General features: G+C 47.4%; 3 protein-coding genes across 5 annotated transcripts in view; 2 read left to right on the forward strand and 1 right to left on the reverse strand.

Moving 5' to 3' along the window:
- Positions 1-13,396: 13,396 nt before the first annotated feature.
- LOC146209004 (cathepsin L-like) lies at positions 13,397-30,487 on the reverse strand. Its single transcript, XM_084587355.1, has 7 exons — positions 30,370-30,487; positions 26,590-26,732; positions 21,313-21,510; positions 18,062-18,256; positions 16,697-16,862; positions 16,329-16,437; positions 13,397-13,496 (listed from the first exon to the last, which is right to left on the reverse strand). Exons 1-7 carry the CDS (start codon positions 30,485-30,487, stop codon positions 13,397-13,399), a joined length of 1,029 nt encoding a protein of 342 aa, XP_084443481.1.
- Positions 30,488-57,975: 27,488 nt separating this feature from the next.
- On the forward strand, positions 57,976-67,658 carry LOC146209005 (uncharacterized). 3 transcript variants are annotated; one of them, XM_084596768.1, is made up of 3 exons: positions 58,087-58,933; positions 59,249-60,073; positions 60,242-67,658. In XM_084596768.1, the coding sequence occupies exons 2-3, from the start codon at positions 59,285-59,287 to the stop codon at positions 60,884-60,886; spliced, it is 1,434 nt and encodes a 477-aa protein (XP_084452894.1). In that variant the 5' UTR covers positions 58,087-58,933; positions 59,249-59,284; the 3' UTR covers positions 60,887-67,658. The 3 variants fall into 3 exon arrangements, with proteins under 3 accessions (XP_084452887.1, XP_084452883.1, XP_084452894.1); XM_084596761.1 differs by lacking the exon at positions 58,087-58,933 and adding an exon at positions 57,976-58,077 and having other exon boundaries at positions 59,249-67,658; XM_084596757.1 differs by having other exon boundaries at positions 58,086-58,933; positions 59,249-67,658.
- A 2,589-nt stretch (positions 67,659-70,247) lies between these two features.
- The window catches only part of mRpL42 (mitochondrial ribosomal protein L42), an 11,828-nt gene continuing 10,320 nt past the window's right edge, over positions 70,248-71,755 (forward strand). Inside the window, exons 1-4 of the mRNA XM_084596772.1 lie at positions 70,248-70,513; positions 70,645-70,687; positions 71,171-71,255; positions 71,353-71,385. Coding sequence (XP_084452898.1) covers positions 70,459-70,513; positions 70,645-70,687; positions 71,171-71,255; positions 71,353-71,385 — 216 coding nt within the window. The 5' untranslated portion in view covers positions 70,248-70,458. The remainder of the gene's footprint in view (positions 70,514-70,644; positions 70,688-71,170; positions 71,256-71,352; positions 71,386-71,755) is intronic.

A 71,755-nucleotide genomic window follows, 5' to 3' on the forward strand; every position in this document is an offset into this window, starting at 1 on the left:
ACTTCAACAGATGATAACGTCACAGCCGGTAATCAATGCCGACATCAGTACCACTATCATCATCAGCTGTCACTGTTATAATCAGGAACTGTCACTGTCATCATCTTTCTCACTACCATAATCACTATCATCATCTTTAACTGCCACTATCACTAACTACCCCTATCATCATTATCGACCACTATTCCTAACTGGATTTCTTCAATGGCAGCGTTATACGTAAATAGACCCCACGGAATCTAGCGAAATGCGATATTTCTCGCGGACGCCCGCACGCAAGGACGGACGCTCATGAGCCTATGAAGGCTTTCACCTTAAAATGACAAATAAATTATTATAAATATGTTAAATTTCACGAACAACAAGAGCGAACGATAATATAATTTAAACAAAAAAGAGAAACACTCCACAATTTGACTACAAGTTTGCTAACAAAAAATATATTGATGCTATTATTAAAAAGCATGGACAACTGAACTGATAGTGAGTTCCATACTGTTATGGCTGAAAACAGCAGGGCTTACTTACTCGCCATAATTAGTGTTAACTTTGGGAAGCAGCAAATTGACGTTGTGAGAAAAAGATTACTGTTTATGACGGAATATGAAGGAAGCGCAGTAATTACAAGGTCACCATTACGAGAACTGTATATGAGTGTAGCTAATCTTAGCTGGTGCAGATTGACTAGAGGAAGGATATTGAGATTTCGGTACAGGAGGCAGCTGAGGAGTGGACAGGCGCATTTCATTTGCTCTCATCCCTAGTTCATAGGTGTCAACCATGTTGCTGAATGATTACGGTGCGGGAAGTTCATGTTCCTATAGTTTGACATAAAACCAAGTATTTTTTCCCACCTTGTCTCTTTCATTGTCTATTCCTGCATCTGATAAGCTGACCGCGCCGTCCTTCTTATAGTGAGGGAGCGGTGAATGTCAGAGACAATTAAGATAATGCATTCGCACTTAAATTGGCCTTAGGATATTTTATTCGAGCATGTCTTCGATGAGGTTCTGCTTGTTTTCTGGATAGAGTACGATGAAATATATCGAGGCCCATGAGGATTTTTAACGAGACATGCCTCGCTCCCTGTGACGCCAGGCGTTGGAGTTGTGAGTGAAAAATCATGGACATGGTTATGCGAGGTTGTAGTTGGGAAATGACACGGCAATGCACTGATTGGGCGTCGTCAAAGTTCCAATACTTGATTCGAAACTTCCCATAGGATCCACGTATAAAAAAATGGAGGTTTTTAATTACCGAATTTGGGTGTTTATAATCAGCTAAAGAGATGCAGTAGCAAAATTATTAATCGTAACAGTGATAGACACAATTATAGGGAAACAAATTCCGAGAGCACTGTGGAATCTACAGTGTAGAAACGCGAAAGACAGAGCGTTGCAGGTGCACACGGTGCATCATGTTTGCTCTCATTATCATTATCAACTAAATGCACCCTCATAATCATTGCTAATGTCATCATTGTCACTAACTGCAGCGTCATTGTCATCGCTAGTACCATTCTCAAGTTAGACAAGGAGGATTATGACGCGCGTTCTCGATCTGTACGCGAATATTTTGTGGAGAGCGTAACAAAAATCATTGAAGTCCTGATCGACAGACTGCAGCAAGTAAATTGCGGTTCTGTTTGAATAACTCAAGAAAATAAAATAGTTAAATTACACAATGCCTGTTAGAAGGGTTATAGGTGTGTGTGAAAACATAGCATGTATTTATTATGATACATGTATTATGATCATATTGCATTGTACTTTATTGCGTTATATTGTATTATATATTGCATTGTATAGTAATAAATTGTAGTGTTTTGTTATATTGTACTCTGAAGCCTTGAAGACAATGAAGTTAAAAAAAAATCCCGGGCATGGTAAAGCGCTCGGCTGGGTATCCAAGGGATGCAGGTTTGCCATAAGACGTTTAATTGGCCAGTCTTTGGGATATTCTTTGCTAAGATATGGCATGTGCTGTTTCTTTAACTTTTGCAACATGGAAAAATAAGATAAACCGTATTCTCAAGAATATGGCTAAGAGTGTCGTCTATTCAATACCCCATAAACTGAAAATTGTATTCTTTCCTTCAGGTTTGCCATCATTTGACACTGTGTTCAAACAAACCACTGTACTTAGATATTTCTGGAACTCTCAATTTAGGTTGTAAAATCCTATACCTATTCCACTATGGAAAACTCCTCGATATTTTGTCTCTACAGTGCGAACTCATTTTGGTATGTCTGTGAGGTCATATTATATGTACATTCAATGAGCTGCCTGATGACATTTTCAACTTGAACACTCAAAAGTAGTTATGGAGTGCTATTGCCGAGCTTGAGCAGCTCTAGTTCATGCTGTTTTCGCCTACAAAAAAAAAACTAATAATACTATGATCTGGTACCAGAGGTTGTTGCAGCTGCCAGACGACGCCATACAAGCCCAATTGTGGCTTTGGCGCGTCCGCGTCCTGTATTGTTTCATTGAAGAGAATAAAGTATTACTATTATTATTATTATTCCCGGTGGAGACGAAATACTTATTTATTTTTAACTAGCTTCCTCACGGTATACTGGCCGATGTGACGTCACAATCTCTTGGCATCCCGCGGCATGTCGCGAAGAAGTGTGACACCTCTCGTGGCCGGACGGACAGGGTCATGGCCGCGAGTATGAACCATTAAAGGCTCGCCTTAATAAAAAAAAGCGCTTTTCAGAAATCAATGCAGGCAATTGCATAGAGCTTTTATTGGCCACATCTAGATGGCGAAATAATTCATGTCCAAAAAATGCGTACTAGAGAGTGACTTTTTGAAGCGAAGTTTCGCAGCTTGTCTGATCAAAAAGCTGCGGTCGTCGGTTGGTGTGATGTCAAGATGCCGAGTGACGTGGCTGATTTGGTAGACGTTGCCAACTTGGGCTTCACCTTTGAGATGAGAGGGTGAAACTGGAATCCAGCCTTGCGGGGCTCTTGCATCCCGACTTACTGCTTCAAGGCCACGCAGGCACGTTTGTAGCGGGGATTTTTATCTATACGTCGGGTGATCTTTGACACAATGGGATATGTTAGGACTGTAAGATAAATGAGTATGTGTGGGATAACAGAGGCACAAATAAAAGATCGCTGATTATGCTAGTAACAAAGGGTATGATCGCGAACGTGAATAAGCAAGGAGAGCAGCAAATGGCGCCATTAACGCTTTAACGTCACACCCTTAAAGGCGGAGCTCAAAAGCCCTCCTAATTTCCCTCGATTCATTCCTTTCCTTTCTGGCCGTTCATGTTTACGACTTATGACGTCATAATTTTCATCTGAATAAGCAATATCATAAGAAGGCGGCGGCAATAATAGAAGGAAAGCAAAGTTAAAATAGCGTTATAAATAAAAGAGTCAAAAGCTTCCCCGTCGTTGGTCTTTTAGGCCGGTGCCGTCATATCCTGACGGTTCCAGTCAAAATGCTTCTGTTTAAATCTCTTTTCATGCCCCACCGCTATTAAGGTGAAAGTCTTTATTGCCTCATCGTTGTCGTCAGCAAAAGTGTCACGCTTTTGCGGAGGCTCTGATTGGTCGAGACGGGATGACGTCATGGAGGTCTCGGCCAATCACAGAGCACCACCACAGTACGCGCGAATGCATGCCTTATATGGCCATATGGTAATCAACCATCAATTGGTAATAATGACTCAATAATAAGTACTAATTATTGTTAATTAATAAGTGGTTAATTACCAATTACTAATGATTAAGTAATGACAAATTGGTCAATACTTACTAATTAGTAACATTTGCGTAATAAACTAATTAATTACTAATTAATGGTGCGCACCCGGCAAAATCAACCATACACCAGTAAATGTAGACCAACAGCGAAGATACAAGGAGCGCAATCTCTGTTGAAACTTGCGTTTTTCTCTCCTTTTTTTGCTCCCTTTGTGTAAAGTGTTCGCCTGACACTAAACAGGCGCCTTTCAGCAATTTATGGCCGGCGACAGCTCCTCCCCGGACCACCCTCTGCGGGATACCATGGGAGAGTGGCCAACGCCGGGACAAGCGGACCGCGGACCCCTCCGACCGGAGGGAGAAAAGAATGCGGGCAGACAGAACGAACGGGGAGCCCCATCGATAAGCATGTGCATTTCCGAGCTCTTGCTCCCCTCTTAAAGGCCCACTGTCCACCCTCGGGTCGAAAATATTTTTTTCCCCGGTGACTGTGAGACTTCGGTCCTAGAACGCAAGGCCGCAAAATGTTTTTGAAAAGAGTAACTAACAGCGCAGTTACAGCCACCGCAATCACCCGATTCTGTCATGCCTCTCTCCTTCCGTTCCCTCGCAAAGGTTTTTCACTCTCCTGCCCGAGGTCGTCTAGCCTCCGCAATAAAAATTCCCCTTCCTCCTCCGCGTTTGGCGGGAGGTGGGGCGTGGCTCTCCGCGAGCGCGAAAAAAAAAAACGGTCGATGGAGCGCGCGCCGCTGGATTCAGTCTGGCCGTGGCGAGGGAAAAGCGCGCTGCGAGCGGTAGACACCCATCCTTCTCCCGTCAGTCAGCGAGACGGACCAATGGACATCGTTCGCGGTACGTACGTCATTTCTGTGGCCCGTCGGGCCAGCGCAGGGAACGGGGAAGCTGGCTTCCCGGAGGAGAGCATGAGAGAGCTTTGAATTGTATTTTCGATGCTTTGCGGCGCGCGTGTCACTGTAGCATTTTGCACAGACTATCTCCGGTACCTGATCGAAACACTGGGCTCCTTTGCTTAAAAGGGCCTTCCCTGGACAGTGACCCTTTAAAGATGTTGTATTTGGTTCTCAATTGTTGTTGTAAATAAACGAAGTTATCTTAAAACTACAACAGCCGTAACGATTTGAATCAGTTACAACAGTAAAAAAATTGGTGCCGAAACCCGGGAACGGAAATCAGGACTATCGACCGGTGCCAGCGACTAAACGACCAACGACAGCAGCGACATAGATGTTCTGAGGAAAAAGAGAAAGACCATCAGAAGCCAAGCGACGCGGCTGACTAAAGAAACGGACGACATCTTGGGCGCTGAACCACTACCCACCATCGAAAAGGTGAGCGTTCTCATCGAACGTTTACAATTGGTAAAGCAACAGCTTATCGATGTGGATGCGGCAATAGAACCTACCGTTAAAGAAGATGAAGCAGAAGCTGAATTTGAACAAGTCATCGAATATAGCAACAAAGTGACTAACTGCATCTGCCGTCTAAAATTGAGAAAAGATGAAGCTGAACACGCAATCGGGACTCAAGATATCCGGAATCAAGCTTCAATTGGTACCAGTCCCGCGGCTCAGAAAATTAGACTTCCGAAGCTGGAGCTGGCAAAATTCGACGGCAAACGGAAAAACTGGCAGCCATTCTGGGAACAGTTCGAGGTGGCAGTTCACAAGAACACGGATCTTTCCAACATAGATCGCCTAAATTACCTAAAGACCCTGCTGACAGGGGAGGCCAAGACAGCTATCGCCGGACTGCAAGCATCAGGTGATTGCTACAACGACGCGGTCGACATTTTGCAGCAGCGCTTTGGGAATCAGGAAGCGTTGATTCAGGATCACATGCAAGGCCTGATTGATGTGAAACCTGTGTTATCTGCGAAGAACGTGGCGGCCTTGCGGCGGCTGTATGATGATGTAAAAGTTCACATGCGGGGACTCAAGGCGCTTGGCATCGACGAAGGTGGTTACCAGGCGATGCTGTATCCCGTCCTTCTCCGTGCTATGCCGAAGGAGTTGATCCTGGACTTTCATTGCACATATGATGAGGCCCACAAGGCAACAGCGTCAACGATGAGCGATGATTCTGGGTCAACGAGCTCGCCATCAGACCCCGCACAGGTGACGCCTCTGCAATCTCTGCTGAGGTTCTTCCGCTTCGAGCTGCAGAGTCGCGAGAGGACGATGGAGGACAGGCCCGACGACACGCATGGTAAGCCTTCTCCTCATTTTGATGGGCACAAGACCCGGAATCAACGAGGGAACTTTCACCCTTCTTCCGCCTCAGCCCTGCATGGTGCAGCATCCTGCATGGAATGCGTATTTTGCAAATCGAAAGGTCATGACAGCCAAGAGTGCCAATCGAAGATGTCAGTCAAAGAAAGAAAAGCGATATTAACAGCGAAAGGCGGATGCTTTCAGTGCACGAAGTATGGAAATCGTTCAAGGCAATGCAGAGTCAATATCAGCTGCAAAAAGTGCAAGCGCAGACATGCGACAGCGTTATGCGACCCTGCAATCAACGAAGCCGAGAACGCACGGTCGGCCAACGAAGGGGTGCAAACAGTAAACCTGCATGCTTCAGGATCAGAAAACCCCAGTCACCGCACCGTCCTAATGCCTACCGTGACAGCCCTGAACAAGGGAAGTAAAGCAAGAAAGGTTTCTCGAGTTCTCTTTGACAGCGGCAGTCAGAGAACATTCATAACAGAAGATTGCTCTAAAAAACTTGGTTGCAAATTGCTCGGAACAGAGATACTGTCGATTGGAATTTTCGGAGGACAGCAAAAGCAGCGCACATTCCGGCGCGTTGAGGTGTGTCTATTGGCAAAGGATGATCCGAAAACTCAGTTCAAATTTGAAGCCTTAGAAACGCCTATAATATGCGAACAGGCCATTCCTTGTCCAGATAAGCGAATTATAGAGACTCTCCACTAGCTTTCTTTGCCACCGGGTGACGAATGCTGTTATCCCAACACAGCAGGGATCGGCGTACTGGTGGACTCAGATCACTTTTGGGAGTTTCTAACTGGCAAGGTTAAAAAACTGGACGACAGGCTAACAGCACTCGAAACAGTGTTTGGCTGGGCAGTGCAGGGGCAAATGTCTTTCCCCTGCAAAGATGTAACTTGCGCCCATGCAGTCGTGCTAAGAACTACGATTGCAGACCAACAAGTTGAGCCTGTTTTGAGGTGTTTCTGGGAGATGGAAAGCATTGGAGTCTCTGACACACAGGAAGATACCTCCGACAAGTATCTCTGGGAAGGTTTTACCAAGACCGTAAAGGTTGTTGATCAGCGGTATGAGGTGAAGCTTCCTTGGAAGGAGCAAGTCGATCTTCAAGACTATCGAGCAGTAGCAGAAAAACGATTCCGCCAGCTGGGGAAAAGACTGACGCCTGCTCTAATGAGTGAGTACGATGCCGAAGTGCGACGATTGGTGACCGAAGGCATAGCGGAGATCGTGCCCGATGAGGCTTGTAGCGACGGTCAACATATTTACTATATGCCCCACCAGCCTGTACTTCGCGAGAGCAGCAGCACGACAAAGTTGAGAATTGTCTTCGACGCATCGGCTCATGGATTGGGCGCAAAATCTCTTAATGAGAATTTAGAATGCGGACCAAATTTAAATCCAGAACTACTTCGGCTGCTGCTGAATTTCCTACTCCATCGAATCGCGCTGGTGGCCGATGTGGAGAAGGCACTTCTACAAGTTAGGGTGGCTCCTGAAGACAGGGATTCATTGCGGTTTTTCTGGTATGAAAGCAGCCCCAAGACGGACAAGCCGCTCCCCAAAACCGCAGTGTTAAGAATGGCACGTGTGCCATTTGGAGTTACGTCTAGTCCCTTCCTGCTGGCGGCGACGCTGCGACACCACTTTGACAGTGTCAAAGACCAATACCCCGATACTGCTGAGCTTCTCAAGGGAAGCATTTACGTCGACGACTTGCTGTGTGGCGCTGCCAACGATGAAGAAGCCGCAGAAATTTACGAGCAGGCGAACGGCATTTTTGAAGCAGCCTCAATGCGTTTGCATAAATGGGGATCGAACAGCGAGAGGATGAAGTCAATTTTCCAGGAAAGTTGCCCGAACGAAAGGCCGCTAGGTCAGCCAGCGGACTTGTTAACCTGGCAGGCAAACGAAGACATTCTCACCTTTTCCCTGGACCCGATCATATAATTCTCCAAGGAAAGGATAAACACCAAGCGCTTTGTACTGCAAACAACAGCACGATTGTACGACCTTCTTGGATTTTTATTCCCATACTCGATGAGGGCGAAGGCGCTATTTCAAGAGATTTGGAAAGAGAACCTCTCGTGGGACCAACCGCTGCCAGATCACATATTGGAGAAGTGGACCAAGTGGTGTGAGGACCTTTCGTCACTTAACGATCTCAAGATCCCCCGTACCTACGATGCAAACAACGCAGGAGACCCGGTGCGCAGGACGCTGCATATATTTGCAGACGCGAGCACAAAGGCTTACGGCGCCGTAGCCTACCTTTGCACCGAAAACAGAACTGGGCAGTGCACATCCACCTTGGTAATGTCTAAATGCCGTGTGGCTCCAGTAAAACCTGTCACACTCGCAAGGCTGGAGCTGATGGCTGCATTGCTGGCGTCACGACTTTGCCAATTTTTGAAAGCCAATCTCGAAGTCGAGATCGACAACGTGTATCTGTGGACGGACTCCATGATCACTCTGAGCTGGATCCGTGGAGATGCGGCAAGGTGGAAAGAGTTTGTCAGAAACCGCGTAACTGAGATTCAGCAGAACACGGAAGGCACGACATGGAAGCACTGCCCAGGGAAAACGAATCCTGCTGACCTCATGACCAGGGGATTGACAAGCGCACAACTGGAATCCAGCGAGCTCTGGTGGAGCGGGCCACCGTGGATTACAAGCGCAGCTGAAAGGTGGCCAGCCGAACCAAAACCGGCCGACTTCACGACTGAAGAGCTTGAGCAGAAAAGGGAGGTCGGTGTCTTAAATTCCACCTGCGATCAAGGAGACGACTTGCTGGATCTGAAGAAATTCAGCTCAGCGTCGAGGGTAAACAGAGTAACAGGCTGGATTTTCAGATTTGTGCGAAATTTGCAGACTGCTGTCAAAACATCAGGCCCTTTAACCGCGGAAGAAACTGAACATGCAAAAACATTTTGGCTGAAAAGGGCTCAGAGGTATGCACTCTCTGAGAACTCGAGCGCTCAAAGAAAGGCAACCGCCTCCCGACCGACTCTCCCTTGAAAGATTTCAAGCTCTGGACAGATCGAAACGGGCTACTGAGAATTCAAGGGCGGATCTGCTCAGCGAACACAACGCACGATGAGCGGCACCCGATTGTGCTTCCCAGGCAGCATCGATACTCATCTCTGTTGGTGCACCAAGCCCATCGACAGCTGCTCCACGCAGGCGCCAGGGACACACTCGTACAGCTTCGAGAGAAGTACTGGATTGTGCGCGGCCGTCAGCTGGTGAAAAGTGTGGTGAGGTCGTGTGTGGTGTGTAGGCGGTATAGTGCTTCTCATTTCGATGCACCGACTGGGCTCCTTCCACCTGATCGAACGTCCCAAGCAGACCCATTCCAGGTCGTGGGCCTGGATTTCGCCGGACCCCTCATGGTGAGGGGGAACAGTCGGACGCTGAAGTCATATATTGTGCTATTTACATGTGCTGTGACTCGAGCCGTGCATCTTGAACTTGTTGTGGACATGAGTACGGAGCGTCTAATCCAGGCGTTCCGACGATTTGTGTCGCGAAGAGGCTTGTGCTGAATCATTTACTCCGACAATGCTCTTTCGCTTAAACGAGCCTCGAAAGATATGGGCATTTTGTGGAAGCTCCTGCGACACCCTGACACACAGGACTATTTCGCCAATTCAGGCATAGAATGGAAATTTATCGCTGAGCGGGCGCCGTGGTGGGGCGGGTTCTACGAGAGGCTAGTCCGCAGCGTGAAAACCGCGCTGAGGAAAACGATCGGACTTCACTGCCTGGACGCTATTGAGCTGTCAACCGTTTTGGCTGAAGTAGAGGCAGTAATAAATTCCAGACCCCTCACGTACACTTACGAGGACCCTAAGGACGGCGCCCCGCTGACACCGGCTAGCTTCTTAACCGGAAGACGCTTAACTGCTCTGCCTGAGACGTCCGCGGCTTCGCTGCGTGCGCTCTGGAAGAAAAGAGGCCAGATCTTGAACTTGTTTTAGCAGGCATGGCAGAGAGAATACTTGGGGCATCTGCGCTCTGCGTACGCCTCTAAGCGGACCAATTCCGCGAGTCCTCGAGTTGGAGAGGTTGTTTTGGTCCGAGAGAACCGGCCGCGACTGCTCTGGAAGAGTGGGATCATCGCTGCAATAAATCCTGGGCGCGACGGCAAAGTTCGCTCGTGTGAAGTCAGGATGTCGCAGGGGAACACGATACGACGCCCCGTTCAGCTACTGTACCCGTTAGAGCTTTTCGAAAACGGAGAATGAGCAAGCTTATTCGGCGGGGCAGTGTTGAAACTTGCGTTTTTCTTTCCTTTTTTTGCTCCCTTTGTGTAAAGTGTTCGCCTGACACTAAACAGGCGCCTTTCAGCAATTTATGGCCGGCGACAGCTCCTCCCCGGACCACCCTCTGCGGGATACCATGGGAGAGTGGCCAACGCCGGGACAAGCGGACCGCGGACTCCTCCGACCGGAGGGAGAAAAGAATGCGGGCAGACAGAACGAACGGGGAGCCCCATCGATAAGCATGTATATTTCCGAGCTCTTGCTCCCCTCTTAAAGATGTTGTATCTGGTTCTCAATTGTTGTTGTAAATAAACGAAGTTATCTTAAAACTACAACAGCCGTAACGAATTGAATCAGTTACAACAATCTCGTCGCTGCCAAGCAGAATTCACTGAATAAATGCACTCGCAGAATGTGAGAGTATAGTCACTCACTTTACTCGTAGCAGTATGCATCGCTACATACGCAACAGTCACGTAGCAGAATGCAGCACTCAGGCTTTCGCCTTTCATTCCTTTAGTTGCCAAAGTGTCCTCGAATTGTTTTCTTCGTATATGGCCACATCCACATCAACTAACCATCAAATACTGCAGAGTCTGCAAAAGAAAAAAAAAAGAAGAACGCTTCAAGTGGCTTTTCCTTAACCTTATCCCACAAAATAACTATTCGATGCTGCTGATGAAAAAAAAAGCATTTTTAATCTGCATGTCTTAATTCCGCCTCTCTCAGCGCTACAAAGACTAAATCAAGAATAATAGTCTTTATAATTAAACTTGCGCAACTGGTAGCAGTCGTACCGACGTACTCTCTGCGTCGCACTACATTATTTTTGATACCACTCCACGAACAAGCTAATTGTCTCCGTTGTATAGTTCGTGGACCCCGCTGTTTGCCGGATGAATTCCACCCGCAAACCCGGACGTTCAGGGCAGGCAGTACCGTCGATGCCGCTGCCTCGAGGCGACGGCGAGGCGCCAGCGGCCAGCACTTGTGGCTGCAGCCAAAACACCGTTCTTCGTTGCTGCGTTCTCCAACAGCGCATCCACAACGCCATCCGAGACGGGTACACAAAGGTTGGGACGACACGTACCGTCGTGGCGAAAGCTGGAGAGCGCACAATGCTTGAGGCACATGACGGCTTCGCGTGTGTTCGTGTGAAAACAACAAATTGTAAAGAAGAGCCCCCAGCAACGGGCTTGGACCCATCAGCCTCTTCGACTGTTTGCAGCAAGGGCGTGAACTGAAGGACTGAACTCTATGTAAGAGCGCTCGATACCATTGTTCTTCTGTCGTTTCCGTATGGCGTCTACTTCTATGTTACTCTTTGCGCTAATAATGAGAATAGAGTTCTCTTAATACTCTCAGTTCTAGGTCTCATGTCCCTTTTTCCCTACTGCGGGTCAGTCCCCCAGAGGACCTAGCCACAGCCAATACAGGACCCTCGACACGCAACACCGTCCATTACTTTTAAATAGACTATAGATGACAGCAACCTTGAAAAAAGGATTCATTTATAAAGCAAATTTAGGTAACTTTTTCAGAGTCTAAAATTCCTTTTTAACTTGTTACACATTTACAGAGACTTACATACTTGACTTGTTTGTTTTGTACAATGTACGACTGACGTGTGTGATATAGTTCTGTTTTCAGTTATTAATGCATTAGCCACACTGCTTGCTATCTTGGCTCTTCATCTCAGCTCTTTTTGTTTTGTATTTCTCAGCTGTTGTGACGGCGCAACATTGTGACATTTTTGTTATTACAACTAGTTGGTTGTTCTTAATTTTGCCGTTCTTTTTACTTCTCTACCTGTAAATAAGTTTACTTTTGTCCTCAGTATCATTTGAGCCGCGGCTATTGTTATTGTATATATAAGGCCCAGAAGCTGGTGAGCCTCGTCGATGTTTTTTTCTCGTGGCATACTCTTTCTTCCTTTCCGACGAAATAAAGATTGATTGATTGATTGATTGATTGATTGATTGATTGATTGATTGATTGATTGATTGAAGGAATGAGTATAAAAGTACAAAATGCTGCAAGGACTTGCAACTTATTGTTTCAATTTGCCTCATTCATATATCATGGCTTGAGCTGGATTTGAAATCTAGTTAGAATAGTTTAATGGTGCATTTTGAAAGCATACACAATTTTGTTACGATGCGATCTAGAACGCGTACTAGCGATACGAGGAGGAAGACGAAGCAGTGAATAGAAATGCTGCGAAAGTGCCTTTGAAATCCTTTTCGGTACAACATATGAAATGAGTTGGCAATAAACAAAAAAAAAAAAAAAAACACTTTTAACCTCGTCCGCTCGTCTTGGACTCACATTGTAAAAGGCACTTTTTATCACTGGCAATGTTAGTCATCTGTTGCAGCTTAATGCGGCAGGTATAGAGCAAAAGAAAAAGAAAAAAGCGCGAACACGGAACATCAGTAATATAATAAATGTAATAGATGACTAGGTGTAATACTTGTCTTTCCCGCATGCCAGATATAGACATGTCCCCAATTACGTAGTCTGTATGCTGTTTAAAGCTTTTTGTTTTTTTTTTCATACTAACATGACCTCAATTGCACATACCACAAAAATTTCTCTCCAAATTTTCCAAAAGCGGATGATTTCATATATATGATTCGAGAAGCCATGCTGTAGAACCTTTGAATTCATATTTTATTCGTTATAAAACAAAATTCACAATATCCGCATCTGGCATATTATCGGGACAGACCACGAGCAGCCAGCAATGATTCGGCACAACACTGTAGGGCTGTTTTGTATCCTTGGCCCGAACAGCCATCGGTAGTTGTCAGTCTTCTCCTCGGGACGACGCAGGTCATGAATGCACGCTCAGGGGTGGCAGAACTTCACACATTTTGCGATCCAGCACCAGAGTCGCAAAGTCCCGCGGCCGTCAGGGCTATCCTTACACCACTTGCACATATCTGTAATTCAGAATCCAGTTGGCACGAACGGAGGCTGACCCGTGTAGAGTTGGAGGGAACAAGAGTTTGTATTGAACACATTCAGGTAGCGCAGGTGATATATCAATTGTGGAAGCTGTTCAAGCTTCCTTATGATCTTGATTGCACGTTCCGAGTTTGCGGTGTGCGTTTGGGCTGTCCATGCAAGCACGAGATATGGAACAGGAGAGGATGATCAGACGAGTGGGAAGCTGACCAGGTCGGCGATCCTGCACTGGTTGCCGGCGTCCTTGGCTAGCAGCATGTAGCCGCTCTCGCCCCAGCTCTTGCCCCAGCTGCACGAGAAAAATAGTGGAAGGTGAGTCTGATTGGCGTCAGGAAGGCAAGGCACTCAGAACAAATGCTGACGACACTCTCTGATGAAACAGGGCTAACTCATTGTGAAAAGAAAAGAGAGGTTTACATCTGAAGAAACACAACATGGCGGATATGTTACTATAGCGGAATAAAACAAGCCTATGTTGTTTATTCTTCGGGGTGAGTCAATGATTTCGGCGGTCGATCGGCTGGCAAGCATGGAGCCGATGATTAATTCCCAGCATACGCGGCCGGCCTTTTTTTGAGGCAGCGTGCAAGAAAAAAAAGAAAAGGTACGCCCGGTGCACAGAATTTTGTTACGCGTCGAAAAGCCACACTGCAGTTTTAACTCAGAAGCGTCTAAGATATACAAGGCATGCCACGTAGATTTAATCATCGACCATTATAAATTGGGACGTAGACTGGTACCCCCGCCAGATGTTAGCCTAAATAATAGGGAACCTGTCGCGTGTAGGTGGCTACAAAGTATAATACGTTCATGAATCCGGTCTGGGCGTTTCACGCGCTACCAGACCTTAGCCTTAGAGACAATGATCTATGCAAACACTGTGGGGCGAGAGGGACCCTCGATCACATAATTTGGGAGTGCTCACAATCTCCAGGGATAGGACAAAATATTACAAGTAGAGAAGCCTGGGATACCCTGTTGCGAAGCGCGGACCCTGCGATCCAGCACCGCACCGCCCATCTAGCGGAAGAGGCCGCAACAAGCCAAGGGCTACCTGCCGGCCTCTAATCCGTGGGCGCACGACTCCCCGTCTTCGCTGGGGGCGGGGAAGAGGACGCCTATATCCGATGGAACTAAAAGTTGTGCAACCAACCAACCAACCAACCAACCAACCAACCAACCAACCAACCAACCAACCAACCAACCAACCAACCAACCAACCAACCAACCAACCAACCAACCAACCAACCAACCAACCAACCAACCAACCAACCAACCAACCAACAACCAACCAACCAACCAACCAACCAACCAACCAACCAACCAACCAACCAACCAACCAACCAACCAACCAACCAACCAACCAACCAACCAACCAACCAACCAACCAACCAACCAACCAACCAACCAACCAACCAACCAACCAACCAACCAACCAACCAACCAACCAACCAACCAACCAACCAACCAACCAACCAACCAACCAACCAACCAACCAACCAACCAACCAACCAACCAACCAACCAACCAACCAACCAACCAACCAACCAACCAACCAACCAACCAACCAACCAACCAACCAACCAACCAACCAACCAACCAACCAACCAACCAACCAACCAACCAACCAACCAACCAACCAACCAACCAACCAACCAACCAACCAACCAACCAACCAACCAACCAACCAACCAACCAACCAACCAACCAACCAACCAACCAACCAACCAACCAACCAACCAACCAACCAACCAACCAACCAACCAACCAACCAACCAACCAACCAACCAACCAACCAACCAACCAACCAACCAACCAACCAACCAACCAACCAACCAACCAACCAACCAACCAACCAACCAACCAACCAACCAACCAACCAACCAACCAACCAACCAACCAACCAACCAACCAACCAACCAACCAACCAACCAACCAACCAACCAACCAACCAACCAACCAACCAACCAACCAACCAACCAACCAACCAACCAACCAACCAACCAACCAACCAACCAACCAACCAACCAACCAACCAACCAACCAACCAACCAACCAACCAACCAACCAACCAACCAACCAACCAACCAACCAACCAACCAACCAACCAACCAACCAACCAACCAACCAACCAACCAACCAACCAACCAACCAACCAACCAACCAACCAACCAACCAACCAACCAACCAACCAACCAACCAACCAACCAACCAACCAACCAACCAACCAACCAACCAACCAACCAACCAACCAACCAACCAACCAACCAACCAACCAACCAACCAACCAACCAACCAACCAACCAACCAACCAACCAACCAACCAACCAACCAACCAACCAACCAACCAACCAACCAACCAACCAACCAACCAACCAACCAACCAACCAACCAACCAACCAACCAACCAACCAACCAACCAACCAACCAACCAACCAACCAACCAACCAACCAACCAACCAACCAACCAACCAACCAACCAACCAACCAACCAACCAACCAACCAACCAAACCAAACCAAACCAAACCAAACCAAACCAAACCAAACCAAACCAAACCAAACCACAACCTGCAAACTTCCCGTTCGGTGCTCGACCGACTGAACCAAAGCTGAGAGCTGATGTTTACGATTTAAACACTTCTCTAAAACTTTCAACAGAGGCGCGAGAGAAAAAAAAAAGTGAATAAAACGTCCTGCCAGCTAGCATGACTCATTCGCGTCTCATATCACTGTCTTCTGCTACAGGTTCAAGGCATGGCTGCAACGTGGTTAGTTCTCGTAACCTGCGAGACGCGTAGCTGCAGGACTTGTTCAGTTGACCCAGGTTAAAAAACGACAACCTAGGGCACGGTGACAGGTTTTCCTTACCTTAGTGCGATACGCAGCAGAGCATCAACATCTTAACTTTTTTTTTTTTGCTTTTACGTAAACCTTGTACCCCTTCAATTTTCAAGCCCTTCTTTTTCACCTGTTTCAATAAATGTACGGCCACCATCACTTCCCACTTAAGCACTGTTGCTCAGAGAATATTTTTAGCTGACTTGGCAACGCCCGAGACCTCGTGGATGTCACCAGTAGTTATGGGCAGGGAGTGGAAAGGTGGAGGCTCGTGTGACCCACCTGTTCTTGATGATCCAGTACTTGAGCCCCTTGTCGGTCACTCCGTATCCGACTATCAGCACCGCATGAGTCAAGTCGTGTTGGGCACAGCTGTCGTCTCTGTACACACCTGCGTCGAAATCACGCGTCGAACGAAAATCCATGGTAAGAAGTTCTTTCACTCGTTGTAGGCCTGCCACTGGAGAGTTAACCTCCGAGTTCGAGCTCACAGGTTCGATTCCCTGCCACGAAGGCGTTCTGCGACAACTCGGACGGAAACGGGAAAGCAGAACCAAGACGCTCTCGTCTACCTTCTCGCGTGGCATTCACGTCTAGGTAAACAGGCACAAAAACAGACGGAAGAATGGACGCATGGATGGATGTCATACCTCCTCCGTAGAATCGGAAGCTGCGTAGCTTGGCGTAGACGGCACCCGACACGGGCCCCACGGTGGCAACGGCCACCTCAACCAGTCGCTCGTTCCCTTCTTCCACCGTTACCGTGCCCGTGACAGTGGCTCCTACGCTGTCATTCCTGAAGTGGCACGCACCTTCCTGCAGTATACAGATCGCGGAAGAAAACTGAGAGAACAGGTCCATGTTGGTAAGAACGCGCGACTAGTGTTTCATCGGGGATCGCCTTCGTTTTGGTAGAACGTTGCCACTTCCAAGATAGATGGTTGCCACCTCTTCTTCCATTTTTCTTCTTACAGGCGGCAGCATCTAACCGGGGGCGCTGACAACGCTGAGGCAGCACTACGCTCATCGCGTACTTCTTTTGCTCGCACTAGTGAGTCATTTCGCCAAAGCTTTTGACAGGTAGCTTGTATACGGTTGACAGAGGGTTCTAAGAAACCTAATATAATGCGATGGGGGGCTAGTTGGTAATGCATTATTAAAAAACTTAACTACGCCAAAAGGACGGGACAAGAAAAGAAGAACACAGGACGAAGAGTGCGGTGAAAGCTTAAGACACACCGAAAGACGCGTTTAAAAGAGAAGGGGGGATGTACAAGGCTGCTAAAATGAAAAAAAAAAAAAAAAAAAGAAATGTCTCAACAGACCATTCTACAAGACACCCCACCTCCCACCAAACGCGTATAGAGGATGGTGAATTTGGCTTGTGGGCGCTAGACGGCCAGGAAGGAGAGTGAAAAACCTCTGATAGGGAACGGAAGGAGAGAGACACGTGGGATAATCGGTTGATTGATGTGGCTGAACTACGCTATTAATTATTCTTTAAAAAAATTGTTTCGGGCTTGCGTTCCGGGAGACGAAGGCTCACACTTGTCTGAGAGAATTATAGAAAAGTCGTACTCTGCCATTACTCATGGGATACCGGTCTACAAAAAAGCTTAAAATATATATTAGATTGTGGACTCTGTAACGAGTTGCGGGGATGGAGGTGAAGGGTCAAGCAATAATGGCAGCAGTGTGTGTTAAGAACAGACTAACTAACGCTATCTTAACGCGAACGAAAAACACTACATGACCCTGACTATCACTCGATGGTGGGTGTTGATAGGGAAAGGGGACGATGAAGGAGGGCAAAGAGTCAGCGCCAGAGAAGAAATAGGATTTTTTTTATATATATATGCCTAGCTGGGTCAGGAGTGGTCTTGCAAAGAACGTATCATAGTTGATGTTACTGATAACGACAGTGTGTTGTGCAAAATTCGCTAGAGGCTTAACGGATAGTCTTCTACCGTAAGTAGACCCCAATGACACCACGAGAACGACAGCAGAGGGCGCACCTTTCCATTGTAGGGGTAGCTGTCAGCGGTGTCGATGGCTCCGCGGTCCCGGACGCACTGGAAAGCGTTGTCCATGAGGCCACCCTCGCAGCCGCTGTTACCGTATTCCTCACCGCAGCAGTCCACCAGGTCTTGGGGACTCAGCTCCATCAATTGGCCAGTCTTGCGCGCATGTTGGCCCTCGATGGCGGCCGCCTGCCCACACGAATGTTGAGGTCAAACAGCGGACGAGGAACTTTGTAATATTGGAAAACTCAAACCCGGAGACTATTGCCCTCACCAACATATTGTCCTGCTTTGGGATCGAGACATGCCTATGCTAGAGCCATGTGCGCTCATAGCAACGCTGCATAACAACGCTGTAAACGTTATCCAAGCAGTCAACACACTGTGCCTATGCATGATAGCCACGATCAGGGTCAGTCACGACTTGACCTTTGACTTGGACCACGCCTTTTGTCCTTGAATCTGACATAGAGAAATCGCCTCCGATATTGCTGTCAACGCCGAGGCAACGGCAAGTCCTGAAGAATAGTGTTGCAGTTGCGCAGCAATCAATAACAGCAGATATTTGATAAGTGACAAGCGTGTGCCTTTTTTGGCCGACTAAACAAAAATAGGCTACAGAATTGCAAAACTTGTGCAACACCGGTTTCATACGATATTATAATTTCAGCCAAAATTATATTTTTGTGGATGTTATCGGTAATGGCTTTTCGTTGACAAGGCTTCAGTGTGATCGACGCAATATAGCGTATAGTAAAGGGCTCTGAAATCATATAAATCACCGACACCGAGAAAAAATTGCATTTCCTAGCGTCGAGGCTCCTCCGGTCGCTAAGTCACGGCCTCTCAATGAAGGCGCTGCTTTACATTTTTTTTTTCAAGCGAAAGTTTCACTGCGCCATGCATCTGCCAAGGTCAACCTGGCAGGCCGCTTGACATTCAAAGAGCCAGATGTCACAGTGTGGCTATATAGCTTAACATATGGGACCACCTATGGTGTGCCACCACTTGACCTTTGGCATTTGAAGGCAGATACAGCATCACGTGTTTTTCATGTAGCTGACAGCGCGCTCGCCTCCATAGTCTCGGCAATTTAACCGCCGCAAATCATGTCTGCATAGGCGTAAAACTAAGCCTAACCAAATCAATACCAAGCAATACGACGATTTCGCTTCGCCTAACTAGGCTTATAGCAGGGTTAGACCGTCAGATATTATTTTTTATCGTTTGTTTCCTCTGAACGGCCGTGGCCGAGCGCTCGGTCGCTCGCGCTCGCCGGGCCGGTCGGATCGACGTCTCGCCGGCGCTCGCTTTCGGAGCTGGCAGCCACTCGGTACGCTGCTGGTGGCCACCAATCTCGACGAGTAATGTGAGACGATATGGGGCCTCGCAAGTGAACCTCAACCAGAGGAAAGGAATTCCGCGAAAGAAAGTATCTCCGCCGGCATTAGATGATGGAAGGCGGCCGCCAATGCGGAACAGCAACGCCTGTTGCGTCGTATTGTGACAAGTGCGCTAGCCCGTCACAGACAACCGGCATTGTGGTTGTTGTTCATTGTAAACTTGTAAACTTCGACTTCATTCTTAATGTAGTTTAACCGTTGCACAACACTCACTGTTCAAAAAACATACTGCACAATGCTTGACACTGGTCTAAGGCACGTTCTTGCGATGCATGTCCGCTTTTGCGATCCAAGCGAGCGAAAATATTTTACTAAAACCATGGCGCTTGATATCAACTATCATTCGCCTGTTCCCACGAGTGCACTAATATTTTGTGCAAAAGCTAGTAAGAGTGGCTTGCACATGGTTTCTATACTTAATGTGAATAAATATAGGAAGCATATTTTGTAGTGCAAGGGGAGGGCAGCTAAATACCGTAACTGCTTTAAAATCTGCATGTATACTGCCGTATTCACAGACTTCAATAACTATAACTGTTTTTCAAGCTTCGCCAAAGTGTGCTCCGTTTTCATTTCGCCATAATGGAAATAGCGTCAAGGTCGAACCTATGACGCCATCTCAAGAGTTGCGATCTGCCGCACAAGCAAGACGACCCCCGATGCCGAAAGAGGGCTCTGGGCCTTGAGGGTATCAATCCGCCTTTTTCACAAAATGTGGCGCCATCTGGGAGTGGTTGAATATTAGTCTGCTACTGTTTGAAAACTGCCTTGGCGCCAGCGGAATGAAGGTGTGTGTTCTTGACAGCTAACGTCATCTATCGCATACGCCTGTCACGAATATTAACTACAGATGGCCTTCGAGATCAGCTACAGACGTCAAGAGCTGCGCATGCGTAGCTGGGGTTGGTGGTTTGTTTTCAATCATGGGAGAGCCGCGCATGCGCAGACCGGCCTTGTGAAAAAGGCGGATTAATTGCAGAACGGCTAACCATTGAGCTCGGAAAATGGACTGGGAATAACCAGGCGGGCTTCCAGAAGTGAGCGAAATAAACGCTGTTGATGATTTGTACGCGAAACAAAGCATTCTGCGGCGAAGTTACGGTGCCATGCTTTAAAAGCAGCGCCGAGGATAAGCCACTTGTGGAAACAACATAACGAGCTTAACCGACCGGCCGATACCCGATCGCTTACCGGTGCCACGAACTGCCAGTGTTGACTGGGGCATTTGAAAACTTGGAGGTGATGTGTTTTACACATACACACATTACATAAAAAAGAGAGAAAGCTTGACCAAGACGCGCAGGTCTGGTTCTCTGGACGTTATTTAGAAACTGTTATCTGCCCTTTTTTGTCGCCTGTTATGTATTGGTACATTGAAGTGTCCATGCAAGAAGGACATCGCCAATGGAACGGAGACAGCTCAAAAAAGGACAACCACAAAAGAGGACACTACACAAAGAACGCTACTTCAACAGATCCTTTCACGGCAGCTAAGAGTTCAGTATGAGGAATTGAATAAAATAAATACTCAACATTAACAGAGAAAGAATGTTTGAGGAATTGGATAAAATAATAAATAAAATAAATAAAAAATAATTGATGTTGAGGATTTATTTTATTCAATCCCTCAAACTGAACTCTTAGCTGCATATGCCATGAAAGAATCTGATGAAGTACCACTCTTTGCGCCCAGTGGTTGTCTCTTTTTTAAGCTCTCTTCGTTCCAAGTATGGATCACCAACTATAGCCCAGCACTGTGGTTTATTGAAGTACATTATTTTTTGTCCGCTTCAACACTCCTGGGCCAGCACCAAAAGGTCGATGCGTGACTTGTTTACCCACCGCGCTGAATGCCCAGCAGGCCCCGCACGTTCCTTGGTCTTTGACGGGAGAGACGAGCTTGCTCCTCCAGTCCACGGACGGGGGCATGGTGGGCCCAGTGTTGTAGGGAGGCAGGAACGTGGACGTGTTCTGTGCACCCAGGTACGTTGGCCGGAGCCTGATGCCACCCCCCATCTGCTCCTCAAACTCTTGCTGCAACTAGACCAAACAAAGGGGGGGAGGGCAGTGAATATGTGGGCAAATAAATAGGAAATCTCACTCAGGTGCACTGAGTGACAAGCGCGGCTTGGAATACCCACGTGATACTAGAGCACGGGTGTTAAATGGTAAAACGACAGGATTTCTTGAGAAAGCGCGAGTTTAAGCTTTTGTGTGGTCGAAAACTTACAGCTATAGAGAGCTGGACGACTAATAGCAAGTTTCCCAAGGGGCAGGCGAGCTGATCGAAAAACGCAAAAACGTCAAAGCATGTCACCCCATAAGCAGAAAAGAGCCATAACTGTCGAATCTAATCAATAAACAGAAGATAAACGACAGTGGGAACTATAATAGGGAATAAGCGAACGTGGCCTAAAAAATTACAGGACTAAGCTGCAGCCTGCTTAGGATCGGAAATGGCGAAAGCCACTTTACAGGACTATTTTCACTAAGTACATTGCCATTTTCATCCTTACTATCATCATCATTATAATCAGAATCGCTACTATAATCATTGGCAACTACATGCACCGTCACTGTCATCGCTATCAGCATAATTATCACTAACTGCAGTGTCATTGTCATCGCTACTGTCATCCTCACACTAGAGACAAGGAGAATAACGATCGGTTTTTCACGTGTCCGGCGTGGAGTAGTGGTTAGCGCGCTCTGCTGGGGATTAATGGAGGGATCATTTCTCGGGGATGACAGTTTTTTCTTTAGATCCAGTTCTTTCGAATATTTCATGCGGATATTTACACAGCACATGAGCCATGAAAGGCATCCGCGTCAAAATATAGAAAGCCTAAAAAGAGTGGAGAGGAAGTTGGGCATCTGCGAACACAAGGTATGCGCTCAAAGTGACAACAAGTTGTCAGCATGATTAAATAATAAAAGTCCAAAATTCCACACAGAACAACGCAAATGACGGAGACAGGGGTGTGCACGAATCCAAAGCACCAGCGGCGAAGAAAAAGAGTGTATGAGACCAATTCACAATCAACAAAAGTGGTAGCTGAAAACATATCTCTTGAAAATCGTAGAGATTAGGGTCATCGTGCGGGGAAACCTTCCCATCTTAAATTCTCAGCGCTCTACATCCTCGAGCGTACTGAAATGCTGGAAGAACATTGATATTAAATTAATCTGCAAAATAAGAAGAGGTATGAAATACTTGAAAAATTACAGAACAGTGTAAGCCTGCTGTTTGTTCCTTAAAAGGTAATTGTCAAAGTAATCGCTTACAAAGCAACATTAGAAGGTATTATGACTTATCCGTGCGCCCTTTTTTTGACGGTGAAATAATATGAACCGCACAACTAGGAGACGGTGACTATAAAAATAGAATTATCGACGAAAAGACGAAGAATCCATCTGAAGGGACAACAGTTAATGAACACGAACACACAGCGCAGCCTAAATAGCCGCAAACGTACAGAATTAAACTCGTTAGCAATGTGTGCCGCGGTAGCTTGTTGCAGTCTTACCTTCAATAATCCGCTAATGTAAATCCCGGTCTTTTTATTTACGCCATAGCTTATTGGCATTCTTGAGCCGAAAGCTCACTACCGTATAACAGTCGCCAAAAGTGTCGGAAAAATTCCTTTTGGTCGACAGGTTAATGACTTCACACCCACATGATCTTGCTTGAGAATTTCAAACAGCACACATTCAAATAAAGTTGTAGCGAATCGGGGGAGGATCCGAATGAGTCAACATTGGCGAATAGTTTGCTTAGCGGTATTCCAGAAAATAGATGCAAGTGCACACAAATTTGCCGTCATTGGGGTACAAATGCAGGCCTTCTGCACGCCAGGCAAGCAAAGAATGCGAAGGCCGTGAAAGGCCGTTACTAAGTTATAGCCCGCCCACCCCTTTCCCCTTGGCAGTGCACCCCCTCTCTCCTTCCCCCTGCCCGATACATAGAATTTTGCCCTCTCCCGAAGAAAAATATCATACTGCGTGCCTGTGATCAGCCTGACTACGCTCACAAAAAGCCAATTTCATCTTCCCATCTTTCTAATCATCTTTGTGCTGAGCCAGCTATGGCCATCTCATCCTGCAAACTTCCTTATCTAGTCCGCCTCTGCCAGGCTTGCCTTCCCATACAATCCAGCCCGATACCCTTAACGATCATCGGTTATCTTGCCCTCCTCTGGAACACATCCATATCATCTTCAGCAAAGATAGCATCAACCCGCGTCTGTCTTCCGTCCCACCCCGCTCTGTTCATATCAAAGTGCGCACTATAAAAGAAATCGTACCCTTTCTGCGTCTATAACTCATACCCTCCAGTAACTCAATTGCACCCTATATTTTAGCATACTGGAATGGGTTATATACATGAAATGAATTTGACAAGAACGTGGCGCCATCTGTCGCCATAAGGGTGACCTGTGGCATTGACAACCGCCTGACCTGAGTCAAAAGGGATCAGGACTTCTCACTTACTTACTTACTTACTTACTTACTTACTTACTATCTGCACATGCGTACTGACGCTCGCACGGTGGCGGTAGACGGTAGTGGTAAGCGGTAGCGCTAGACTAAAAGCCTCTAATAATCGGAACGCAGCGGCGAAAGGCCGGTGACGCTGCTCTGTCCTCTGCCAGGCAGTTCCGAAAACAGGACCCTCACCCCCGCTTCTTTTGAGTTTCCTTTTCTGAACGCTGTCATCAAGTTAAAAGGGTCAAGTGGTAGCTCTTGGCCTGGATGGAATGTGATATACACGCACTGAGTATCATCCTCATAAGTACCGTCTTCGTCGTCATCATCATCAGCCAGACTATACCCACTGCAGGGCGCAGGCCTCTCCCATATTCCTCCAATTAACCCGGTCCGCACTGACTATACCCCGTGCGTATACAAATATGTTCTTTTTCCTACGGCTCACGCAGCTCTTCCCTGCGGAAAAAAAAAAAAAAAAAAAAAAAAAAGCATTGAAAACTTCTATCGCTCAAAGAAGAGCGCGAACGCCTTGGCAGTGTAATAAAATTCCTGAAATAAAGTTTATTGCTTTTCTCGAGAGCAAAAACAAAATAAAAAAATTCCGAGAGAACCGCTGAATCTGCACTGGAGAAATGCATAATCCTGAGCGTTGCTGATGCACACGGTATATCCACGCCCCTTGTAGAGATTTCATATTGCGAAAATATGGTAGCAGCTGCATCGTTGCCACTATGTAGCAAGCTCATTTACACGACACTTTATTTTCTGATCAATTTTACTCATTTTGTTTGTGCTTTTTTCTTTTTCAAACGCCCAACTTATGGTCGCGTGACACACATACAGACACGTCACACTTCTGGTAACATGACCCTTATCGCACGTCCCGTGATTGGAGGTGTGACGTCACATCCGGACGTCACCATTACTGTGCCTAGCTATTTCAACGTCTGGTTGACTTTATTGCGTATAGTTAATTACCGAATTACTCAATTTTACCCATACGATTTTCCAGACGTGATTTTTTTTCCCCTCTATCTAGTAGAATCATTCGTTTCTGGTAACTCGCTCTGTTACGACAAAATTGTGCGCACAACTTTTGTGGCGCCAAACCTCAGACGTAGACACGTAATGTTTACGCATTAAAACAAGGTTTCAAAGAGAGTTTCTTTGCTCACATCTTCGAAAAAAAAAAAAAGTTTCAAAGAGGGTTTCTTTGCTCACATCTTCGAAAAAAAAAAGTTTCAAAGAGGGTTTCTTTGCTCACATCTTCGAAAAAAAAAAAAAAAGAACGCAGATTAAAGGCGTCATATGTGTGAAGCATGACAGCAAGACTATCTGATCGTATTATTTCGCTTATCACTTCACACATTCATCTTTCACAGGGAACAATGCGGTGCCATGTTGCTTTTTATTAAGCTTTTCTTAGTGGCGCATAAAACAAGGCGACACCGGACAAGAACGCTAGTTGGGTTAGTCTCGGAAAGCTATACACCGAACTGTCCGTTGTACGCATGCACGTGTTCTCGCTGATTTCGCAGCTGTGCTCCGCCACACGACACTTATTGACTCGGCGGTCGATGCTAGCGCGTTTAAGTTACAAAATTGGGAGGTTTTACCTATGATTTGCCAATTAATATCTCGCAGCTTTGCCCTCAATTTAAATTTATCTTTATTTCTATCTTACCCATTTCCCTATCTACGAGACATAGCGGTCATATATTCTTCTTCTGAGATATGTAGGCAAACTGATATTCACCGCCCGAAAAATTAGAGCCTGCCAGATGGATTCGCCCTCATTCCAATCCTCGTATAGCATTTCAGTGTCGTGATCTTGATATTCGATCACTCTGCCTATACGAAGTATATAGATGATCTCTTACCAAGTCAATTGCTTCGCTACTTATCGTAGACTATACAGGTTCCTGTTGAGACTGCTGCAGATTGCTTAGGCTCCCTTCATATTAATTTTAGACCCACTTTTTTTTTTCTTTTACTCTCCAGGTCCTCAGTATTTGAATTCGTGCTATGAGTTGGTTAGCGAAGCAATGCCATCAGCAAATCGGATATTGCTAAGATATTCTACCCCAACTCTTCTCAATGCAGTTTAATACCTATTTTAAACCAACAGTAAGTATAAGCGTAGACATCCTGCCTCCTTGCTGGACACATTTCCTGTTTGAAATTTTAATCCGGCAGATATTAAGTGGCCGTTCTAAGACTGAACGTCGCTGCTGTCGTAGCGGTAACCGCAGTGCAGATTGACCTGGTATAACCCCGCCTTTCCCATTGCATTGTGTGACAAATATTTCGTGTCATTCAATTCGATTCGAGTATAATCCCCAGTACTGCGCTCGAAATCACCTGCGAGCTTTATTCAGCTTTGCAGTTTCATTCCCGAAAAGTAATTTCACAGCACGCGTTCCAGAACAGGACTCACAACATCGACGGTACCTCCGAAGTGCCCTACTACACCAGCGCAACAAAAGAAGTGAGCGGAAATAGCCGCTTCATCTGAGCATGAAAGCCCGTGGCAATACTCGGCATTCTCTTAAAGCTTAGGCTCGAAATACGCCCGCAATCACCAATCATTCTCCACCAAACAAGGCGGGCACGACGGGCACAGCCACTCACCAGGTCACCGTATTGGTTCATCCTGAGCTTGAACGAGACCAGTCCGCGGCCGTATCGCTCGTTGTACCTGGCGATCTTGTAGCGGTTGTCGAGGAAGATCTTCATGCGGAACGCCTCTTCTTCCACGCTGCTATAGTTCTTGTCTGTGCGTCGGGGTGAGAAATGACCAGCTGTGAGATCTTATAGGACTAAGAACGAGTTACATGAAAAATCTCCTCAAGCACGTGAGAGCTATCAGCGGCGCTTGATCTGGCCGAGAGACGTAATTTTCCAACACTAGTGCCCCGTCAAATGAACGAGTTGCTCTTGGCGCGAGCGAATAATAATCGTATCCAGTGAGGCGACCAGCGGTGCTATATAAATACTGCGACAGTCAATGAGGAACGTGCAGACGAGTCCCTAATTATATACGTGTGCATAGATAGATGCTTTGTGAACTCCACCACATGTCTCCTTTAATTATTTCGACACCGTCCGGCTGCGACACTTTAAACATTGCAAGCTCTGCGGGCCCGGACTTTGTCTCTCGTTTTTTTTTTTTTTTTTTTTTTTTTTTTTTTTTTTTTCCTTTTTCATTAGGCGCTTTTTGCCGAGCTTTAAAGAATAGTAGTAAAAGGGACACTTCACTAGCTGTCTTTTTTTTTTTCCTTTTTCATTAGGCGCTTTTTGCCGAGCTTTTAAGAATAGCAGTAAAAGGGACACTTCACTAGCTGTCTTTTTTTTTTTTTTTGTACGCAAGCTTGCCATATGGCATATTATAGAAACTCATGTAAATGGTTTTCCGTGAGGAACTGGAGCAGGATCCCGCTCTTAGCGTTGTCGGTGAGCCATTTAGAAAAGTCCTCTTCCCCTGTTGTGGTTAGTCCCACTTCACTAGCTGTCATGCACCAGATATTCCCGCCAACTGTGTAACAAGGAATGCAGTAGGTTAGGCAGCAGTTCACTGACTCTGTGGTCACGACCAAAAGTTAACATATACCGCCTTTCTGTACACAAATTACAGAAAAAACATAGATAACAAAGAGAGGTAAGGCAGAGCAGGCGGCACATTAAGGAAGCTTCTCAGTTATAACAACTGGCCGTATTATCAGCTCTATTCGCAACTGGGTCGCAGGCAGTGATTTCTCTATATGCGCTCTAGAGGGTCTTTCCACAAGAATTGAAATTAGAGCGAGGGGGGGGGGGGGGGGTGCTTAATATATAGAGAAGCAACAGTCACCTTTCAATGATGTCAATAAGAGACTTCGTTAGGAATTAAAGGGGGCCTTCAGGAAAGCTATAGGCTGCATAAGCGCAAGGTATCATATTCCCCTTCCCCCATCCCCCAAGAAAAGTGTGCACTTTGTCTTGGTTTTGCGTAGGCATCTTCTTAATTACTGATGACGTTTTTACGGATTTCTACAAAAATGACTACCGCTTCTCTTTACACTCACATCCTACCAGGCCCCCTTTATTAGACGCCCGTAATCTCAATTCGTAAGGAAATACTTGGCCTCCGTGCTGTAGTACGGAGCTTCATTTTGTCATAATAATCCGACATGTAAATTAATCAGTGGAGACTAAAACTAATTCTTCTGAACACAGCAGTATTCTGTCATATTAGTATTTGGTCACTTAGAGATATGCACGAGTACGTTAGGTGCCGGCACTAGTGGAACCAGAGACCCTGTGCATCGTTCATCCAATTCGACGAACTCACGGAAACCATCAGATAATGTGCTCCATTTCTCTAGCGCCTATTCTACAGCGCAATTTACACATCTCGTGGGAACTCATAATCATAATCATCACCATCAGCAGGACTATACCCAATGCAGGGCAAAGGCCTCTCCCTTATTTCTCAATCCGGCCCTGTGTTAGTTGCACCCACTTGACCCATGCAAACTTCTTAACTGATCCGCCCACCTAAACTCCTGCTTCTTGGAATTAAATTTATTACCAATAGCAACCATCGGTTATCCTGCCCTGCCCATACCCCATTAGTATGTCATTAACTCGAGTTATTTACCTGGCCCACTCTGCACGCTTCCTATTGTTTAACGCTGTACCTACCATTTTCCGTTCTACAGCTCTCTGCGTTGTCCTCAACCTAAGGGCAACCATTTCGTTAGCCTCCACATTGCAGCCCATAGGTGAGTGCAGGTAAGATGCAACTGTTGTATACTTTCCTCTTGAGCGATACTGGTAAGCTGCTAGTTACTTTCCAAATGCGCTCCATGTAGGTATTATTCTCCTGGTTATTTCCGTTTCGTGGCCCGGATCTCAGGTTACTACTTGTTCTTAGTATATATATATTACCCTATATACTACTTTCCGTGCTTCGCTGCCTATTGTAAACTGCTGTTCCTCCAGAGGATGTTGGACGCTACCTTAGACTTCTGCATATTAATTTTAGGCTTAAATAAACATCAGCTGGGTTGTCATAAGCCAGAGCATGGATCCTGTTGACTGCGCCAGTGGATTTTAACCCGCCCCTCTGTCCGGGCAGTGGGCCCACTGCACCTGAGATGTAAGGACGGATATCTTGGACAAGACGGAAGGATGAAGATGAACTGAACTTATGACTTTTTTTTTTTTTTGCACGAAGTTATTTATATTCATTATTTACAGAAGATTGCACGTCATAACAAACACGAGTTCTGTCCTGGATCCCGTCTTAGTTTGGTGCCCTGCACCATCGGCTCTGCCGAAGTGGGAGTCTCTCCCAGGAAGGCGATCCCGCCACTTCCCGTGTTTAATACAACTTGTGCAATCTTCTGTAAATAGTGAATGTAAATAACTTTGTACAAAAACGTCATGGGTATATATCTTCATTCTTCCGTCTAGTTCAAGATATCCGTCTCTGACGGAGGAGGATTTCATGCAACGGGCCCATTGCCTGAACAATCAACGAGTTCTCGCCGACCCCTGGTTGGCGAGAGGTGGCGTGAAATTTATTGCCTACCTTTTTGATTTTACTGCCTAGGTCATCAATCATTCCTTGCAATTCATATCTTGAGTTAGAAAGTCATCAGAAAATCCCAGATTACTGGGATATTTTTCATCAACCCTTGTACCTAACGGTCCCATTCCAAGTCTCTAAATACTCCTTCAAACCAAGCTGTAAATGTAGTGGGGTGATCGTGTCTCCTTGCCTGACATCTTTCCTTATGGCAAATGTATTACTTTATTTATGCAGAATTATGGTGGCTGTGCAGCCACTATAGATATCTTCCAGTATACTTTCACATACAGTTCATCTAATCCCGACGAACTAAAAAAGCAGAGCGCGAACTTTGAACTGGTATTATCTCCTGCTTCCTTTCTGCATAGATATACGCCCTTACAGCCTTCCCTGCACCTTCCCGCATATCTTTTTAATCAGTAAGCATGCCCTGTGGAATTTGTTTTAAGCTGCCTCTTTGTCCCTTCAGATGGGTGCAGATAGCTGAGGCAGCCAGAAATTCTACTTTTCTCTGTGTGAATGCGCTGATTATTACAGTGACATAGTTCGTGCAAAGAACTTCTCCCTGGACGAGATTTCATGCTTAGTACATTCATTGTTTTTTTTTTCGTACTACACAGTCGTGTTTATGTGTGCGTATATGCAATGTTTTGTAAATTTCAGCCACGAGCTACTTTTTAGAATTCCTTCCCGCGCTCGCGCTAACTTTCGTACCTGCACCGGTCAAGTTCCACATCTGGCCGTTGTTGCACTGAATAGCGAACTGGGAGAAATATACACTCATTTACATGACCCATTCAACGGGATGTCAATGAGCACCCCACGAATAAACTCACGATGCATGGCCTTGAATTCCGCCCATTGCGCCTGGTCCCAGAAGTCTTGAAACGAAGTGGAACTTGGAACAACCAGTTGTTCCAAGAAGAGGACGATGAAAATCCACCAGGACTTCATAGCTGTACCGTAGGACGTTTAAGCACACCACGGTTGAGGCTTGTTCAGAACTGCCCGATTTTGTCTTTCCTCGGATTTAGTTCAAAATGTCCGTGAGGATACCAGACGGACCTATGTTTAGTTGAAGGTGGCGGTGCCAATTGGATAAACGCAAAAGAATAAATTTTCGTATGTAATTTAGAGCTGAGTTGATTTGTTAACGAAACACTTGACTGCGTTGTACATGAAGACCTCTCGTAACGCCATTAATTTGGCCGTATGCACTCTACCTTGAAAAAGGATGTAGCGCCTAAAAGACAACCCCTCCCTTGTATATGTTGGTAAATAGATGAGGAAAAGCGCTGTAAAATCCCCTTCAGATACATTTTGTACGTAAGTGCTACATCATAACTTTCAATGATTACCGGAAAGCAAAGCGAAGGGAAGAGTTCGCCACTGATGTGACATAAAGAAGCACCACTCACCTCGGGATGATGGTGAACAGTGTGATCGACGACGAAGAGTTAGTGTGTGAACGTTCCCGCCTTTTCAACCCCTCTGTTGCAAACCTAATGGTCTCCGTTTAGTCTATAGCAGGCTTTTATCTTCTTTGTTAGTTCCTTGTCACATGTCTGTCCTAGAAATCTTCGTCTCGTGCTCATCCCGTGCGCTGATTTGTTATCCTGATGTCCGCTCCTCCTTTGGTGCAGTGCATAGAGTTCGCAGAGCGTCTCCCAGGCAGTCGATAACGTGAAGACGTCACGGCCAATCTCTACTAGGTTGGTTCACACGCTCCGAGTTCATCGAGCTGCTGTACCCGTATTGTTTGTGTAGTAGTCCCGCCGAGCATGTTCATTGCGTTCTTATTTCATCAGCGTCACCTTTATATGTTTATAGCTACCATCCTCGGCTTCCAACGGATGCTAAGCAAACCTTTTTCAGGGAGAAAATTATAGTTATTTGACTTACACAAAAAGAAAAAAAAATGAAATAAAAAATAAATATTCGCTTCGCATCTGATCGACAAATATGTGCTGCCACATAATCAAAACTACAATTTATTTGCCACTGAATGTATTTGCCCTCCTCGGCGTTACTCGTGTGTAACCTAGAGTGTATCGATGTTAGCGACACCCGTTCTCAAGAAAAGCTGGCGTCGGCGTCACCATTGTGAGCGAAAATTCCGTACGGGCATGGCTCTAGTAGGTGTGTGACATGGCCCTTCATTGAATCGCGCATCTTTTGTCTTCTTGGCCGTCCTGCCTGCAGCCGGCCGCCACGACTTCCCTGAGGACCGCCACGGAAGACCGCCATAAGTAATAAATGATCCGTTCGTTATTACGTCCCGCCTCGGCCTGTCTGTGTGTCTCGCATGGACAGAGGAATCGCCCACACAATGACGTGACGAGGCCGCATGAAAAGAAACTTAAGTAGTCAAAGCGAAAACGGCACGTTTCGCTCGACCCGCCAAGCTATGTTGTGGTGATCATGTGGCAGAGGCGAACGCGGGGCCTCGGCGCAGTTGCGGCTGAGTGACGTTATAGTTGTCACGTGGTTTCTCCTCGGTTCAAAGTCAACATTACTCGTTCCGCGAAGAAGCAACGGTACAGAGTAGTAAAGATAAGTGAATTGGCATGTACCGCTAGCTTCGCCTTTGAGATAGTTAGATCGGAATCCAGCCTTCAAGGATTATTGAATCCCCTGTTTGACACGCTGTCCCTATTGGCCCCGCAGTCATGCCACAAGTTCGTTTACGCTGGGTTAAAGCGCATATTTATATCTATGTATGCTGGTCCTTCACATAATGTGGTATCTTACGACTGCATCCTAATGAGCGCGTGCAGGTTAATAGAGGCTCAAATGGAGATTGCTATTCAAACGGGCAGGAAAGTCATGAATGCGAACAAGGCTCTGCTTGGGAAGCCGGCGGGCAGGAGCAATCACAAAGGCTGTAAAGTCATATATACCCCTAAGAGCGGAGCTAAATTATGTGACACTTATGCCACGCAGGCACGGTCATACGGCTTGCATAAAGCGGCATTTTTTTATACGTGGGCTGGTAGCCTACGCTATCGCGTCATACCCTTAAAGGCGGAGCTTAAGTGTCCCCTGTTGTGGGCGCCACTGACGACAGCACCCCAAGCGGCAAGCTAACCAGGCGGACCGCCGGGAGAACCCGGCATGGGCGACCGCGCGCCAAGCAGAGCGAAAACGGGCGTCATTACCTGATGTATAAATAAACAGTTTTGCTTGTTATACCGGCTACGTCTACCACATGGCGGCAGCGGCGGGATAACGAACGCAGCGTGACACCCAGAAGGACAGCGAGCCCAACGTAAGCGGCAGCAGCGTATGCCAGACACTCGCGGCGCGAACGAAGAGCGCGCGAGCGGCACTCCGAGAATGACGTTCAACCCGCTCGCCGTGGAACTGCCGACAAAGCTCGATTTCCGCAAGCCCGAAGATTGGACACGATGGCACCGCAGGTGGGAACGCTACCGACTCATCTCCTGTCTGATAGGAGAGGACGAGACGACGCAAATCAGCACATGTCTCTACGCCATGGGCGAAGAAGCGGAGGACGTGCTCGCTGCTTTGAAACTGACAGACGAACAGATGGCATCATACTCCGCCGTGGTGAGAGCTTTTGAAAAGCATTTCCTACCTCGAAAGAATGTCATCTATGAGAGCGCGATTTAACTCTCGGAAACAAGAGCAGCATGAAAACGTCGACGCATTTGCGACTGAACTGTTCAAGATGGCCGAAAGATGCGATTACGGAACTCTCAAAGACGAACTGATTCGGGACAGGCTCGTGGTCGGCTTGCGAGACGTAAAACTCAGCGAGAACCTGCAGCTTGACGCAGAACTCACTCTCGAAAAAGCAATCACAGCTGCCCGCATTCAGAGAGCGTGAAACTTCAACACAAGGAAATTCGCTCCATCGAACAGCCAGCTCTCGACATGGGAGAAGTTCGCGACCAGACAAACGTCAAAACTCGCCGGAACGAAGCGAAGGTGCCTTTCAAGTCGCGCCCTCAACGTACACACAAGACGGGAGACGAACGCTGCAAGTGGTGTGGTGGTGTGCGTGACCACACGAAGACACAGTGTCCCGCGATAGACAAGACGCGCAACTAGTGTGGGAAAAAAGGCCACTACGCCCGCGTCGTCATGTCTAAGCCGAAGGACGAAACCTCGAGTATCCGACAACGACCAAAAGATTTCGGAGAGCTATATCTAGGCGAAATCAAAGTGGGAGTGAACACGCCGTGGAGGATTACGGCTACCGTGAACAACTTGCCTTTTACCTTCAAGGTCGACACCGGCGTTGATGTGACTGCAATCGCACACGACCAGTACGACAGAACCGTCATGGGACCCATCATGTCAACGCAACAGCTGTTGATAGGCCCAGGCCAGACAGCGATAGCCACTGTTGGCTACATCGATGGAACAGTCACCTGCCGCAACACTGAAGTCCAAGAAGCAGTCTTCATCATGAAAGGATTAAAAGAACCGCTGCTCAGTCGACCAGCTATAGAATCACTTGGGATTCTACAGCGCCTTCTTGAGCTAGAGGAAACCCTCACACAATCAACTGATGCCCCCAACTTCTTGGCGTCATACCCAAAGCTAACGTCTGGGCATGGAGTCACGAAGACTGAGTACCGCATCAAAGTCAAAAAGGATGCTGAGCCATACGCAGTCAGTTATCCTAGGCGCGTGCCTCTTCCACTGCTTCCACTTGTGAAGAAAGAACTAGAAAGGGTGGAAGACTTGGGAGTCATCCAGAAGATCGAGCGAGCAACCGAGTGGTGTTTTCCAATGGTTGTCGCACGAAAAAAGAACAATTAGCTGCGCATCTGCGTGTACTTTGGCCAACTCAACCAACAAATAATACGCGAACGTGTGCTCATGCCTACGGTGGACGAGTGTCTTGCAAAATTAGCAGGTGCAACAGTTTTTAGCCGCCTAGATGCACGAGCAGGGTACTGGCAGGTGCCACTGTCCAAGGACTCTAGCGAATACACAGCCTTCATCACACCAGTTGGCAGGTTCCAGTTCCTGATGCTTCCCTTCGGAATCTCCACAGCGCCAGAGTTCTACCAACGAGAAATGCTCCATGTGCTCGAAGAATTAGATGGTGTGAGTTGTCTACAAGATGACATCATTGCCGCAGGGAAGAGAACTGAGGAACACGACACCAACCTACTGATGGTGCCGAGGAAGCTGAAGATGCAGGTGTTACCCTCAACATCGACAATTGCTCCTTTCGACAAACAGAAGTAACATTCTTAGGACACGTCGTAAACTCAACAGGAGTTAGCGCCGACCCGGAAAAGGTCAGGGCCATAGTCCAGCTCGACCCACCATGTGATGTGTCAGAAGTCAGGTCTTTGTTGGGCTCTGCAAACCACCTAGCGAAATTTCTTCCAGAGCTAGCAGACTTTACGAAGTCTCTCAGAGACTTGCTCCACCAAGACGCCGACTGGCACTGGGGCCCAGCTCAGCAGCAGAGTTTTGACAAACTCAAGCAATCTTTAAGCAGGACGCCGATTCTCACTCACTACGATGCTCAGTCGCCTCACACAGTGTCTGTGGATGCTTCCTCATACGGTCATGGGGCTGTACTTCTACAGCAGTCGCACGAAAAGCTCCTACCTGTGGCTTATGCTTCACGCTCCCTTACGGATACAGAACAAAGATATGCCCAAATCGAAAATGAGGCACTGGCAATCACATGGGCTTGAGAACATTTCCGCAAATACCTGCTGGGATCAACCTTTCACGTGGAAACGGACCACAAGCAGTTAATACCGCTGCTGACGACTAAACGACTTGACGAGCTGAGTCCTCGCCTTCAACGTTTCAGGATGCGCCTTTTGGAGTACGACTACACCATGTACACTCCCGGCAAACAGCTGTGCACAGCTGACCTTCTGTCCCGGAAGCCATCTGGGAAACCAGCAGACAAAGAAAGAACTCTCGAGAGTGCAGTGCGCGAGTTTGAAGAATTAGCACTTGAACAGCTCCCTGCTTCAAACCAAATGCTGGACAAAATCAGGGCAAGCATCCAGTCAGACGAAACACTTTCCAGGGTGGCTACCTTCTGCACTACATTATGGCCAACTGTGCATGGGCTGTCACCTGACCTGAGAAGGTACGTCGAGGTGGCTAGTGAGATTTCGCTCGTTGATGGTCTGCTATTCAAAGGCGACAGAATAATCATCCCACCAGACATCAGAGTAGAGGTTCTGGAAAAACTCCATGCAGGCCACTTGGCCACAACGAGGTGCCGAGCGAGGGCAAGAGAATGCATATGGTGGCCAGGCATAGGCAAGCACATTGAAGACTACGTGGAAAAGTGTCCAGCTTGCAGAGAGCACAGAAAGCCAGAAACAGAACCCCTGCTACCCATTGCCAGCACACCCTTGGGACACAGTCGGCATGGATCTCTTCACGCTGGAGGGGAAAGAGTATGTTGTAGTAGTAGACTACTACTCCCGATTTTTCGAGCTAGAACAGCTGCCGAGGACAGCTGCAAAAAACATAGCCCATTGTCTTGGAGCCAATATGTTTGCACGGTACGGTGTTCCACGGACAATACGCACAGACAACGGGCCGCAGTTCACTTCCACAGAGTTCAAAGAACTAGTGCATCACTGGGGAGCCACACACACAACCTCAAGCCCTTACTACCCGCAGATCAACGGTATGGCTGAGAGGGCTGTGCAGACAGCAAATCAGCTTTTGTGGAAGTCTTCCAACATACACGAAGCGCTGCTTGCCTACAGGGCCACACCCAGCGTGGAAGGGTTTTCACCAGGAGAACTCTTAATGGGCCGTCGTCTGAACACCACAGTACCAACCACTTCGAAGCTGCTAGCCCCGAAGTGGGACGACAGCGAATTCAGACAAAATAATGAAGCCTACAGAGCTCGTGCAAATCGATCATACGACACCCGGCACAAGGTACGGAGCCGAGAGCGCTTACCACCAGGTATAGCGGTGCGCATCCTTGCTGGAGCTGCATCACACGGCGTGGTAACACAGCCAACTTCAGAACCAAGGTCCTACGTTGTACAAACCGACAGAGGACAAGCAAGACGTACAGCAAGACACCTGCAACCGTTGCAGGACACGAGCACCACAAGAAGTGGACATGTTTGTAAGCGACCAGAACGCCTGGACCTGTGAGATCAAACTTTCAAGGAAGGGGGGGTATTGTGGGCGCCACTGACGACAGCGCCCCAAGCGGCAAGCTAACCAGGCGGACCGCCGGGAGACTCCGGCATGGGGGGCCGCGCCAAGCAGAGCGAAAACGGGCGCCATTACCGGATGTATGAATAAACAGTTTGTAATTGTAAGATACTGTTATGTAAAAGGGAACGATCGTCCAATCTTCTGATGCACTGCAAGATATTTTGAACTTTGTCACTCGCTCGCCTGAATATAGTCAAGACTGCCATAGAAAACTAATTATGGAACCGTTTTTTAAGATATCAAAACAGGTTTACTTTGATGCTTGGGCTTCATTTACCTTAGTCCCAAAGTGACTCAGACCGTGGTGGGCGCCATAGTTAAGGGCTTATGATAACTTAAATCCCTTGGGGTTCTAACATGCGCTGGCAGTATACACAGTAAATGAGTGCTTTGCATTCCCCATTGAAACGCGGCCGCTGCAGCCGGGTTTGAACTTGGGCCCTACCGTTCAAAACCATTAATGGGAGGACCCAGGTACAAACCCCGTACCAAACCGTTAATCCTTGTGGGGCGGCGCAGTGGTCAGGGCACTCGGCTACTGTTAAGGATGCGGAATCGAATCCCGGTCTCGGCGGCCTCTTTCCAATGGAGGCGAAAAGCAAAGTACGCCAGTGTGCTGTGCGATGTCAGTGCACGTTAAAAAACCCCAGGTAGTTGAAATTACTTCGCAGCCCCACACTATGGCGTCTCCCATAGGCTGAGTTGATTTGGGACGTTAAACCCTACAAGCCAAACAACAATATGTTCAATAGTAGTCGACATGCATACAAAGCTTCGTTAACCAAGTCTTATACGAATTTAGTACCTGCGTGGATTATAGGTAGCTTATCTGGCTTGGAATGCAAAGATTCCTGGTTCAAATCCCTCCTCAAAGGAGCAACCTGATTGAGTTGGCAGCTGCGGTCCTTCAGCTCCTGTCGTCTTGTGACGTCACACAAACCGCCAACGAATCAGTGCCAGTGTTATGTCACCTGCCAATTACCGCAAACCCGTGATTTTTTGCTCATAGCGTCGACAACGCGAACGATGGATTTTCTAGAGGACGGAGCCTTTAACGCTTTCGTGGTAGACACAACTAGAAACAAAAAATTCCGAGAGTACTGTGGAATCTGCACTGCAGAAATGCGAAAGCCGGAGCGTCGCTGCTGCATATGGTGCATCACGTTTGCTCTAATTATCATTATCATCAATACTGTCATCATTGTCCCTGTCACTATTTGCAGCGTCATTGTAATCGCTACTATCATCCTCACTGTCATGGAGGAAGGAAAGCTTAGGAGAGGCCCTGACGTCATTTTTTTGAAGCCGGCGCGGCCGCGCCGCGACCGGACGCTGCAACGTCTCTCCTCCTCCTTTACCCTTTCTCCGCGACGCCACGTACCTAGGGCCCTTAGCAACGCTGTTGCTAGTGGCCCGAGTTTTCATAGCAACGCGTCGCCGTTGCTAATGGCCCGACTTGGCTAACCGTAAATTTTGACGTCACTTCCGCCACACTTTCTATAATGCATTGGGAATGGCAAGGGTCTCTCCTAAGTTGTTTCCTTCCTCCATGCTCACTGTAGACAAGGAGAATTATGATGTGCGTTTCACGAACCCGCGCATGTTGAACCGGAACGCTGAGCCTCTCGTTTCCCACAGTGCTCATTTCGGCCAGATGGTGCACCACCTAAGAGACACGAAGATACTATCAACCGGACTGGCTCCCATTATTGATGCGTTGTCTTCCTTTGCCACAGTTTTAGTGCAGTTGTGTTAAGACGTATTTTAGTGGCGTGGCGCTGTATATTTCAATTGAACTTGTTCGACTACAGGCTGATTACTTTGTAAATAATGTATATAGCACTTTTCTGCGTGCCAATGCGTGTAATGAATATCATGCTGGAAAAAAATCCCGGGCGTGGCGCAGTTGGTTAAAGCGCTCGGTAGGAATCCGAGGAATGAAGGTTCGATTCCCGGTGGAGACAGAATTTTGGCGTCATCAGGATGATTGACAGCTAATTTCTCTCTTTATACATCCGTTCTTAGCAAGGACACATCAGCGCACAGATTCCGCGCACATATTGCGCACAAGATTTCGTTCCATGAGCCCTTCTAGGCTCATGGAACACCTAATGGCGACGCTAATGGAAACGTTCGAGCAGCAGTATGCTTCGTTAACAGCTGATATCACGTCAAAATCGAACCGAATACCGAATCTACCTTCAGATGAAAACGCTGCTACGGTCGCCGAAGTTGAGAGACATCTGGAAGAAGCTAATGAGCTTCTGGAACAGATGGAGCTTGAAGTCCGTACGTTGTCTGCCGGCGCTCGACCTAAGTACCAAAATAGGGTCAAGAGTTATCAGGCGGAACTCACACGATTAATTTTTTAAGGCTTTCGCCTTAAAAAATTGGGGAGGCCTTTCAGCTTCGCCTTTAAGTATATGATGCGACAGCTAATGTCGCCCGTCTGCCGACTCCCAAAAAAATTCGCGGGAAAAAGTGACCTGACCTGTAACTGGTAGGAAAATCTGTTGCCACCCGTCTTTTTGCGAAAAACGGGCTGTGCTTTAAAGTGGTGGCGGGGCGCGAAGCGTCAATTTGCCGAAGGCTGTATGAAATGCCCCGCAGCACACGAGGACAATGTTGGGCAGAAGACGCAGCTTAATAGCAGGAACCAGTGTATAAATACAGAATGCTGATTCGCAAATCAAAAGCTTAAATACTGTCGCATAACCTTTGTTATAAGGATATATAGTTAAGAAGACCCACTGTAAAGAAGACAAAGAACAGAAAACGCTGCGGCATCGCCTTCACCATCGCTTGTCTCCGGCACCCATCTCGCTCGCGCTGAAGCTGTGCCCTGCGGCTGGTAATTCGATCCCTTGTGCCCAAAGTACTGCCAGCGCTAGACGTTCCAACCAACCATTAAATCCACATTACACTTGGTGGAGGTCAATCTGAAGTTCCCTGTACCCATCTCGCCCTGGAACTTCGCAGCAGAACATTGACTACCCCAATGACGGAGCCGACTTCATTGCACCTGCCTCCGCCCGTCACCTGCACAGGTGCGCTCCGTCAACGGGACCCGACTACCTTCAGCGGAAGCAGCGATGACGACGTCGACGATTGGCTGACCACTTACGAACGGGTCGGCCGTCACAATAACTGGGACGACAACCGTAAGCTCAACAATGTCATCTTTTACTTGAGCGACGTCGCTAATCTGTGGTTTCGAAACCACGAGTCGGACTTTTCCACCTGGGCGAATTTCAAGACTAAATTTTCTGATGTCTTTGGCCGCCCCGCCGTCCGAAAACTCCGCGCGGAACAGCGTCTTCGATCGCGACTACAGCTGCCCGGTGAAACGTTCACCAGTTATATTGAGGACATTGTTGATTTGTGATAGAGAAGGCCGTCCCGAATGGCGAAATGGGAGGCCTGTCGGCGGAGTGCTCGAGGATGCGTAGCCGCGGAGAGGGAGTCATCTAGCCTCTCTGAAGACATCAAGGCTTTTATACGTCAGGAGGTCGCGCGCCAACTGTCCCTACAGCCATATGTTAAGGAGTCGTCAACAACTGGCCTTGTTCTGGAGCTTCGCCATGCAATCCAGCAGCATGTCTCTGAAGTCCTCCCTAATCCTGTTCCTCAATCAGCTCCGGTCGCACCCTCAATGCCGTTACTCACGCCCACAGTTTCATCCTCCGGCGTTGCGCCACTGAGCTACGCTCCAGCATTCGCGCCGGCTCCTCCTCAAGTATTGCGTCGCACGTATGCCGAAGTCACTTCAAGTCCACCGCCTGAGCCAGCATATGCCTATGCTTCGCCCCCCATGCGGTCCGCACCAACAGCCTTTGCTCCCCCCTTGCGTCAGACACCATCTCCATGGCGCACTGAAGACAACAGGCCTATTTGCTACCACTGCGACATCCGTGTAGTGTACCGCTCTGGCCGCAAGCACTCTGACGCCGACGCTCTTTCTCGGTCACCGGTGCGCTCGCCTAACTCATCGTCCCCTCCTCAAGCACTCTTGTCAGCACTCACCATTGAGGATATGCCTTTCGAGCAACGACAAGATCCTTGGGTTTCTAACCTGCTGGATATCCTTGGCACTACTTCCGCGGCTACGCATCCTCGAGCACTCCGCCGACAGGCCTCCCATTTCGCCATTCGGGACGGCCTTCTCTACCGCAGGAACTACAACTCAGACGGCAGAACGTGGCTTCTTGTCATTCCGCGCCACCTCCGCTCCGAGGTTTGTGCCCACCATCACATTGACCCTCAAAGCGCTCATGCCGGCGTCCTCAAAACCTATGATCGAATTCGTCGGAGGTACTACTGGCGGGGAATGTACAATTTCGTACGGCGCTACATTCGCTCTTGCACCGCCTGTCAACAACGCAAGATTCCTCGCCACCCCGCTGTGGCCCTCTCCAGCCTTTACCTTGTCCAGCTCGCCCGTTTGATCGCGTGGGAATCGACCTTTATGGTCCGCTACCATGCACGGCCGCTGGTAATCGATGGGTCATCGTCGCAGTCGATCACCTGACCCGTTACGCCGAGACTGCTGCACTTTCCGCGGCGACACCCCGAGAGGTAGCCCATTTTCTTCTACACCACTTCATTCTTCGACACGGCGCCCCTCGCGAGCTACTGAGTGACAGAGGTCGTGTCTTTCTTTCCGAAGTAGTTCAAGAGCTCCTGCCGTCTTGCAAATCGATACATCGGGCTACAACCGCGTACCACCCACAAACAAACGGCCTCACGGAGCGCTTCAACCGTACGCTTGGGGACATGCTCGCAATGTATGTTACATCTGAATCGGGAAGCTCCAACTGGGACCAGGTACTGCCATTCGTAACGTTCGCGTACAACACAGCCACCCAAGCAACAACTGGGTTTTCGCCCTTCTTTCTCTTATATGGCCGTGAACCATCTTGTACTCTGGACACAATTTTGCCATACCATCCAGATGCCTCTGAGTACAGTGCCTTGTCAGATATTGCACAGAAGGCCGAGGAATGCCGTCAGCTAGCTCGCACGTTTACCTCCAACACTCAAGGCTATCGCAAAGATCAGCATGATACCGATACCCCTGCTCCCACGTTCCTGGCCGACAGCTTCGTTTGGCTATGCGTTCCTGCCACCAACAAACTAGACACCAAATACCACGGACCTTATCGCGTCTTGGAACGCACATCCCCTGTGAACTACGTCATCGAGCCAGTCACCCCTTCTTCCGACCACCGCCGTCGCGGCCGCGAGGTTGTCCACGTTAGCCGCCTCAAGCCATATTACAACCCTCTGGTCGTCTCTTCTCCCTGAGTCGCCAGGATGGCGACTTCTTCACGCGGGGGAAATGTAAAGAAGACAAAGAACAGAAAACGCTGCGGCATCGCCTTCACCATCGCTTGTCTCCGGCGCCCATCTCGCTCGCGCTGAAGCTGTGCCCTGCGGCTGGTAATTTGATCCCTTGTGCCCAAAGTACTGCCAGCGCTAGACGTTCCAACCAACCATTAAATCCACATTACACTACCAATTTGTTTTCGATATTCCTCTAGCCAATCTATCATATTGTTACGGACAATTCAAGGAGTAAGAAGCGGGCAGTGGCCCGGACAGGAGCGCTCGCGCTAGGCCCGGCAACATTTCAAAAAACGTCATCTCACTGTCGTCGACCATCTTCTCTTTCTGTATCCTCTGTTCTCCTGTTTTCATCGGTTTGTCGCTTCGTAACATTTGGTTTTAAGCGCTGGGTACTTCATCACCACCCCTCATCCTGCTCCGGAGCTTCGATGCCGTGCAACCTCTTGCGCCGTCGGCTGAAGGTTAGGAGGCATGGCATGGCTGTTCCCCAGCCTGCCGGACCCAGCAAGACATTGCCGTTCCTCCGCCCCGTACCCCCGCCCCGACCGCAAGACACGACGAAGGGGAGACTGATCCGAGACGCTACACATGAACACAGGAAACAAGAGACCCGAACGACCATATGTGCCGACCAAAGACCCCACGACCCAAGACACCGCTACACTTCAGGATATCCTGCCTATGCCATGCGGTGCATGCCTTGGCTTCCGCCATCGAGTCGTGGCAACGTGTGGCCCGAGAATGTCCTGGGCCAAGGTTCATTGGAAATCATCGCGCCGGCAAGCCGTTCTATTCTTCCTTCTTCATCTTCAAGCACCCAGACACGCCCATAATCACGCCATGGAATCATCAACATTGGTAAACTTCCTCGTCCAAGATCGGGACGATCGCTCGGTGACCCCGGGTCATGTTACGGACAAATCAAGGAAGAAGAAGCGGGCAGTGGCGCGGACAGGAGCGCTCGCGCTAGGCCCAGCAGCATTTCAAAAAACGTCATCTCACTGTCTGCATTATCTGCGGAGGAGGGCACCGCACAGGCGATAACAGCTGCAAGAAGCGATTTCAACGACACCAAACGAAAATGTCGGAGCACCAATCAAGACCCAAATCACGGACATGTGACGACCCAACATCTACCGAAAGGAAGGACCGCTCGAGCTCCTTCCCATCCTTGGACAGCGGACGCAGCAGCAGCCGTAGCGGACGGAGCAGCAGCGGCAGACGCAACGGAAGCAGCAGCAATGGAGGAGGCGCCAGCACTAGCAGCCCGACTCAGAGCCCCGGGTCGAAACAGGTGAGCTGGGCAGGAGCGGCCTCTCATGGGAAGGGGATGGAGCTGCAGACATTACAGTCTAAACTAGATCAGGCACTCCACCACATTCAAATTTTCACGGATCCAATCAAACACTTGGAGGAGGAAAATAGTAAACTAAAAGCACCCGCCATATCTAAGGACCCACCTCCGAAACCACTCCCATTGCCGGAAGTCACAGAAATGGAAACTACTGTGACCGCCTCAGTCGAAACCCCAGTAATCGTAGTTAGCAAGGAAGAAACACCTCGCAAAAAACGAGCAGTAGCAGCTGACGTAAGCAATACCTCAGTGGAGGATAGAGTCCCAAAACTCGAACAAAAAGTGGAGGAGCACAGCCAGAAACTCGATAGTCTAACCCAAAGAGTTGATAATTTAACACAAAGACTCGAACAACACATACAGGATGTAAATCACAAGTTCGGAGTAATTGACACCGTTTTACAGGAAATTTTACACCGGAGTTGATAATTTAACACAAAGACTCGAACAACACATACAGGATGTAAATCACAAGTTCGGAGTAATTGACACCGTTTTACAGGAAATTTTACACCGGCTTCCCCCTTCAGCTCAAGGGGCGCCAATCGATCTACCCCAGCAAAATGACCAATCCTAAAGCCGTAACAATTTGGCAGTGGAATTGCAGATCTATGCGCAACAAAAAAACAAATCTGCAGTTACACATTCAATCGTAATCCGAAAAACCTGACGTAATAGCGATTCAAGAACCCAGAATGTCTCGACTAAAACTGCGAGGGTACCGGACGGTTCTGCCATATCACATCAAAGAACAGCCTTTAACCACTACGTTGGTACATAGAAATCTTACCGTGGTTAACCACGAGATTGAAAACGTAGAGCTCGATTGTATATTTATTGAAATTCTGCCTAGCAGAAGAAACTCCTCTGTTACTACTAAACGCATACAGCCACCCCAGGGCACCGGCTGGACCAGCGAAAGCCGCTATACTCAAAACCCCCCAAATCGCAGGCCAAAACCCAACCCTAATTGTGGGCGACTTCAACGCTCAACACGTGCTATGGGAACACGCAACCATATCCAGGAAAGGAACGGCCCTAATGGATTTTATCCAGCAAAGAGGGCTCACCCAATACACGGACCCCATGCAACCTACTAGGATAGGCAACAGCGTGACCAGGGACACGTGCCCGGACCTCACGATAGGCAAAAATCTCCCAGACTTAAGCTGGAGCAACACCAGACAAAATCTGGGAAGTGACCATTATATCATAATGTCTAAAATCACCATTTCCAATTTCAAACCCCAACCCAGAAAAAACAAAATCACCGACTGGGACAAACTTAGGACTATCTGCGACCAAAATAACGAACCAATCATAGACTTAGAACACTGGACACAGACCCTCCTATCGGATGTGGGAAAGGCCACTAAGGAGTTAGTACATGACTTAGGCGTAAATACGGTTGACAGCCGACTTACGCACATGTGGGAGGCAAGCCTAGAAAAAAGATGGCTTAAGCAAAAATATAACAAAAAGCTTAGAAACAGGATCGTCACACTCACGGAAGAAATTCAACACCACACCGCAGAACTAGCGAGACAGCAGTGGAACCATATCTGTGAAAATGTGAATGGCAATCCAGGCACGAGGGAGACGTGGAATCTTCTGCGGCATCTCCTTGATCCGGAATCCAACAAAGCTACCACTGAAAAGGAAATCACCAAAATTTTAAACATAGACCCTGGCACGGATCAAGATATTATAGACACGCTACAGCAGAAATACTTCTGCACAACCCGTGAGACGAAGTCCCTGCCCGATTATAAAGGAGAGCCTAACTCCATCCTGGATGCTGACATAACAATGGCGGAAATAAGAGCAGCCCTCTTTAACGTACGTACAACATCCGCCCCAGGAGAGGACGGCATTAACAATAAGACACTCAGAAACCTAGACGACGCTTCCATCACAGCCCTCGCGGACTTTGCGAACGAGTGTTGGAGGAAGGGAAAACTCCCAGTGTCTTGGAAACATGCCATCGTTAAATTCATCCCAAAACCTGGCAAAAAGCTCCCGCTCGAAAACCTCAGACCTATTTCGCTTACTTATTGCATAGGAAAACTGATAGAGCACGAGACAGACTCTAGTCCCACATGCAAAAAGAGAATTTATATTCAAACCGATTTGTCTAGCAACTAACCCCTGCCTCGGGCTCCCTGGACGCCTGCGAGCGGTATACCGGACCTCCGGTGTCACCCCTTCCGGGCAATACAAGTTTTCACTACCACCATCCTAAATTACTTTCTTCTAACCTTATTTCTATGTTATAATCATATAAATCTTGAGCAGCTGCGGTGATAATGGCCAGCCTAGCCTTTCTCCGTTGTGCACATCGACAGTTGCAGCACTTCTTATCCTTTCCCATGCAATTTCATCTTTATTATCTTGGTATATTGTCTTCAGCATAAGGCGAAAATTAATAGGCTATGTTGGTGTGCCGAATGTGCGTACCAAACGTGCGTACAAAAAGTGAGGAAATGTGACAATGGGTTTAAATGATAAGGGATCAGTTTTCATTTTAAACCAGCCAAAAGACGAGACACAGAGGTGGTGGTGGTGGTGAAAAACTTTATTTAGTGGAGCCGCGAAATACTCGTTACAAGGGCTGGGCCGGCTCCTGATCACGGGTGGTGGCCAGCAGGCAGTGCCTGACGGCGACCGCTTCAGCCCAGTCGACCAGTCTCCTTTGTGGAGCCGGTTCTGAGCTGGAGACCGCGATCTCCCAAGCCTCGTTGTCCGTAAGGCGCCATTCGGCCGGTGGTTGAAACTCCGGGCATCTGAACATAATATGTTCGAATGTAGCTCTCGGGGCCTCGCAGAGGGAACATTCGGACTGACGAGTAGAGGGGGAGAAGAGTGCCAGCAGTGCTGGGGAGGGAAAGGTGCGGGCTTGAAGGTGTCTCCATGTTATTTGTTGTGGTTTAGTTAAGGAGGGGTGTGGGGGAGGGTAGTGAAGTCTTTCAGACCAGTAGTGTAGTGTAATGTCGTTGTAGGTGATCAGCCGATCTCTGGCACTGCCTAGGTCCTCGGTATCTGTTGCTCGGTCGACGTATGCTCGAGCAGCAGAATTGGCCGCTTCGTTACCGGGGTTGCCGGAATGGGCTGGTACCCAGACAAGGTCTATGGGTCGGGGTGTTTGAACGTTGGTAGTTAAGACTTTGTGAGAGGCAGCATGTAGCTGGCCTCGGGCGAAATTTTGTATGGCAGTTTTAGAATCGCTGAGGATAAGGGTGGCAGTGGAAGAGACTATCGCGATGGCTATAGCGGATTATTCCGCTTCTACGGACGTTCGGGTAATGATAGAGGCTGATGTGATGTGTTCGAAGCGGCTGGATACCGCGCATATCGCATAAGCTGAGCGGTGTGGATATTCTGCGGCGTCCACGTAGACCGTGTCGGGTTCGTTCGCATGTGCTCTGTGTAGAGCACTTGCTCTCGCTTTCCGTCTGGCCTGGTTATGAAGGGGATGCATGTTTTTCGGAAGTGGGTGGACAGTGAGGTGATCGCGGACTGTCTTTGGAACTGCATAAGTTTCTACTGGAGGGGCACCTATCGGTCTAAGTTGGAGAAAGGAAAGAATGTGGCGACCAGTTGGGGTAGTGGAGAGCCGTCCTAGTTGGGCGATGCGGTGGGCTTCCACCAGTTCGCTGAGGGTGTTATGAACTCCCATGCCTAAGAGTCGATAGGTTGTGGTGCGCTTAGGTAAGCCGAGAGCTGCCTTATAAGCGTGTCTGATGAGAGCATCCACATTGTCTGTCTCTGTTTTTGTTAGATATAAATACGGAATCGAGTAAAGAATGCGGCTTATAATAAATGCCTGTACTAAGCGTCTGAGGTCATGCTCACGCATTCCACAGTGCTTGTTGGCTATACGTTTGATTAGGCGGGTGATCTGATGTGTTGTGTTAGTCAGTCTGGAGAGTGTATCCGTGTTAAGGCCGTTGTCTTGTATGAACATACCTAGTATTCGAAGTTTGTGAACTTGTGGTACTGGCTGACCATCTACGGTGATGAGCATAGGGGGTTGGTGGTGTTTCCGCGGGCTTGGGTGGAGTATCAGGAGCTCGGATTTGGTGGAGGAACATGCAAGGCCTATTAAAGCTGCGCATCTTGACACCATGTCTGCCCCCTCCTGAAGAGTTTCTTCCATGCTACCTACATCCCCAGTGGTGGTCCACAGGGTGATATCATCTGCATATAGAGAATGGGAGAGGTTTGGGATCTGCGACAGCTTTTTAGCCATGGGGATGAGTGTGATGTTAAATAAAAAGGGGGAAAGGACTGATCCCTGCGGCGTGCCTCTATTACCGAGGGTAAAAGTGTGGTAAAAGGGTAAAAGAGAACAGAAGCGAACAAGACGAGGCTGGACTAATAATGATAACAATAATAATTGGCTCACAGGAAAGGAAAGGCGCAATGTCACACTTGTTCTGTGGACACCTGAACCGCGCCTCCACTGTCCAGGGAAGGACCTTTTAATCAAAGGAGCCCAGTACCCAGAAATGTGGCGCAACAAACACAATCACATGCGAAGAGACACAACACACGCGCATGTGGTTGTGTTTCTTGCGCCACATTTCTGGGTATTATGCAGCACCAACTTGCCCTTCAAGTTGTTATTTTGAGAAAGGAGCCCATTGTTTCGATCAGGTACCGGAGATAGTCTGTGCAAAATGCTACAGTGACACGCGCGCCGCAAAGCAACGAAAATACAAATCAAAGCTCTCTCATGTTCTCCTTCGGGAAGCCAGAGATCATATAATATGGAGATGCGTTCGTGCCCCAGGGCGCAACGCGATTAAAACTAGCGATGAATGGGAGACCACGCTAAGAAGCTCCGACGAAAAAACGCAGCGATTCGCCGTCCGCCTGGCGGCCGAGGCTGAAGACCTCTTCTCCTAGACGGGGCCGGGTGTCCTATGGCCGCGGTGCGACAGACTGCCTCCCCGGACGCCTGCGTGCGGACCCGTAGGTGGCTGCCGCGCCATATTCGGCGGAAATAAATGTTCTTTCTCCTCCTCCTTCCCTTTTCCCTGCGCTGGCCCGTCGATTGATTGATTGATTAAAACTTTAATTTCCACCGATTTAGGAGGCCCCCTACTCCCCGCTCCTGGCACGCAGGCCTGAGGAACGGGGGCTGGAACCTCCGCGACTAAGGACTGGCGAATATACATTGGTTATTCGCGGCCTCAGCCGCCAGGCGGACGGCTTTCTGCTGGTCAGCGGGGACGTCGCTTCGCAGCAGGGTTACCCAGGCTTCTCTACTTTTAATGTTGTCCCTAGCGCCCGGAGACTTAGGGCATTCCCAAATTATATGGTCGAGGGTCCCCCTCGCTTCGCAGGCTTTACATTTATCGTTTTTTCTCTCCTCTATCTGGGTTTGAAACAACCAGACAGGGTTCGGGAAATTTCCGGCTTGTAATCGCCGCCAGGCTATGGCCTCTTTATTATTTAAGCTAGGATCCGGTGGCGGCATCAGACGTTTTCCTAATCTATAATTTTCGATTATTTCTTTATAGGTTTGCAAACGTTCGTCCATCGCCTGGCAGTCGGGCGGCTCCGCGTTTGCCCGGAAGTAGAGATCTCGGGCTAAATCATGGGCCGCCTCGTTGCCGGGGACGGACGTGTGTGCTGGGACCCAAATTAGGGTGATTTTGCGATCAATTTTAGTTGCAGCTTTTAGAATTCGGGCGGCTTCTTGTGAGACCCTGCCTTTTCCGATATTCCAGAGAGCAGTTTTACTGTCGCTAAAGATCAATCTAGCCTTCGTTCCGACGCAAGCGAGCACTATTGCGACCTCTTCAGCCGTGTCTATGTTTCTACTTCGGATGGTGGCGGAGACGACTGGTGCGCCGCTACCATCGACTACCGCGGCGACTGCCGCCCCTGATAGGCCGCTTGCAGCGTCTACGTAGGCAACTTCTTTTACTCTGAATTCTTTTGCACTTTTAACCAGTGCTTCTGCTCTCTTCTCCCGTCTCTCCTTGTGGTATTCTGGGTGCATGTTGCGGGGGAGAGGACGGACAATGATGTTCTCGCGACATTGTGGTGGTAGGAAAACCTTGTCGGCTGTGCCCCTATCTATTTTTCGACCCACCCATTCTAAGATGGTTCGACCCGTGCTCGACCTACTTAATCTTTCATGTTGGGCGATTCTTACCGCTTCAGCAAGTTCCGTCCAGCTATTATGCACTCCCATTTCTATCAGGCGTTCCGTAGAAGAGGAGATGGGTAGACCCAGCGCCCTCTTGACGCAACGCCTGATGAGTGCGTCTATCTTTTCTTTTTCATTGGTCCTGATGTTGAGGAACGGTGTGGCATAGCATATTCGACTTATTATGTACGCCTGCATCAGTCTCAAGAGGCTTCTCTCTTTGAGGCCTCTGCCTTTGAATGCAATCCTCCTAAATATTCCTGTTACCTGCGTCGCGTAGGTAGTGAGTTTTTTTATCGTTCCGTCATTATACCCGTCCTCTTGAATAAAAAGTCCGAGGATTCTGATTTGCTGAACTCTTGGTACGGTTTTGCCGTCGACCTTTATTTCTACGTTAAAGTCGCCCTTGCACCTCATTGATTTTGGATTATATATGAAAAGTTCGGATTTTTGCGGAGAGCACGAAAGACCCCTTTCGGCCGCGTAGGACACAATGGTGTCCGCCGCCGCCTGTAGGCGTTCCTCTATGCTGCCATCGCTGCCGTTGTTCATCCAGAGATTAACGTCGTCCGCGTAAATGCTGAACTTCAGGTCTTTTATGACTTTAAGGGCAGCAGGAAGGCCTCTCATCACCACGTTAAAAAGGAAGGGGGAGAGCACCGAGCCTTGCGGAGTTCCTTTACTTCCCAGGTGGACAGTGGGGGATTCTAGGTCCTGAAACTTTAGTTTCAACGTCCTGTTTGTCAGGAAATCCATTACGTAATTATATGTCCTCTCGCCGACTTCTAATTCCTGTAGTCCCGCGAGAATTGCCTGGTGTTTTACGTTGTCAAATGCTTTTGTTAGATCTAGTGCTAGAATTACCTTCGCGTCTCTGGATTTCGAGTCAATTATGTCATGTTGTAATCGGAGCATTACATCCTGTGTGCACAGGCCCGGTCGGAACCCGACCATCTCATGCGGCCACAGGTCGTTTTTCTCCATGAAATTAGTTAGCCTTGTTTGGATTACGCGTTCCATAAGCTTTCCAATGCATGAGGTTAGAGAAATAGGTCTGAGGTTTTCCAATTTCGGGGGCTTGCCAGGTTTTGGAATTAGCACAACGTTTGCAGTTTTCCACTGCTGGGGAAGACAACCGCTACTCCATACTTCTTGCATGTAGTTGGTGAGTGCCGTTATGGAAGCGTCGTCTAGGTTTCGTAGCATTTTATTTGTTATTCCATCGGGGCCGGGAGCTGATCGCGTCTTTAAGCTAAGGATTTCGGCTCTAACTTCCGCTTCTGAGATGGGCGCGTCGAGGGCCTCGTTCGGTGGGCCCGCGTATTGCCTAAGAGGGAGGGATGTTGTATCGCCGACATATGTGTCTACGAGTTTAGTTATTAGTTCCGCGTCAGTCCCCTCGAACGCGTGTCTTGCCTTTGCTATTGTTGTGTTTGACTGTGTTTTCGAACTGTCGGGATTAAGAAGATATCGTAGCAGGCTCCACGTCTTTGAAAGGCTCATGTTGCCCTCCATTTCATCGCACCTGTTGCACCAGTTTTCCTCGCAGAGTTTAATTGCATAATCCTCAATTTCCTTATTGTGCCTGGCTATTTTTCGCCTTAGGTTTCGGTTCCATCTCTGACACCGGAGGCGTCTTTCCATACCTTTTTTTGCTTCCCACATGTGTAGGAGTTTCCTGTCGACTGTTTTCGGTGCATCGTCCCCCTCTAGGGTAATGGTAGCGGATTTAACGTGGTGCATGAGGGTTTCTGCCCAATCGTCGATATTTTCAATATTTTGGTCCATGTTGGCAGATTCCCTAATTTGTCTGAATTTCTCCCATTCAATTGCGCTGATGATCTTTTCTCGTCTTACTTTGACTCCCCGTTTAAGCGTTATTTCGAGGACGTAATGATCGCTTCCAAAGTTGAGCTCTGTGTTGTTCCACCTAAGCTCCTCTATGTTTTTGGTAAATGTTAAGTCTGGGATTGTGTCTTTGCTCACACTGTTTCCCACCCTCGTCGGGCAGCCAGAGTCTGTCTGCAGGGTGAGGTTTAATTCGTGAAAATCTTCCCATAACTGCCTGCCCTTCGGATCTTGCCTATTATATCCCCACTCTTGGTGGCAGGCGTTGAAGTCTCCTACAATTAGCAGGGGGTTAGCTCCGGCTGCCTTCATTGCTTTGCGAAATAATGTCTTGAACCTAACTTTGCGCTGCTGAGGAGAGCTATATATGTTTAGGACGAAAATACTGGGTTCCTTCTTCCTGCCCGTGATGATTTCAACAAAAACCGCCTCAATGTCGCGAGAACTAATTTCATGTTCGATCACCGCTACGTTCCTTTTGACGAATTGACCCGGGATTTTTCTCCCCGGCCACTAGCAAACGCTTGATATCCTGATAATTTAATTACTCCTTTGCCAGTTTCCTGTAGGGCTACGGCTAGAGGTTTTTCAACTATTTGCTCGAGATGTTGTTGCACTAACGCTCGCTTGCGCGGGAATCCTCGGCAGTTCCACTGCCATATCGTCGAATTAATCTTTGGTTGCGTTTTGCCCATGTTGGAATTGGTCAAGTATCTCTTCTCTCACTGTTTGCCTTTCTGCCATAGCAGCAAGAGCCGCGTTTGTTTGTTTAGATTGTTCCTGAACTCGGTTTAGGGCGCCTATGATATTGGTCATGCCTGTCTCAAGCCGCTCGAGTCTCGCCCCGTATTTGGCGTCTAGTCTACGCTCTATTGCCGCCAGCGGATCCGTTTCCCCGCCTCTTCGTTTCTGCGGGGGAGGTGGCCTGCACTGCTCAGTGATCATAGCGTCCTCCTCCGTGTCTGACGCCGCGGGTGGTGTTAGCACCTTTGGCGTCGCAGGTGGAGGTGTCGGTTTGGCTACTTGTTTTGCGGGGAGAGCCTGTGGAGGCGGGGGAGCCCCGGAATTTGGCTGTGATTTAGATTGGTATTGGTCCTGAGTGAGTTTCTTAATTATCTCCCTCAGTTCCGCAACTTCCTTTCTTAACTTTTCTATTTCTTTATCTTTTTCTTTGTTTTCCTCATCTTTAGCCTGGGGAACCCCACTGCTGAAACTCACGGTTTTACTGTCCCCGCTCGGGCTTCGCTTTTGGGTGGCCGACGGGTTCCTTGGGTCCCTGGAGTTAGCCGTGACTCTGGATTTGGACCCCGACCTGGACTTGGATCCGGACCGCTCCCTGCTGCTGCGGGAGCTTGATCGGTGACGTCGGTTGGCGTCCTCCAACTGCGGGAAGTCCCCGCTCTGCGCCCGGAAGCCTCCGTCCCTTTCTTGAGAATATCCGCGTTGGTCACGGTGGTCTCTTCTGAATTTCGAGCGTCCTCTGCGGCCGCTCTCAGGTGGGGTGTTGGGATATTGGTGCTGCTCGTTGTGCTGCTGCTGCTGCTGTTGCTGCTGCTGTTCGGCAATTTTCTGCTCCCATTGACGTTTTTTGGTCTGGTAGGGAGTCCTGTAGAGTTCTCTGCACTTCTTGTCGCCAAGCGGATGGTCTTTACCGCACAGCTGACATTTTATTTCGCAGGTGTGTCCCTGATCTGGGCGCTCTTCTCCGCATCCTCTGCACTTAGCGTTATTCGGATCTGGGCAGACATCTTCGCGGTGCCCTAGGCGCCCGCATGCGTTGCAAACCTCGTATTTCTTTCTGTATAAGACGCATCTTTGCCATGTAAGTGAGAGTTTCACCCACCTCGGCACCTCTGGTTTTTCAAACAGTATGAGCACGGTGGTTGAGCTCCTGCCCAGGCGCCTGGCTCCTAGCACGGGGGCCGGGTTGCCTTTGATCGTGCGTAGCCTTTGCACTATTTCTTCCTCGGTGATGCGAAGGGGAATGTCGTGTACCACCCCCTTACCGCAGTCTTCGGGCATAGCGACGTACGCCGTGATTTCAATTTTATGGCCCTCGAATTCGAGGATGCGTAGTGCGACGTATTTTCTTTTCCGTTCTTCGCTGTCTGTTGCGATGAGGATAGACTGCTGTTTTGTGTTGACCGAGAAGGTGTCTTCCGCGGCCTCTCTGATGTTTATATTTGCGGTGCGAGCGATCAACTCCGCAAGTTCAATGTTGCCATACTTAAGTAGGCGGCTGACTCCTCCCCGTGGGCGGAGAATTATTTTGTCAGTTCCGTCAGGTATCTTGATCGATTGCCTTTCAACCGACTTTGCTGCCAATCTCTTCCCGGCGAGCTTGGACGCGGCTCGCTCTCTCCCTTGATCATCGGTGACGCTGCGTCCCTCGTTCTCAAGTGGCACCGCCTTTCCTCTTTTCTTGGCAATAAACCACTGGCCAGGTTCTTTCAGCTCCGCAGGGTCTATGCTCGTTCCCTCCACGGTTTCCATCATTTTCGCCGAAATTCTAAACGGCCGGGGGTGCCTTTGTTTGCCTAGGCCTAACTAGGCCTAGTGTCCCCCGTGGCTTGCGAAGTTCTTCAAAGCCTCAAAAATGTGCGAAAGAATCGGCCCACCTTGGAGTCTTGATAATCCGCGGTGAGCGCTTCCTGAATAGAGTCGTATCCCAGAAAATTTCCGAAATCCAGTGGCCGAAATAGAGCGCAAGCGTTCGTGGTCGATGAAGCCCATCGATTGCACGTCCGCTCTCCAGCTTGGTCGGCGTGGAACTCCCTGGCCCGTCGAACCGCAGCTATGACATATTTGTCGAAAACGACGTCCATTGGTGCGTCTCGCTGTCTGAGGGAGAAGGATGGGTGTCTATCACTCGCTGTGCGCTTTTCCCTCGCCACGGCCGGGCTGAATCTAACGGCGTGCGCTCTCCCTCGCCCGTTTTTTTTTTTTTTTTTTTTTTTTTTTCCCGCAGGCGGAGTGCCACGCCCCACCTCCCGCCAAGCGCGGAGGAGGAAGGGGAATTTGTCTTGTGGAGGCTAGACGACAGGGCAGGAGAGTGAAAAACCTTTGCGAGGAAACGGGAGAAGAGAAACACGACAAAATCGGGTGATTGCGGTGGCTGTAACTGCGGTATTAGTTACTCCTTTCAAAAACATTTTGCGGCCTTATGTTCTGGGGGCGAATTCTCACAGTCACCGGGGAAGCAAATATTTTCGACCGGAGGGTGGACAGTGGGCCTTTAAGGGGAGGGAGGAAGGAGGGTGTGAAAACGCAAGGAGAGAAAGGGGTGGGGGGGCATAGTGGAAGGCTCTGGAGTAATTTCGACTACCTGGGGATCTTTAACGTGCAGTGATACGAGGCTGGACTAACTGGTTTTATTGAAGGAAAGAAGACAACGAAGACTCGCACTGAGATGCGCGCGCACAATACCCAAACCAGTGAAAGCGCAGGAACAATTCAAAGTCATGGTCTTACTATCGATTTAGCTAAAAAAAAAAGCGTCTCGTCTTTTGGTTGGTTTAAAATGAATGCTTACCAACTTACCCAGTCGTCAACCCTGTTAAGGGATTTGTGAAATGGGGTTGGTGATTGATGGTTAGTGATAAGGGGATATTAGCGATAATAGATTAATGATAATAGATTAGTGGTAATAGGGTTAGTGTTAAGGGATTATTGTTAAGTGGGTTCGATTCCCGTAAAGGTAATGGGTTTGAGTCATGTCACGTGGATACGACACTATCACGTAAAAAAGTCACGTGACAGCCAAGTTGCATGATAATTGTCACGTGGCTTGGAGAACGCCACACGACAGCAGCGACGCCATACCGCCTATCCCACACTTACAGGAGTACTGAAGCGAACGTGGGCCCGGAAAGGAAATTACCACTGTGTGGCACGAGCCCTGACCTTGCTAGCAAAATCTATAAAAGGGGCGCGTGATGTTACGTGTGTAGAAGCAGCGCTCAGGCTTTCGCATTTCTCCACTGCAGATTCTACAGTGCCCTCTGAATTTTGTATTCTATGACCTATGCCTTCTTGTTTGTTGCATGCTCCACGGGAGCTCCCGATTTAAGTTTCTAAGCACGCTTGCTATCCACGAAGGCATTTTATTACTTTCTATTCATTTCTGTATTTTTAATTCCACGGCCTGCCATCCGAAGTTATCGTATAGTGTAAAAAAGAGTGTGTGAAATTACAGATATTTTGAAAGAAAATTTCTGTCCCCATACAGAGATTATCTGTTCTACTTCATTGACCGAAATGCGTTCACGAAAAAGAAAAAAAAAAAAACAGTAACTTTCTTTTTTCCAGCCGAAACCTTGATTGGGAGACATACAATGCGATATATTTTTGTCGTCTGTTCTATTTCCTACCGCAAACTGATTATTACTTGAAAAGTAGGTAAATGCTGAATAGAAAGCAAAATGGTATGAAAACACCGAAGGCGCTGCCCGACGATCGGCTGCCTAACAATTTCGATTCGAAATAAGATAACTACTGGCGCCACACTGGACGACGGCTGTTGTAACGTGCGTCTTTCTCTCCTTCTTCTTTTTTCTTTCTTCTCTATTTTCTCAGCTATCCGCACGAGGCAGCGGAAATGGCTCAGCTACAGAGCCAGTAGCAGGCCCGTGCATTTTCTTTACCTTCTTCCCACAGTCGCAACAGGAACAAACTACATGTTCTGCATTTTCCCACTCTCGCTATTTGGTGGCTAGACCATAGTATGCTTCTATACGGCTAGACAGCCGTTGTTGTGCGGCCAACTTTGTGGGCGCCATCGAGTATTGCCAGTGCCGAGAGATATTCATGAGATGGAGTTAGCTAGGCTTTCGCCTTAAAAATGATGTTCATTAAAGAAATTTGCGCTTAACGCAACTTTATTGTTGTTACAGGCGGAAAAATCTGTGAAATGAAAGACGAACAAAAAAGATATATTCGCATCGTTTCTTTACCTGCGACCGAAACAGAAAACAAAAATGAAATCAGAAAACTCCATATAACAGAAAATTTTTGTCAATTTACAAAACTTTTCTATCATTTCTAAGCCGAAAAAACTGTAAAATCACAGAATTAAAAATAGAAAACAAAGCAGAGCAGAAAAATTCTGGCAGGACAGCTGCCAGAAAATTTCTGTATTTTTCACAGTTACAAATTATGATTAGTACGACCATCAAGGAATGAAAGTGAACAGCTAAGTGAAGCGGTAAAACGACGCTAGAAATTACTTAGAGGAAGGGGTTCATAGCGGAATAAGCGCTTCAGGCGCCGGCCGAACTATCAGTCACATATACGGCCGAACCGATCGACACTATTAGCTTGGCAGCAAATAAAGACCCTTTTCCTGCCAAAGCCGAGTGTCCGTAACTGTTTGGGTTTATGAAGCATGAACAATAACGGGCTGGACGTAACCGTATCATAGAGCAAAGTAACTAAAAACAGAGCGCTATAAAATTAAATTCATGCACATTGGTGACATAACCTGACTCAAGGTCAATAAGCAGGTGCACTACACGCATCCACTACAGTTCACTGCAGTCCACGCGGTATCCCCGTCGCACAGACCATTGTGCGAACATATTTTCAGACATTCTTGAGAAAATAAAAGGGGAGCACTGGCACCTTGAGGTGAGGATACAATGTCCAGAGATAGAAGAATTTTAGAATAAAGCGCGCGCGCTGAATGAATGCTGGGACGAATGGGCGATGCTCAGGCGACGTAGGTCTATGATGTAGGTGCAGGAATTTCTGCCGCACAGGAAGGCAGTGCAAGTTTTGCAACTGATCTGCAAATGAGAGGAATGCCCTGCGGCCGACTTTACTATGCTTATCCTTAACAGCATGCCTACTGTCATTTTTTTTTTTTTTTTATTTGGGGGGAGCTAGCTCTGAATATATGCAAAATAATTCGAACTCTATGTGATGGTGGTGGTAAAAATATTAGGACGCCGGCTAACAGGACCAAAACAACTTTGCAAAGCGCCCGTACAGATTGTCGCGTCACCTGTAGGCAGTTTCATATGGAATTGGCCGCTAGAATTTGTTGCGCAGTTCAGTCACGGACAGTCAGCATGGGCGCTTCCAGGAAAATATTTTTTTTTTTTTTCGTAACATAGTACCGAATTTGATGATTACCGCGGCTGTAGTAGCGTAAAAACCATAAAAACTCCTGCCGCGAAGCCAGCACGCCATCCATGAGGTTCGCTTCTTGCCGTTGCCGCACGCCCGCACCATTGTGATGGGGGCACCAAATAAACTAGGATACATCACCATGAACCAAAGCGCTATAGAAGGACTCTGGCTGAACAAAAGCTTAACTGACTGCACTAATTCCAAACGCTTGGGCAACTGCAGGCGACAAGGGCCCAATAAGAGCCAAAAATAATTCGAGCAGAAAATCGATACCCACATTGACATTAAACAGCCGAGGTTTCGCAAGTGAAAAAAACTCACTTGTCGCAGCATTTATTGACATCACAATTTTGTTTACTTGAGGCGCTGCTAGCCTCTAACAAATATTTATTTTATTCGGTATCAGATATTTGGTCCACTAATAAACTCTGCGATACGCCGCACTGTTACGTCTTTAGGATGCCACCAGTCTGATCGTCATCGCAGCAAGCAATATATTTTTGACTCGTAAGTGTACATAAGTAGATGAGATTCGCATTTCGTTGTATTGATATTAGAGAGCTTGAAACAGATGCTCGGCATGCGCTCGTTGTTTGCTTGGCTGGCATGGCTTGTGTGTGACGATCGTGGTCAGATGCACTCGCCGTGCCCGACCGTCGAGTCGGAGGCACGGCTGTAGGCGTAAAGAAAAAAAAATCTCAGGCTAAAAAAAAATACCCTCTTTGTTCTCGGCGAAATTTGTGTTTCTGGATCGCATGCGGTCGTATATCGCTATGAAAACATGGATGCGGCGCATCATTTTTGAATGCGCGCTGGAGGCGGGCGCTCACGGCCGCTTCCTCCGGGGTTGTGGTTGCCTTGTGCGATGCCACGGGATGGGTCGCTGTGGTCACTGCGTGTGGTCAGTCATTAGCGAGCTAAATTAAAATCGACGTTTAAAGCCGCGCGTCCGCGTGGTTATTAATATGCGCTCGGAGTCGCGTGGTGCGCGGGACATGGTTTAGTTTCGCTCGAAGTGTTCAGTTGTGTTCGGTATGAGAAGCGTGCCTTAAAAAGCAGTCATGCTGAACGGTGGCGCAGGTGCGAATGTCCATTTTGCGTCCGCGGTGGACCGTGCCTGTCGATGGCGTGAAAGGATGGAGCGCTCGCTTTAGCTTTGCGCAGTGTTGATTGGGCGGATTTTGTGATGTCTTTGGGGCGTTAACGGTGGATACGTTTCTTAATGTCTGTAATTCGCGTTATCTTAAAAATCGCTAAATGACGCGTGAAAGGGGAAACGTGTAGTGTGTTGCTGTATGATCCTTAGCGCCGCGAAATCTATTCCACCGAGCTGTGGTTAAAAGTTGGCGTCGAGTTTCGTCAGGTAAGTGTTTTGGTGTGTGTTATATCTATTTTAAGCGATGTGCCCGCCTTTTTGGACCCGACGTAAGCCCGCGCTAGGTCATGTATCGGCAGTCTTGCTCCTTTAACAAAGCACCTGTGTGAGAACTTGCGCTATTCGGTTGGGTATACTTTTTCAAAGCAGGCCTGCGGTGAAAGCTTAATAAGTTTGTATCTCCGAAACCATTCTGTTTTTGTTCTCTTGTGAAAAATAATGTGGCAGTGTGGACGGACTTGCTTACGCATTCCCGTGCAATTCCTCCTAATCGTTTTTCATTTTTCTGTTTTCTGAGTGCAGAAACGAAACCAGAAGGCTGCGTTCGTGGCAGCCAGGATGACACTGCAATATGTTTGCCCCCTGTGCCCGTACGAGACGCGGTCGCGGGGCATCCTTTACCGACACTTGCTCATCCACACCGGTGTCAAGCCGTACTGCTGCGAGCACTGCGGCCGTCGCTACGCCCTACCCGAGACTCTACTGGAGCACATGGCCGCCCACCGCAAGGAGCCACCGTACCAGTGCAGCCGGTGCACCATGGCACTTGACCACTTCTCCGAGTACCTGAGGCACCAGGTGTACCACATGCTCAAGAGCATCCACCGGTGCTCATTTTGTGGTGAGGGCTTTGTTTGGAAACAGGCTCTCAAGCACCACTCCAAGACTCACAAGGAAGGCAAGCACCTTTTCCACATGTTCTTCCGGAAAACATCTAGCAGGCGGACCTCTCGGTACCATGATGAAAATGATATGCCCCTTGATCTCAAGATGAGAGGACCTGCTGAACCAGGCAGAGAACCTTTGGAATGTACTTTGGAAATGAAAGCCGGCAATGGTTTGAGTAGGCTGAGTCGTCAGGATGGTGCACTAGAGCACCACAGGCCAGCCCCACTACAGCCACCATTGTTTGGCAACCTTCTGTCTCCAGGTTGCCCATCGCTTTTGGACAGCTACTTCAAGTTCTACATGTACCCACACCTTAATGCACCACTGCCTTACCAGAATGGTGCAAACCTGCTGTCCCCAGTGTTGCGTACCTCACCAAATGGTCACGCCAACGACGAGGAGCTGCTGACAGAAGCTGGTCTCTACGTCTGCCGGGTGTGTGGCTGGCAGTTCACTAAGGTGAGCCACCTCACAGCCCACATGTACATCCACACTGGTCGCAGACTTCACAACTGCGACGTGTGCGGCAAGGCCTTCACGCGCAAAGGCTCGCTGAAGCTGCACCGGCTGCAGCACCTTGAGGAAAAGCCGCACCAATGTGACATCTGCCACAAAACCTTCTTGCAGGCCCGCTATCTCCGTGCCCACCTGCTAGTCCACCGCCGCCAAGAGTCCACCTCCTCGAGACCTCCGGAGCCGGAGCCCGCGAAGCGCCTGGATGCTCCCATAGTTCCGCCAGCATTCCAGGCTGCCTTCCAGACCATGGCGGCTCGGCGCGCTCCAGATGCGGCGGTGGCACAGCTGGAACCGGAGGGTGCAGAGTCTCCCGAGTCGTCTGGGAATGCGCAGCCGTCTGCTCACCGATGCCCCATCTGCCAGAAAGGTTTCTCGCAGCCGTACAAGCTGCGGCGCCACTTGGTGATTCACGCCAGCCCGCGCATTCACCAGTGCAACATCTGCCAGAAGGTGCTGCCCTCGGTGACGGAGCTGCGCAGCCACAAGAAGTCGCACGGTCGTGCGCGGCTGCACTGCTGCGAGTACTGCAAGAAGGACTTTTCCTGCTCGTCCACGTTGCGACGACATGTACGTATCCACACAGGCGAGAAGCCGTACCAGTGCGAGGTGTGCCTAAAGCGCTTCTCGGACCTGTCCAACAAGAACTGCCACATGCGTACGCACACGGGCGAGAAGCCCCACCGCTGCCAGGTGTGTGGCATGCGGTTCTCCCTCAAGAATGCCCTCAACTGTCACATGCGGAACCACATGCTGTAGACTGGGTCACTTTTGAGCCGAGAGGGGTCAGGCACCTGTGCTGAGTTTGGCAGCAGCCGTGCTGTCCAGGGTGTCTTGCTGTAAGTGCCTTCAATCGGGGCAGCTCACGAGCTCTGCTTGTTGATGCACCCAATGGTTTGTGGGTTCCAGTACTCTCTCTGCATGTGTACAATGTTTCTGCAGCGGGGTGCCAATTTGCTTGTAGCTCTCATTACCTCATTTTTAAGGCTTATGATTGCAGCATGCTGACAAAAGCAACCAATCAACCAACCAACTGCATTGTGGTTTTCCTTGCAATTTTTGCGGCCAGTTTTCATTTTTTATTGTACATTCTCCCAGGTTCGAATCTGGCCACAACGTCTGCATTTTGCTGCAGGCAAAATGCAAAAGGTGCTCGTGTACTGTACGATGTCAGTGTATGCTAAAATCTCCATATGTTCTACATAAGTCTGAAACCATTCATTACAGCTGCCCTCAAAGCTTGAGTCACTTCAGTATGCTCCATGTAACATACCATAGCATAATGCAACGTAACACAACTAGTTAGTTTGGAAGAGTAGTGTTGGAAATAAGAAATTTTCCTTCTATATCTTTTTACCGTCCTGCCACTAAATGTAACAAATATTCGTTCTCTATAGCCTTCTTGTCAGGAAACTTATAATTTAATTAGGAATGCATGTGTGATCAAGCCTTTAAAATGCTTTCTGGAAGTCATTTTCTGTGTTGCCTGAAGACATCCGAAGGACGCGAATTAAATCATACTCAGTCTGCAGCATTATCTCCCCTACCACATGTGATGACTCTGTACTTTCATACAGAAGGTGCAATGATAGAGAAGCTGCCTTAAATTAAAACGGCGCATTTATAAATTATAAAAGGCCAATGAATGAAATACAAATATCACCACTACTGGCCATAACACAAGCAAACTGTGGTGCTGCTAATATTCTTTTATGGTTACTAATTTCTGAGAGGGGGATACATTGCCATTCACTTACAGCCAGTGACTACTGAGCCATTTCCGGTTCCTGTAAGAATAATTTTTATGTAGTTGATATAGTATGCCTTATGGCAAGTTTACAAAAAAAGAAGAGAAAAAAAAAAAAGGAGGCTACTGAGCCCATTTCATCACTGACAAATTTTAATCAAACCTTAGAAAAGAGCATTCCATTTTTACATTCATTTTTTTTCAAGGACTATGGCTTTTGTTGTCAAATTTTCTTTTCCTGCCACAAAGAAAAAAGTGCTTAGAGTTCTCTATGTCCCCTTATTGTAGGCTACTGAAGATGAACTTGGAGAGCTAGACAGAACTACAGTAGGCAAGGTGCTTTGTGTCACGCATTTCATTTATTCATTTTACCAGGCTCATTATTTTTAGAACAAGGAGCCTGGGAAGCTGCGTTGTTGATTTCTTTGTCTCAGTTCTTCGCCCTTATCAACGGCACCAGTTTTTGTTTTCTTTTAATGCAACAGACAATGTGTCATTGTTCTAATTACCAGTTAGATGACCTGAAGATATGTGCTGTTGAATGCAGACATCTTGAGGTCTGTAAACACAACCATGAAAGAATGATGCAAAACTCAATATGAAGGCTATCACATTTCCAATATGTGATGCAATTATATCTCCTCGTGATTTCTTTCTTTTTTTTCAGCTTGGCTTTTGTCGCTCTATTATTGGTGAAATAGTCTGAGTCATCTCATCCTTTAGAACCAGGAAAGAGGCGAGCCCATTTCTGACTGGTTGCAGGAGGAGAGCATGTGACAGACATACCTTATTATTCGCTTTGGGTCGTTTAAACTCTACTAACCAAACATACCTTATTGGCTACACTATGGCAGTGTTTCACTGGGAATTCCTCAACTGATATCATGTCAGAAGTAAACAGAGTGATTGGGCTTTGGTACTAAACTACTGGGGCATGTGATCTCACGGAATTTCAACAAGAATATTGCTTTTGTGTATTTGCCCGAACGCATCAATTTCATACCTTCGACTTTTTTTTTTCTTTTGTACCACACATCAGCAGAGGCGAATCGCAACAGCTTATATTACTTATATTACGTAGAAGAGAAATCGTCAGAAGCAGGAACTAATTTAATATTTCATACGATTCTTAATATGTCTTTAGGTCACTTTGATACTATGTAGACTTTCCAATTGGAGTGATGTTTTTAGTGCATTTGAAGAAAGCTGTTTTGATGCCGACATTGGAACTTAGCATCTTCACTTAAATGCCTCAGGCACTTGGGCAGGCAGGAAAGTGCATCAGCAGAAATATTAAGGTTCCAACAACGCTTGCTCGAGCAGCTAAATGATGGCTGCATTTCAATGGAAGTGAAATTCAAATGATGCTTGCTCTCTCCTTCCTTTATCCTTTTGCTCCTAGCACAGCATGATTTTTCATCAACTCACTATACTCTTATTAATGGTGGTGGTGATGAAATCCTTTGCTGCAGAAACGTAGCACATGCTTTGAGGGTGTGAAGAGCATATGCTGAAGGTCATTTTCTAAAGTCCACGTATCACTCTGTGGTGGTGCATAGCCTGCAGTGCTCGTGAGCTGTGCTGTATTGTCGTGCTTGCAGGGAGGTATGCTGGGCTTCTGTGGGTGCGTTGGCCTGCAAAGAAAAACAGGCCATTATTTTCCATCCATGCTGCTATTCTCGCTTGCGTACGATGGTGTGGTGGCAAGTGTCGCCGCAGCTGAATATAGCCTCAATATTCGTTTTTCCTTGTACCTGAATAAGGATGCAAGACATATGCGGCTGTACTGTCACCTGTTCTTCCTTTCTCTATGTTTGCACGTTGTGATCTTTTATGCTTCCTTCACTGGATGTTTTGGTGACTTTGGATTTGACTTTTATTCGTGCTTTGAGTGTAGTCCTGCTAACCCAGAGGTGTAGGTAGCTCAGGTGAGGATCCTTATGCCTCTAGTCATTGACATGTCAAGAATCCAGGAGGTTCTCTCTCCGGGGGTAAAGGTTACCGAATTTCTTCTTGCTCAATGAAATATTTCCCTAAAAGCAGGGGCTGACTTACGGAACGATCTAATTACAGAACTGGTCTTGAACTAATCTATTAGCCCTTGTTTTATCCGTCGGCCCTGACCGGTGTTCATATTGACCGACAGAAGTAGGGATAATGGATTGGCTGAAATCTGCTTAAGTGATTAGATTGTTCCGTAATTCGGCTCTAGACTTTTTAATCAGAATATGCCTTTTTAGATGTGATAATTTCTCTTGCGCTCAAACTCTCCAGTCTAGCAGACTAAGTGCAAACACCTTTTCATCAATGTAAAACAGGGGAAAAGATTTGCACTTCGGATGCGATTCACAAGTCACAGTTGACCGACTGATGCATCTGGACAAGGAAGATGACATGCACATAGTACATGGTACTGTACATACTAGTGCAACCGCGGGTAAAAAATATTAGCACAAATGACTGGGGATCAGAGCTGTGATATCGCACCACACAGCACTTCGGTTCGCAGGCTTGCTTATCCAGTTATTCTAATTTTTGCAGCAAAAAAAAAGGGTGTGTGTTGGGGGGGGGCAGAAGAAATCTCTATCAAGCATGCCACCGCCTAAGCATCATAGTGCCACCCTTAGGCGATTGCGAATGTGGAATTTATTTTTATCTGAGTCATGACCAAAGATGGCTTGTATCTTGTTTATGTTACGCCAGCAAAAATAAATTTCTCGGAACTCCCCTAATACTGAAGAATAGGAACAATAGGGTACTCTCGTTTGAACCTCTTTGTCAACCACAGCACCACACGTTGTCATTCCGGTGATCTGGTGTTTCATGGTGTGTGCTAATCTTTTTTACTCGCGACTGTACGTTCATGTTTTGGCAGCGGGCTTCCGAGTTGACGCTGGTGCTAGCTCGTAAATTTAAGAGGAAGCTATACCTTGCTGCATAAGTGTGTATTAATACAGCGGGATCAGTGCACTGAGTTCATACAGGATCATACTTTCTTCACTTCTTGTATTCACAGCATCACTTTCCCTTAACATAGATTGGTGTCTCTAAGAGTCATCTGGTTTATTCGCAGAGGAAGTCACGCGTTCCAAACCTTAAGTGAGTTGTAGAGTCTTGAGTGTGAGTAAATCGGCACTGCTTATGGCCAGTAAATAGTAGTTGGCACTGCAAGCAGACTGAGATATTCAGCAGTTGCTCTTTGGACAAGATCTGTTGTTTTTATGCATGTGGAACATAACAGATGTTATGTAACCATTATAGACACGTTAACATGTTTCCTATCCAAACTATTGAGGGAATCAGCCAATCCCATCCATATCTTGTGCAAAGTTTACTTTTGGTTTTATGGTTACCGAAATCATCTTGTATTGCGGCTTTTATGCTTTTTGTGTGAGATAGTATATCAAAATGTATCATCATTTGTATTAACATTAGACCCGCCAGACTGCTTGATTGCTCATTGTTGGTTTTAAGATAAGTACACTTGCCTTTCAAGGTGCATTTCCCCCTCAGTTCTTGACGTGTCATTCACTATGATGGCAGCGTTTATTTGCAACACCCTTATTCGGTGTTTTAGGCTGGACTACATTTCTTTTCACTGTTTGATCCCGATGCTTGTGTTTACAGTGTGCTAAAAAATTTGGTTGACCTTTTAACATGTTACATTTATAGTTGTAAGGTATGGACACACTGGTGGGAAAACGCGGGCGGCATGCACCTTGCCGCAAACCCACGACTGAGGGTAGATCTGCCCTGGGACCGAATGGGACCATTCACCGTCCATCGCGCATCGCTGCATTGGGAAGAGCCAATGAGAGGCGCCCAGCTCAGCGACGTGAGCGTCAGTTTCGCCACCTCGTGGCTACTATTGAAGTTAACTTCCAGCGGCAGCGGCGGTAAAACCACGGTCAAGCGTTTCGTACCAGGCACGGTAAAGCAAGTGTTCTCAATTTGTGTCTCCACGTTGGAAACACTGCCTCAGTGAGAGAAAATTATGGAGAAGTTTCTAGAGACTGTTCGGTTATTCCCCTTTTACGCGAAAATCAACCGATGAACGGTCACCGGCAAAGCATTCGATCTTGCAGGCAAGTCATTTTCATACTGGACATGAGCGTCTGTTGAACATTCACATCGGGAAAAATGTACACTGGACAGTACACTTGTTTAGAATGCTCGAGTGGTGTGCTGCGGAGAAAATGCGATCATCGCACAAGATGACAGACAATAAGAAGCTGGAATGCGGTCTGCTGGCTGAAAAAAGAATTGCAGCTCTGTTTCCGCATTCAACACACGGCGCGATCAGTGCTGTCATGTGACCTCCGCGAGGACTTCCTTCCGCTGGGGGTGCGCCACGTGACCTCCCGCCAGTGTGTCCATACCTTTACGCCTCATTATTTTGAATTTGCTTTCTCTTGTCTTTTTGAGCTTGTGGTCTTGGAAGGATCACTTACCGATACAAGGTTCTCCTTGAGGCATCACACTGAAAATGCTTGCATGAGCCTGTTCTATTGAGTAGTGCATGACTGTTTCATCTTGAAACACAAGACCAATCTCGAATGCATTGGTGGGCAATACTATTTTTGTGTTGCAATCTCAACTTGCTGGAAGAATTCTCTGACATTAGCAAATAGTAATATGAACATTGGAATAATTTTGATTGCTTTCCTTTGGGTTAGAATTATTTCACTGATTTGCTTTAAATTATTATAACCTTTTAAAAATATAAGCTTATTTTTGAATTTATGATTTAGCAATGTAATATTCAAGAGGAAGCACTTACACATGTTTCATGGCAATGTTCATCTAGCAGGCCACTGAGGCAGCTTTCTTAGTGACCTTTGTAACTGGTAGAGCATGTCAGTGTTTTGTTTGACATGTGACATTATTTTGTCAAATAGTATTGAACACACTCTAACCTTTCTCGCTTGTGTGTACGAATGAAGCGGATAACCTCTGTAAGATGCTGGCCTTTCTTTACCCTTCATTAAGTGAGGTATTCTCTGTCTTGTGGCTTTGTTATTAGCTTGGCGTATGGCAGTTGATTTTTCGTTTGCTGTATGTGCAACAAAGATCTATGAATGCTGAAACGTAGGTATTTTGCCATTTGTAGTTTTTTGGTTTTGTTTCTTGCACGTAAAGTGTGCACACATTTTGAAAGCTGGTGTTGTCCTGTGCAAGAAAAACTTTTTCATGCGTTAAACATTCATACAATATTCATGTCGTAGAGGTAGAGCATGCATTGACCCAAGCATTTAAACAGGGTCTCGTCTTGCACTTACTTTGTTTATATTACTTAGTGCATTGTGATGCAAAAAATGCAAGGTCAAGTGGTCATTATGCTTTGCGTTTTTTTACAACTCATTTTACTGCAGTATGCTCAAAAGGCTCACATTTAAGAAATGTGTTGTTTGCAGCTTTGTCTTGGTTGTACTTTGAAACAAAAGTGGTTCTTCAGGTTAGGTAGCTCGCAGTAGATCAAGCTCGAGTTGTTTTTGCGCCTTGTCCGCTGCTTCCCTGGCGTCTACCCTTGAATGTATCATGAGGAGTTCTTTTTTACATTATAGCTGGGAGCTTCACACGAGGGGGTGATTTGTTTTCCTTGTGTTGTTTATCTTCTGCGCTCTGGCATTTGTCGTCTTGCTCACTCCTGCTCTTCAAAACTGAGCGATACTCATGGCTGAGAGGCTACACTTTGATGTTGGGCAGATCAGCACCCCCAGATGGGTGCCGTGCACCATACGACTGTTGTTTCTTTCGGAAAAAAAAAAAAAAAAAAAAAAAGAATGTAAGACTATGCAGCCGTAATGGCAAGAAAAATCTACATGTATCCAACCACCTGTCTCCGTGCTGGGTACGGTGTGTAAAAAATAACTCACTTGTTTGAAATGTCCGGTAAATGTACAGAGTGTATATATTAATCGTAGCTCGGTGATGAGTCGCATTTAAAAGTGTCGTCTGCGCCCCACAATGGCGCCAAAGTCGTCTGCTACCTCACAGCTGATCATTGTCGTCTTTTTCATAGTGAGCAGCCCAGTTGGCTGCTGTAGCAACAACTTTCTCTCAGCATGGGTTGTCTCGGCTTAGCTCAGTGAGCTGCTTCTCTTTTGTGTAAGTGTTGTGTGTGTTCAACTGTTGGTACTCCAGCCACCTGATTGGTGGGTGATGGTTTACACGAGGCATTGTATCGAGCTAGTGACGAAGGGCATTTCTATCGTTGGGTATTACGTTGTGAAAACTGATTTTACGTATATACGTTTTTTGTTGCCTGCGTATCGGCATCAGCTCATAGCCTAAGAGGCATCCATGCAATTAGTTGTACTGGGTGAGAGCATTGTGGTGTGGGTCTTAGCACTGCATTTTGTCACTTCACTTTTACTTTGCCAGTAAGCTAACATTGGGTATTGGTATTTGCTGGGAGGGTAAGGGCGTAAATTCATGCATGTTCCACATTGTGTTACAGAGCGTGCACAAATAGTTGAATGCATTTTTTTCTAGCTGTGCCCAAGGTTCATTCGGGTGTAGAAATATCCAGGATGCATGAGCAGGAGCTGATATCTGTTGTTAGCTGTTAGCTTGAAACCAAATTTATGAAGAGTAGGTGATTACTAAACAGATTTGCTATGCTTATGTGTCGGGGTTGTTTTTGTGTGGCCCGGAGACTTTTCTCCCCGAGTTTACTTTTGTACCCAGGTTGTATTCGTGGAGTTATAATGTATAGTGATTGGTGTAGTTAGTTAATCCTAGCTAACTTTGCAAAGCTAAATGCGGATAAAGGAATGCTTCCTTGTCACGTTTTTATTAGTCATGATGCCATGGAGAGGACATTTCCTGCTATGACCACGTATGCTTTATAAAAGCCTTCGAATGCTCACGTAAGCATTCTTGATTGTTCTAAATTTTGGGGGTGAAGTAAATATTTAGCAGAATTTTTACTCTCAAGCTTTGTTTTGCTGTTGATCTCCGTGCTCATCTCATTTATTCATTTGCTAGTATTATGTGGAACATAGAATCGTTTTGCCCCCTTTCGTACATGCAGATGTGCTGGTGCAATGCTTATTGGTTTCAATGACCTCGCGGTCTTTGCTGGGTATGTGTAAATATTTCGTGTTATTAAAAGTTGGAAATATCTAGCTACCTCAGGTCACTGACCAGCCACCACTCAAGACGTCCAATGTGTCGGGCTAGTATATGCGCTCGCCGACATTTCGAGTCAAACCGCCGCTTGCTGCACACGTTTTGGTGTTTAGCACTCTAGTGACCATTTCTTGTGTATGCCTCATTGTTATGCATAATTGTTCTTCTTTTGGACTTCGGAGTATTTTCTCCTCATGATTTATGCAGAATGTGCAAGCTGGAATACTATTAATGTTTATATTATGCGAATATTGGCAAACAGTGCTGGAGTTTATAGTGCTGCAAGCTAAAACTGACTTGAAAATCGGAATAGCGTAAACTGTGTGCTGATACGTAACAAAAAATTTATTTGCAATCTATAACTGATAGGAAATTGAGAGATACGAAAAGTCTGTGATGGTATTTAATGTAGCATTTGTTTTACGTGAAGACATTTGTTTTTGTGCGTTACGGATTCTCCTTGGTCAAGGTCATTAAGACTGTTTTACAAGACCAGCCGCTGCTTTTTGTTAACCATGTTGGTTGAAATGGCAGTGTATCCTCTATTTCATGCGATCTCGCTTGCGCGTTTGTACTTTCAGGAAAGTATGCAACAACGGTGTTATTTTTTGCTTGTGACTATTTTGTTTTTGTGCTTGTAGTAGGTCTGTGAGGTATGACATATCATAGAGCAAAAGTGTTTTGTTTTATGAATTTCTTCACGAACTCGTGCAAAATGAACGTGGTACAGGAGTTGCTTCGTGATACTTTTTTGAGCAATTTAAACACATTTGCGCGACGTTCCACTTGTTTCTGTGTGCAACATTTATGCTTTGTTTCAAGCCTTAGTGTTATTAATAGTTCACTATGGATTGCCATTGTGAAGAAAGGTCGTTGTAGAGGGAAGGAATGCAGCTAAATGTACCGAGTTAGAATATGCTCAGTGTAACATAGTGTCACCTCGAAAATAAAGCATCAAAGTAAATATGAAAACGATGTGTCTGTGTGTTGTCTCTCCACTCTTCATTATCGGCGGAGTCGTCTCAATGTCCAGAAGTACCCGGGCGGTGGTATGAGCTTTCCCTTACTTCTTCGTTCATTTCACTTCTTTCTCGCCGCTGTTGAAACTTGAAGCAGTTTGAACTTTTGTGCTGCGAATACAGTACATGCAAACACGCATCCTAACTTGGAAACCGAAACTAGCGCTTAGTTGGCTTACACTGCGGCTATCTACGGCTACGATTATGGCTATAGCCTCGAAGCTAGCCATGCCAAGGAAAGTGTGAAGAAGGGTCCATGTGGTTAATGGGTTAACGGTTACGAGCACTATAAAGGTGCATTCACAACTATAAAACAGTGCGAAACCATTGGCTGGCGGATTAGGTTGCGCAATTGTTACTCGGGTTACGCTTCTTGTTTGCGTTACCAGCGTTTGTGGTAGGTTTGAAGTTCCTGTTGGTGTGCGCTCGCAATGTTAGCCTGTCGGAGACTAGTAGCTCTTCGTTCTCAATTACCACCTCTACAGGGCGAGTAACATTTTTTGTTTTACGCATTTGCACGTCACTGCTAAAGAAGAATATTATCCTTGTGCCTTTATCTTGCATTTCGGCAGCAAGCGAGCTCGCTGAGAACGTCGTGTGACTAGTTTTCTTCGCAGGTCGTAATTACACGACGACCCAGGCGCTACTGAAGTCGCAGTCGTAAGTTATGCATGTTACAGAAAGGGGAATATAAGCCACGCTTGCATGATGTGACGAAGGTTGGCGATGTTGGCACACCGAGCTGTCGATGCTGATTTTTGTTTCTCGCTTGTAATGAGACGTTACGTACGCTTGTTCTACAGTAAGATTAAACTTTCGCTTTCGGCTAGCGCAGAAATGGCTTGCTGCTTTTGCTGCTTACCAATTGTGGCTCATAAAATTCTTAACGGCTTTGTTTGAAGGAGCCTTTTGCCTCATCTCGGAACAGTGTGGCAAGGTGTCATCAAAGCGAGATTTGGCCAGCATTGCGGCATTTGTAATTTTGATTTAAATTCTGGTTTGACTTTGTAACTACTAGAGTTTGTTGCGGACTGCACGATCAGTGTAGAAGCAAAATATCGTAATAAGAAAGTATGCAACTTATGGGATTTCGTTAGCACATGCAGTGACTTTGCACCTCCTTTGACGGTGCTCTGTGCGCAGAAAACAGAGGATCGTGGTCACAGATGACGGTTCTACCATAGTCATGTGGCATCCAGAGGAAGAGTTTCCCTATGAGCACACGAAGGTATGCAGTGTTGTCGTCTCCATTATTGCTTCTAGCCGTGCGTTTCTTGCATCTATTGTGCTGTGCTTAATGTGTTCTCTTGGTTTGTGCATTTCAGCCTCTCCCCAATATTCGACCCAAGCTGAACGAGGTATGTGTCCATATGCTTAACTTACATTTTACGAGTTAAATGTTTCATTTGTGCAAGGAGCGGCATAGTCTTTTTCCCGACCTTATTCACAGGAGAACTGGGATGGGAAGGTTTGGGGTGTCACGGGAATCAGTCTATGCGTTCTCCTTTGGTGTTATTTGCACCATAGTAATAGTTGTATGCAATTATTAGTGCAGTAGGATTGTCCGCCATTGTAACTGCCACCCTGTCACCCTGAAAGCACCCATCTGGAAAATGCTTCTCTACAGTAGAAAACATGAAGTCGACTGGGTGTTGTGTTGGAAGAGCGTAAGCGTCGAAATATTCTATCAAAGCTATTGTAACTCAGAGACAGAACTGCATCTGCAGC

This window comes from Amblyomma maculatum, chromosome 1, assembly GCF_055883805.1.
Source record: "Amblyomma maculatum isolate TAMU_Amacu chromosome 1, ASM5588380v1, whole genome shotgun sequence".
Taxonomy (NCBI): domain Eukaryota; kingdom Metazoa; phylum Arthropoda; class Arachnida; order Ixodida; family Ixodidae; genus Amblyomma; species Amblyomma maculatum.

What these genes read in the sequence shown, in the direction of transcription:
- LOC146209004 (XM_084587355.1), bottom strand. Translation starts at nt 30,487, where the DNA reads ATGAAGTCCTGGTGGATTTTCATCGTCCTCTTCTTGGAACAACTGGTT. An exon ending in GGAATTCAAGGCCATGCATC is followed by an intron (nt 26,733 to 30,369) that starts GTGAGTTTATTC and finishes CCCGACGCACAG; the next exon opens with ACAAGAACTATAGCAGCGTG. An exon ending in GCTACCCCTACAATGGAAAG is followed by an intron (nt 16,863 to 18,061) that starts GTGCGCCCTCTG and finishes TGTATACTGCAG; the next exon opens with GAAGGTGCGTGCCACTTCAG.
- LOC146209005 (XM_084596761.1), top strand. Translation starts at nt 59,285, where the DNA reads ATGACACTGCAATATGTTTGCCCCCTGTGCCCGTACGAGACGCGGTCG.